Genomic DNA, 72089 nt, shown 5'->3' on the forward strand with positions numbered 1-72089 from the left:
GCCTGAATATCCTCGTCAATAAACATGGACTTTTGTCAGAGTTACAGCCTGAATATCCTCGTCAATAAACATGGACTTTTGTCAGAGTTACAGCCTGAATATCCTCGTCAATAAACATGGACACTTTTGTCAGAGTTACAGCCTGAATATCCTCGTCAGTAAACATGGAACATTTGTCAGAGTTACAGCCTGAATATCCTCGTCAGTAAACATGGACATTTGTCAGAGTTACAGCCTGAATATCCTCGTCAATAAACATGGACATTTGTCAGAGTTACAGCCTGAATATCCTCGTCAATAAACATGGACTTTTGTCAGAGTTACAGCCTGAATATCCTCGTCAATAAACATGGACTTTTGTCAGAGTTACAGCCTGAATATCCTCGTCAATAAACATGAATGGACTTTTGTCAGAGTTACAGCCTGAATATCCTCGTCATAAACATGGACACTTTTGTCAGAGTTACAGCCTGAATATCCTCGTCAATAAACATGGAAATTTGTCAGAGTTACAGCCTGAATATCCTCGTCAGTAAACATGGACTTTTGTCAGAGTTACAGCCTGAATATCCTCGTCAATAAACATGGACTTTTGTCAGAGTCACAGCCTGAATATCCTCGTCAGTAAACGTGGAAATTTGTCAGAGTTACAGCCTGAATATCCTCGTCAGTAAACATGGACTTTTGTCAGAGTTACAGCCTGAATATCCTCGTCAAGTAAACATGGACTTTTGTCAGAGTTAGAGCCTGAATATCCTCGTCAATAAACATGGACATTTGTCAGAGTTTACAGCCTGAATATCCTCGTCAGTAAACATGGACTTTTGTCAGAGTTACAGCCTGAATATCCTCGTCAGTAAACATGGACTTTTGTCAGAGTTACAGCCTGAATTTCCTCGTCATAAACATGGACATTTGTTCAGGGTAACAGCCTGGATATCCTCGTCAGTAAACATGCACTTTTGTCAGGATTACAGCCTGAATATCCTCGTTGGTAAACATGGACTTTTGTCAGAGTTACAGCCTGAATATCCTCGTCAGTAAACATGGACATTTGTCAGAGTTAAAGCCTGAATATCCTCGTCAATAAACTTGAACATTTGTCAGAGTTAGAGCCTGAATATCCTCGTCAATAAACGTGGACATTTGTCAGAGTTACAGCCTGAATATCCTCGTCAATAAACATGGACATTTTGTCAGAGTTACAGTACCTGAATATCCTCGTTCAATAAACATGGACATTTTGTCAGAGTTACAGCTGAATATCCTCGTCAGTAAACATGGACTTTTGTCAGAGTTACAGCCTGAATATCCTCGTCAGTAAACATGAACTTTTGTCAGAGTTACAGCCTGAATATCCTCGTCAGTAAACATGAACATTTGTCAGAGTTACAGCCTGAATATCCTCGTCAATAAACATGGACATTTTGTCGGAGTTACAGCCTGAATATCCTCGTCAATAAACATGGACTTTTGTCAGAGTTACAGCCTGAATATCCTCGTCAGTAAACATGGACTTTTGTCAGAGTTACAGCCTGAATATCCTCGTCAGTAAACATGGACTTTTGTCAGAGTTACAGCCTGAATATCCTCGTCAGTAAAACATGGACTTTTGTCAGAGTTACAGCCTGAATATCCTCGTCAGTAAACATGGGCATTTGTCAGAGTTACAGCCTGAATATCCTCGTCAAGTAAACATGGACATTTGTCAGGGTTAGGGCCTGAATATCCTCGTCAGTAAACATGGACATTTGTCAGAGTACAGCCTGAATATCCTCGTCAAGTAAACATGGACTTTTGTCAGAGTTACAGCCTGAATATCCTCGTCAGTAAACATGGACTTTTGTCAGAGTTACAGCCTGAATATCCTCGTCAGTAAACATGGACTTTTGTCAGAGTTACAGCCTGAATATCCTCGTCAGTAAACATGGAACTTTTGTCAGAGTTACAGCCTAAATTTCCTCGTCAGTAAACATGGACTTTTGTCAGAGTTACAGCCTGAATATCCTCGTCAGTAAACATGAACTTTTGTCAGAGTTACAGCCTGAATATCCTCGTCAGTAAAACATGGACTTTTGTCAGAGTTACAGCCTGATTATCTTCGTCAGTAAACATGGAACATTTGTCAGAGTTAGAGCCTGAATATCCTCGTCAATAAACGTGACATTTGTCAGAGTTACAGCCTGAATATCCTCGTCAATAAACATGGACTTTTGTCAGAGTTACAGCCTGAATATCCTCGTCAAGTAAACATGGACTTTTGTCAGAGTTACAGCCTGAATATCCTCGTCAGTAAACATGGACATTTGTCAGGGTTACAGCCTGAATATCCTCGTCAGTAAACATGAACTTTTGTCAGAGTTACAGCCTGAATTTACTCGTCAGTAAACATGGACATTTGTCAGAGTTACAGCCTGAATTATACTCGTCAGTAAACATGGACATTTTGTCAGGGTTACAGCCTGAATATCCTCGTCAGTAAACATGGACTTTTGTCAGGATTACAGCCTGAATATCCTCGTCAGTAAACATGGACTCTTTGTCAGAGGTTACAGCCTGAATATCCTCGTCAAGTAAACATGGACTTTTGTCAGAGTTACAGCCTGAATATCCTCGTCAGTAAACATGGACATTTGTCAGAGTTACAGCCTGAATATCCTCGTCAGTAAACATGGACATTTGTCAGAGTTACAGCCTGATTATCCTCGTCAATAAACATGGACATTTGTCAGAGTTACAGCCTGAATATCCTCGTCAGTAAACATGGACTTTTGTCAGAGTTACAGCCTGATTTCCTCGTCAGTAAACATGGGCATTTTGTCAGAGTTACAGCCTGATTTCCTCGTCAGTAAACACATTTGTCAGAGTTAGCCTGAATATCTCGTCAATAAACTTGAACATTTGTCAGGGTTAGAGCCTGAATATCCTTATCAATGAACGTCGACATTTGTCGGAGGTACAGCCTGAATATCCTCGTCAATAAACATGGACATTTATTAGAGTTACAGCCTGAATATCCTCGTAAGTTAAACATGGACTTTTGTCAGGGTTACAGCCTGAATATCCTCGTCAGTAAACATGAACTTTTGTCAAAGTTACAGCCTGAATTTACTCTCGTCGTCAGTAAACATGGAAACTTTTGTCAGAGTTACAGCCTGAATATCCTCGTCAATAAACATGGCTTTTGTCAGAGTTACAGCCTGAATATCTCGTCAATAAACATGGACTTTTGTCACAGTTACAGCCTGAATATCCTCATCAATAAACGTGGACATTTGTCAGAGTTACAGCCTGAATATCCTCGTCAATAAACATGGACATTTGTCAGAGTTACAGCCTGAATATCCTCGTCAATAAACATGGACTTTTGTCAGAGTTACAGCCTGAATATCCTCATCAATAAACATGGATTTTGTCAGAGTTACAGCCTAAATCTCCTCGTCAATAAACATGGACATTTGTCAGAGTTACAGGCCTGAAATCCTCGTCAATAAACATGGAAATTTGTCAGAGTTTCAGCCTGAATATCCTATCAATAAACGTGGACATTTGTCAGAGTACAGCCTGAAATCCTCGTCAATAAACATGGACATTTGTCAGAGTTACAGCCTGAATATCCTCGTCAAGTAAACATGGAATTTGTCAGGGTTACAGCCTGAATATCCTCGTCAATAAACATGGACTTTTGTCAGAGTTACAGCCTGAATATCCTCGTCAGTAAACATGGACTTTTGTCAGAGTTACAGCCTGAATTTCCTCGTCAGTAAACATGGGCATTTGTCAGAGTTACAGCCTGAATATCTCGTCATAAACATGAACATTTGTCAGGGTTAGAGCCTGAATATCCTCGTCAGTAAACATGGACATTTGTCAGAGTTACAGCCTGAATTTACTCGTCAGTAAACATGGACTTTTGTCAGAGTTACAGCCTGAATATCCTCGTCAGTAAACATGGACATTTGTCAGAGTTACAGCCTGAATATCCTCGTCAGTAAACATGGACTTTTGTCAGAGTTACAGCCTGAATATCCTCGTCAGTAAACATGGACATTTGTCAGAGTTACAGCCTGAATTTACTCGTCAGTAAACATGGGACATTTGTCAGAGTTACAGCCTGAATATCCTCGTCAGTAAACATGGACATTTGTCAGGAGTTACAGCCTGAATATCTCTTCAGTAAACATGGACATTTGTCAGAGTTACAGCCTGAATATCCTCGTCAATAAACATGGACTTTTGTCAGGGTTACAGCCTGAATATCCTCGTCAGTAAACATGGACTTTTGTCAGAGTTACAGCCTGAATATACTCGTCAGTAAACATGGACATTTGTCAGAGTTACAGCCTGAATATCCTCGTCAGTAAACATGAACTTTTGTCAGGGTTACAGCCTGAATATCCTCGTCAGTAAACATGGACATTTGTCAGAGTTACAGCCTGAATTTACTCGTCAGTAAACATGGCTTTGTCCGAGTTTACAGCTGAATATCTCGTCAGTAAACATGGAACTTTTGTCAGGGTTAGAGCCTGAATATCCTCGTCAGTAAACATGAACTTTTGTCAGGGTTAGAGCCTGAATATCCTCGTCAGTAAACATGGACTTTTGTCAGAGTTACAGCCTGAATATCCTCGTCAGTAAACATGGACATTTTGTCAGAGTTACAGCCTGAATATCCTCGTCATAAACATGGACTTTTGTCAGAGTTACAGCCTAAATATCCTCGTCAGTAAACATGGACATTTGTCAGAGTTACAGCCTGAATTTACTCGTCAATAAACATGGTCTTTTGTCAGAGTTACAGCCTAAATATCCTCGTCAGTAAACATGGACATTTGTCAGAGTTACAGTCTTAATATCCTCGTCAATAAACGTGGACATTTATCAGAGTTAGAACCTGAATATCCTCGTCAATAAACATGGACATTCGTCAGAGTCAGGGCCTGAATATCCTCATCAATAAACATGGATATATTAAACTCACATTATTTTACAAGCATTAATTTCCATCAAAATCATATATCCATGTATTCAGAAACATATATGATGAGTTAAAATATGTTTTGTACTATTAGATAGTAAAAATTAAAATGTATCAACGAGGTTGTATTTGCTAACATTTACAGGTTTCTGTACACTAGTATCTGACTATATTTAGGCGATTGCTGTAATAACTTGAATTGGTTACATATGCAGATATTAGTAACATTCTTGTATATTTAATGTATGATTGTACACTTTGCCGGATTGCCACAAAAACCTCTCTCTACAGTTTTGAATTTAAATTAAATTTGAATGATATTTCCGGAATGTAATGTTAGTTTTATACATGTTGACAAGTAATATATAATTGTATGCATAAATGTTAAAATCAGAGTTACAACTTGAATATCATCGTCAATAAATGTTAAAATTAGAGATTCATACAGTTGACTGATGAGCAATTGTTCTTTAACTTTTTACAGTCAAATAAAAGGAAGCTTTTCATCAATAAACTGATATTTCCAACTCAGAACCAAATACTCTTAATATATGCTACAGTGTTTGAAGGCCCTCTAGCACGCATTATGAAGATTGTCTACAAAGCTCTGGCATCTATATAGACCATAGATGCCATAGGAAGATAGTTTAATGCTTAAATAAATCCCCAGGACCTGACATCTTCCACCTTAAACTTCTTGTTAAACTTCAAATGAAATATCACAACCTTTGGAAATTATATTCAGGAAATCGCTAGATAAAGGGAACATTCCAGACAATTGGCGAATTGCAAATGTGACTCCTTTACATTAGAGTGGGAATCCCAATAAAGTGGAGAACTATCGTCCAATAAGTCTGACCTTAATCCCAGGAACAATTCTCGAAAGAATGATTAGGGACAAGCTTGTAGATCATATGGACAGGAATCATCTCTTTACAAAACATCAACGTGACTTCAGATCTGGTAAATCCTGTACTATTGACATGATGGAAGTCCTTGAACACTGGCATAAGCCATAGACAAAGGAAGCTATATCGATCGACTCAATCTATATTGACTTCAGTAAAGCCTTTGATAAAATTCCTCATAAACATCTACTTCAAGAACTTTTGGGTTAGGTTTTTACTGGAAAATACTGCAGTGGATAGAAGACTTCTTATTCAACTTACAACAACGAGTTGTTATTCATGGTGAAACTTCTGGACTAGTAGATGTGACTAGTGGTGTACCACAAGGTAGTGTCTTAGGTCCGGTTCTATTTCTGATATATATCAATTTACCATAGCTTACGACGGGTTTAGAAGGCAGCTAGGCCAGGACAAAATACCCACCTTATGGTACAGTGTAATACGTACAAAATACTTGCCGAATGAAGATCCTGAATAAGGTTGGCTGTTTGTTTGCTTTGCAAGTGGTGGTCAATCAATGCAATGTAATATTTAAAACTCTGTACAAAGACTCTTTCATATGTGGATATGAAGCATAAACGATGTTCTACTCGAGGGTCACAAAATGTTGTAAAACCCCAGGCTTGCTATGTTTAAAAAACGAATATGTGGCCATGGAATAGAAATATTTGTATTTTGGATTATCGAATATACAAGGGGGGTTCGTGAAGAAACTCGAGAGTCGTTATTATGCAACTCGGGTAAAAAATGAACGATCACTAAGTAAAAAACAACATTGTTCTTCAATACTTATATTTGAAAACTGTACATAACCTCTATCGTATTCACCTCGCTATCCATTACTCTATAACGAGTTATGAATATAACCGTGGATATTCTATTATAAAATGCATAAAATTATCACTACTTGTTTTACCACAAAGCTTACATTGTACGACTTCAGTCACACATGATATCGAATATTTAAATAATTCTATTAAATCCCATAAATACTGACGACAGGTTTGTATTTGACTTACTAATAATACAGGATTTACTCCAGGATTACAGTGGATGACGTTATATCTTATAATTTCATCACCATCTCTCAGCGTTTCATTCCATCTTAAAAAAATAAAATTCATATAAAAACCTGTTAATGAAATGTTTCCAGCACATCGCTGGTGGCACAAATACATTTAAGATATAGTCATTATTTTAAAAATCTATGTTGAATTTAATAAATATTCTATATACAAGAGGAAGAAATCCTATTTGAGTACTTGAAGTGTTGCATTCCAACAATCGACATTGTCTAGTACATGAAATAAAAATGTTTTCCATCAAAAATTAGCACCACCAATACACAATTTGTTCCAGAACAATAAGTTCCGTCTTTCCACCTCTCCCCATAAATCAAACGATCCTAAGCATTGAACAGTCACTTATGAGGAGGACGTTTTAGGATGACCTATACAACGACTATACCCATATCACTGTGTTCATTCTAACTCTTCTACAGTTCTTTTGGCATACGAGTTTTATACTTCACAACCATACAACATACTGTTTCATCCGTATATAGCAAAGAAAACAATTATTGTGTCAAAAGGTAACCGAAACCTGTATAAGAAATACTAAACGCTTTAGAAACACGTAGTAAGAACTGCACCAGCTAAGCGTATTCAAAACGATAGTTAATGATGCCAGGACATTTTCATCCTTCCGCATTTACTTTTACCTTTTGCTTTGATTTTCACACAATAAATAGTTAAGGTCACAAATGATGATGACTCCGGACCATTTCTATCAATTGATCACACCGCAACCATGGTACCTTTCCTTACAGGATAGCTGAGACGGGAATGTTGGTGCCCGGCAAATGTATGCCCAGGAAACAGATCTCAAAGTAAGTCCAAAATGATCAGTAATAAATTCGAATGATGAGTCCGCTTCTACAGCTTTACACATCTAAAAACAAGCGCGTCAGCTCTACTATCTTTAAAAAAAAGCAAAGCGAAGTCTATGAGGATATAACTGACACCGAAAAACGTGACCGTTATGGCGCCAACTGATCACATCAAAATAGCTGTTCCATCTTGTTGATTAAATCACCGTTGATAAACGGTTTTTCTGGTCTAACTTTAACAATTTTAACGCACCCAATATGAGTTAATAATGTAAATATAAGTATTAAACTATGTTCCTATGGAATCTTTAGTCTATATATATGCCAGAGATTTGCAGACAATCATTTCATAATGCGCTAGCGCGCAATGTCCTTTAAAGCTCTGACATCAATATAGACCATGGATTCCATAGTAAGATAGTTAAATACATAAATATGGATGTAACAGAGTAATTGCCAGTAAGAACGCCTATTATCCCATAGATTGCGTCGTCCGTACATTTGTTAGATGGCGCAGTCACACCCTTATTACAAATGTTCAGCTTCAGGGGATCGGACCGATGCCAGATTTAGGTGATCTTCCCTTATCATTAGCACTTGGTACCATGGGGATGACGGGGTAAGTTTTGACTATCTTGTTGGTAATACACGTGTAATTGTATTTCATGGTTTGTAATTCATGTGTAATTGTATAGCTTGTTTTGTAATACATGTGTAATTGTATTGTTTAGTTTGTAATGCACGTGAAATTGTATTGCTTGGTTTGTAATACATGTGTAATTGTATTGATCGGTTTGTAATACACGTGTAATTGTTTTACTCGGTTTTTAATACATATGTAATTGTATTGCTTGGTTTGCAAAGTACGTGTAATTGTATTGTTTGGGTTGCAATGCATGTTGAAATTATATTGCTTGGTTCTTAATGCACGTGACATTGTATTGCTCGGTTTGTAATACATTTGTAATTGTATTGCTCGGTTTGTAATACATTTGTAATTGTATTGCTTGTTTTGTAATTCATGTGCAATTGTATTGCTTGTTTTGTGATGCACGTAAAATTGTATTGCTCGGTTTGTAATACACGTGTAATTGTATTGCTCGGTTTGTAATACATGTGTAATTGTATTGTTTGGTTTGTAATGCACGTGAAATTGTACTGCTCGGTTTGTAATACATGTGTAATTGTATTGCTTGGTTTGTAATGCACGTGTAATTGTATTGCTCGGTTTGTAATACACGTGTAATTGTATTGCTTGTTTTGTAATACATATGTTAATTGTATTTCTTGGTTTGTAATGCACGTGACATTGTATTGCTCGGTTTTTAGTACATGTGTAATTGTATTGCTCGGTTTGTAATACACGTGTAATTGTATTGCTCGGTTTGTAATACATGTGTAATTGTATTGCTCGGTTTTTAATACATGTGTAATTGTATTGCTCGGTTTGTAATATATGTGTAATCGTATTGATTGTTTTGAAATACACGTGTAAATGCATTGCTCGGTTTGTAATACACATGTAATTGTATTGCTTGTATTGTAATGTACGTGTTATTGTATTGCTCGGTTTGTAATACATGTGTAATTGCATTGCTTTGCTTGTAATGCACGTGTAATTGTATTGCTTGGGTTGTAATACATGTGTCATTGTATTGCTTGGTTTGTATTGCACGTGACATTGTATTGCTTGGTTTATTTGTTTTAGTTAATGGCAAACAAGAAGGCACAATTATGCTCCATTTATTGACATGCAGAACAGATGATCACCGATCTCGGTCATTTTTCGTCTGTCGTCTCCGATTTGATACAAGCTCTCTGATTGACTCCTAGGAGCGAGTGGACCAATCAGAGAGCTTGTATCAAATCGGAGACGACAGACGAAAAATGACCGAGATCGGTGATCATCTGTTCTGCATGACAATAAACAATAAACGGAGCGTGTGGATCGCTAAGGGATTTTTATAAGTGAGTTTATATTGAGGATCTGCACTTCAAGGGTTGCATTCGTTGAATGGATGGCGATTTTATTCGGTCTGTCCTCATTAGGGAATCGTGACCTGAGGATGTAGCGCGTACTTTCCGACTAACGATTTTTACACGAATCCTCGTAATTCAACTTTCGATTTGAAATAAAATTCGCCCATAATCCCATCATATCATATACAATAGTGATTAGTAAGGAATTGTCTTCAATGTAAGCTAAAACATATTCAGATCGGATGATTTTTGTGGTGTTCAGATCATTTTACAATTAATCACCCCCTTTTCTGGAAATGGGATACAGGGCTAAGTAAACCACCTTTCAGTATTTTTAGTTTTTTTTTTTTTTTTTTTTTTTTCGCGTCGTAAACCTGGGATCCAAGCGTGTCACATGCCCAATATCAGGTCTCTAGGCCTCCTAGTTATTCTCAAGTAGTCGTTTAAAGAATTTAACTTATTTGACCCTGTGACCTTGAATGAAGGTCAAGGTCATTTATTTGAACAAACTTGGTAGCCCTTCATCCAAGCATGCTGCAGGCCAAATATCAGTACCCTGGATCTTCTGGTTCTTGAGAAGAAGTCGTTTGAATGAAAAGTTTACGCACGGCACACGGCTCACGGCGGAGGGCGCACGACCTTCGGGTCAGATGACCTAAAACTCTATTTAAGCTCATTCCTATTATATATTAGTTTCAAATTATTGAGGATGTTTTCCTATGAAATCCTTGCGCCGTTATTTCAGTCAATCAGAGACGCGTTACGAACGCTATGAAATGATAACATAATTGTTCAACCAATAGAAATGCTTGTAACAAGCAAGGTTTCCACTGAGTGGTGACCCGCACAGACACGCTTAGTGTATACAATGTAAATGTTGTAAAAAAACCTTTAACAATATTTGTTTTCAAGTGAGGAAAGTACGGATTTATGATTGAAAGTAATATAGATAGTACATACGGGTAAATAACGTGGGTTTTAGCTGGCTAGAAGAAAGAAGTAAAATCAAACATACAAAATTATAACCTAAACCAAAATGATTTATTTCCTATATACAATATTACGGTAGCAAAGCCCTAAAACCGACAATTACTATACAAAATATCATAAATCATTGAATCATCTGCTATTGTATGAAAACAGGGTTGTAAATTGGTAAGATGTGCCGGAACTGATGAACAATGCAAATGGCTCAAAGAGTTAGGATTGGATGAAGTTCTCAACTACAAAAAGGTGGATCTATCAGAGGCTCTGAAGGCGGCCGCCCCAGATGGATTTGATTGTTTCTTCGACAATGTAAATGATATATTATCAGTTATATTGCTGGTTAGGCATTTCGCGATTTTTACTTCAAAAATATGTAAATGATTTTTTTTTCATTAATCTTAATTAAACGCAAAAATATCCTTCCCGCAAAAAAATAATTTAGTTTTCTTCTATATTAGAAACAAAGAATTTCCCTCTCTAATGCCAATTTGCAGTATATCATCAAAATTTTTTGGTAAAATGGACCCACATTTTGAGACAACATACTCAGATAGAATAGGGTTTTCCATTTTTTATGATTATTTTTGTAGGTAGGAGGCGAATTCACTCCAACAGCACTAAAACAAATGAAACAGTATGGACGAGTGGCTCTATGTGGGGACATATCGACATACAATACACTCCAAAAGGTACAGTTTATCTATAATCACAGCGATATGTAGCAGACATGGTCACCCTGGAATATGTCATAGCAAAACTGAACGCTGTATGCGGTTTGATCCTTTGAAGAACATCAAAAGACTTGTATAACGGTACACTTTGGCTGACTGTATGACATTGATTCAAAGGACGCCCTGAAGGACTGTCATTGGTCTGTTTTTTCTATTTACTACCTTCCGTTTTCCTTAGGAATATAGTCCAGGGGTGGATATAACGACAGTGAAATTACCCCTAGGAGTATCGAGGATGTTTGTGTTGCCTGCGAGAGAATCGCAAAGACGACACGTACGTTATGTGTTGGCGGAGGCATCCTCGTCGTCAACGTGAAGGATTAAAGTAAAAAATTACAAAATATAATACCTAGGTATATCGATCAGTTAAACTTGGAATATAAATGATTTAGGGTATATCATAGCTTTACACGATTATAGTATAAAATATAAAGTACAATTCATACATTTTAATTGACCACGTGAAACAGTTGAGATAAATACATACATGTAATTCTTTATTCATCTCACAAATGGATGATTCCTTTTATGTTAAAAAAATCAATTATGGCAAAATATTTTTTTTGTTATTTAAAGGTGAATATCCATTCTATATCATGCTCCTACAGCAACTGAAGATTCAAGCATTCAGTGTGATGCAGGGATGGCGAGATGGAAGGAAGGAGAAACGGCGATGGCACAGTGGATCAAGGAGATGAGAGTTCAACTGTCTCAGTGAGTATCAATTTAATGGGACAAATAATAATCGTACACAAATGTGAGGTTAGGTTATATGTGTAGTACTATCAGCGTATTACAGTATATTAGAGTTATCTGCCCTTATTACCACGTGTATTTGTAGATGTAAAAGTAATGTAAGTTATATATTTTTCAAGACTATCTATGTTATTGATTAGTATTGTCATGTGATCATGTTATGATCTTTTCAGGGGAATATCACATGCAAGGAAAGTATTACAAAAGGATTCCAAAATATGCCAAGTGCCTTTATTGGGCTGTTAGATGGTGCTAATATCGGTTGTCTCAGCATGATTTCGGCATTTATGAGACTCAATGGTTAGCATGAAGATATGTTGAGAACGGAAATTTGTTATGGAAAAAGACTATATCCTGAGATTTGGGTTTGAAAAATGATAATTTTACTGTATATACTGATTGGTTAATTGTTATATAGCATGGCAAAAATAGTCTTAATATTATTAGATACTGTATTGGTAAATAAACTTACCTTAAAATAAACTTCAAATGTGTGGAGTTATAATTATGTTTCAATTGAATGTCATGAAAAGATAATATTTTGAAACTTAATATAACATTTCATGAATTGCATGTGAGCGCTTCAGGAAAAATACCAAATAATACAAACTACGCTGTAATTCATAACACATGTATTAATGGTGCTTATCATAGCAAAACATATAAACTGTTTCGACACTTTAATTGCACTGTTTGTGGATTACCTCCCCTTGTTAATGTAAATTAAAGGTTTCGATAATGTCGAGTGCAATCAAATTCTAATTTGACGACTTACTTACAGAACTCTTGCAAACCTTATTCATGTATACGTATAAAGCTTGAAATCGCATTTATACTGCAGAAAAAACCCATGAATAAACATTGTACATCCTTGTACAGGGTAATTAAATAAACCTTGGTTATACTAACCTTGTACAGGGTAATTAAATAAACCTTGGTTATACTATACAAGGAAAATGTTGACTATGTCATACACAATATTGTATTCTCTCATACCTACACGTGTAATACTGGCTGTTCTAGGGCTACACACTCATGTGGCCTGAAGCTGTATTGCATAGCTACGTCAAGACCATTCCTATTTTTGGGGTACAATTTTTTTCGTTTTTTTCGGAAACTATGATGGATTTATTTAAGCAATTTTAATGTATGGAGAATTGACCTGCAGTCGCGTTTGTTTCGAATTTATTTCAAAATGGCTGGAAAACATCGTAGTAAAATTATAATAAAACGTCGAGGTATGAGAGAAAAAAATACTTGGTATCACAAAATCCTGTAAAAAGAGAGTAAAAAGAGTCTTATATTAGTTTCATACATGTATCTCAACTAAAACGAAATGACGCTTACAAATGTATATTTAGTGCCAAGAGTATATCCAGCAGATGTTTAATACACACTTTCCCATGGTGTCAGCCATTCCTAATCATATATTTACATTTTCTGAATGAAGTTCTAAAATGTTCATCTATTCCAATAACTGCGCACATACTGTACTGTTATACACATTGTATCAGTCCCTGATTTTTACAATTATTTTACCTAAATTCCCTCCTTGAAATAATTTTAGAAATGCCTCCGGTACCTTGTCGAATCCTTCGTATATCAATTCCTTACCTCGGAGCTTTCCCTGAAACAAAGATCATACTTATGTTCAAAGTACGCTCAGCTTTGTTTGATATGTTTACAAAGTAAAGAATGGGCGTTGGAAAAAAACAAACATTTCGTAAATGAATATGATCGTGGACAGAAAGGGTCTTAAATCAGTGTTCATTTCATATGCGATTTTTTAAAACGAGTCTTAGGGGTTTTTTTTCGGGTCTTGTTTTTGACATAACTTTCCTGCTAGGCAAAGTCAATGGAAATCGCTTCAATTATATTACACTCGTGCCATAAAAATACAGGGCTGAAATTACTGGATATCAGACGGATTATGTTATAAAATATCCTCCTAACCTCTAGAACTAGATTATACTGGGTCCGGTACGCCTCGTGCCAGCTGCTGAACCAGTTAATCTTCCTTACCTCTAGAACTAGATCATACAGAGCCAGGTACGCCTCGTGCCAGCTGCTGAACCAGTTAATCTTCCTTACCTTTAGAACTAGATCATACAGAGCCCGGTACGCCTCGTGTCAGCTGCTGAACCAATTAATCTTCCTTACCTATACAACTAGATCATACAGAGCCAGGTACGCCTCGTGCCAGCTGCTGAACCAGTTAATCTTCCTTTCCTTTAGAACTAGATCATACAGGGTCCGGTACGCCTCTTGCCAGCTGCTGAACCAGTTAATCTTCCTTACCTTTAGAACTAGATCATACAGGGTCCGGTACGCCTCTTGCCAGCTGCTGAACCAGTTAATCTTCCTTTCCTTTAGAACTAGATCATACAGGGTCCGGTACGCCTCGTGCCAGCTGCTGAACCAGTTAATCTTCCTTACCTTTAGAACAAGATCATACAGAGACCGGTACGCCTCGTGCCACCTGCTGAACCAGTTAATCCTCCTTATCTCTTGAACTAGATCATACAGAGCCCGGTACGCCTCGTGCCAGCTGCTGAACCAGTTAATCCTCCTTACCTCTAGAACTAGATCATACAGAGCCCGGTACGCCTCGTGCCAGCTGCTGAACCAGTTAATCCTCCTTACCTCTAGAACTAATTCATACAGAGCCCGGTACGCCTCGTGCCAGCTGCTTAACCAGTTAATCCTCCTTACCTCTAGAACGAGATCATACAGGGCCCGGTACGCCTCGTGCCAGCTGCTGAACCAGTTAATCCTCCTTACCTCTAGAACTAGATCAAACAGGGCCCGGTACGCCTCGTGCCAGCTGCTGAACCAGTTAATCCTCCTTACCTCTAGAAAGAGATCATACAAGGCCCGGTACGCCTCGTGCCAGCTGCTGAACCAGTTAATCCTCCTTACCTCTAGAACGAGATCATACAGGTCCCGGTACGCCTCGTGCCAGCTGCTGAACCAGTTAATCCTCCTTACCTCTAGAACGAGATCATACAGGGCCCGGTACGCCTCGTGCCAGCTGCTGAACCAGTTAATCCTCTTTACCTCTAGAACGAGATCATACAAGGCCCGGTACGCCTCGTGTCAGCTGCTGAACCAGTTAATCCTCCTTACCTCTAGAACTATATAATACAGGGCCCGGTACGCCTCGCGTCAGCTGCTGAACCAGTTAATCCTCCTTACCTCTAGAACGAGATCATACAAGGCCCGGTACGCCTCGTGTCAGCTGCTGAACCAGTTAATCCTCCTTACCTCTAGAACGAGATCATACAGGGCCCGGTACGCCTCGTGCCAGCTGCTGAACCAGTTAATCCTCCTTACCTCTAGAACTAGATCATACAGAGCCCGGTACGCCTCGTGCCAGCTGTTGAACAGTTAATCCTCCTTACCTCTAGAACTAGATCATACAGGGCCCGGTACGCCTCGTGCTATCTGCTGAACCATTTAATCCTCCTTACCTCTAGAACTAGATCATACAGGGTCCGGTACGCCTCGTGCCAGCTGCTGAACCATTTAATCCTCCTTACCTCTAGAACTAGATCATACAGGGCCCGGTACGCCTCGTGCCAGCTGCTGAACCAGTTAATCCTCCTTACCTCTAGAACTAGATCATACAGGGCCCGGTACGCCTCGTGCTATCTGCTGAACCATTTAATCCTCCTTACCTCTAGAACTGGATCATACAGGGTCCGGTATGCCTCGTGATAGCTGCTGAACCATTTAATCCTCCTAACCTCTAGAACTATATCATACAGGGTCCGGTACGCCTCGTGCCAGCTGCTGAACCAGTTAATCCTCCTTACCTCTAGAACTAGATCATACAGAGCCCGGTACGCCTCGTGCCAGCTGCTTAACCAGTTAATCCTCCTAACCTCTAGAACTAGATCATACAGAGCCCGTTACGCCTCGTGCCAGCTGCTGAACCAGTTAATCCTCCTTACCTCTAGAACTAGATCATACAGGGCCCGGTACGCCTCGTGCCAGCTGCTGAACCCGTTAATCCTCCTTACCTCTAGAACTAGATCATACAGGGCCCGGTACGTCTCGTGTCAGCTGCTGAACCAGTTAATCCTCCTTACCTCTAGAACTAGATCATACAGGGCCCGGTACGCCTCGTGCCAGCTGCTGAACCAGTTAATCCTCCTTACCTCTAGAACTAGATCATACAGAGCCCGGTACGCCTCGTGCCAGCTGCTTAACCAGTTAATCCTCCTAACCTCTAGAACTAGATCATACAGAGCCCGGTACGCCTCGTGCCAGCTGCTGAACCAGTTAATCCTCCTTACCTCTAGAACTAGATCATACAGGGCCCGGTACGCCTCGTGCCAGCTGCTGAACCCGTTAATCCTCCTTACCTCTAGAACTAGATCATACAGGGCCCGGTACGCCTCGTGTCAGCTGCTGAACCAGTTAATCCTCCTTACCTCTAGAACTAGATCATACAGGGCCCGGTACGCCTCGTGCCAGCTGCTGAACCAGTTAATCCTCCTTACCTCTAGAACTAGATCATACAGGGCCCGGTACGCCTCGTGCCAGCTGCTGAACCAGTTAATCCGCCTTACCTCTAGAACTAGATCATACAGAGCCCGGTACGCCTCGTGCCAGCTGCTAAACCAGTTAAGTACATTGAAGCCCTGGACGGTTAGCTGTTTGGCTACTATAGCTCGGTATATAGACAAACCTGTATTGGAAAAACATAATAAAACAAGTTTATAAGTATATATTACAGGACCTATAATGTGGAAAATGTCAGGGATCATTTTGTGAAGGAAATATATATATCGTCGCTTCACAGGAAAGAAGGTATACCGACATTGGGAAATGATGTCTGAATTATCCCTCTACATGAATGACCTTAATCATCACTATACATGTGTTAAAGGCCTTGAGATAGAAGGTTTATATGTCACTAGACAAGGATATTTCTGGCTCTTATGATCATGAGAATATCAGTGTGACTGTATTCGGATAGGACTGTACTGACTTCAGGAGTAATGGTCAGTATCACCACTATACACAGATCCACTTACACTGAGAAAAGTCGATGTGTCGTACAGGGGTACATAGCTTCAAGTACGACATTGGGGAAGATGGTATGTATCATTACTATTATTCTGATCTATCAGCGTTACTTCCCTTCCTTTAACACCGTCACTGCACTGACGGAGCAGTCAAACGAAGGGAAGTAACTCTTATATGTTAGAATGGATCACTGACGAATAGCGTTGTTGACAGTGAGAGCAATCATTACTTATATCTTAATCATTTTTTTCAAACTAGCATAGCAATTTGTGTAAAAGCAGACTACTAACCTTGAGAAGGCCGATGTATATCATCGCTATATAATGATATAGCGCCACACAAAGCAGCGCGTCCACCAACCGCCATGTGACAAATCACAGCACCTGCCGAATCACCACCGACCTGCAAATATAAAAGCATCAGAAAATATCCTACTTTAGCAGACTTAGACCAACCCTATAAGTAGCTCTCTAGTTTCACAGACAGGGTATAACTAAAAATAATAAATATATTAAAAGAAAAATGCTGAAATAGATGATTTTTTTATTAAAGACACATTACTTTTCCGAAGCAAACTGTAAAGGTTTCTTAAAAACATTGATAACATAAGAAAATACATATCGATGTCCTAAGATGAGGTAATAATATCAAACACATGCAAGATTCCCTGCATAATATATGATTACTGGCGCTGGTGCAGTGATAGTCAACTACCGGACGGTTTTAGGACGACGGCGGCAAACATAAGACGACCCGCGTTATGAAAATTTACGTTTCCTTTATTTTAGTTAAATTTTTCAGACGATGATGATGAATGTAGTAATAGTAGTAAGTTAATAACTTTTGCGACTCTACAAAATTATCGATCTTTTACATTTCCGTTTCAAAAATTAAAAACCGTTTCGGAAAGGTATAATAGTGGGCCTTTAATGTGTGATACGCATACATCATAATTATTCTTTTTACACGTATTGAAGTAATATCGACTGAATTATAAACCTTTTCTGATTGTTAAAGTATAATAATGGTGATGGTAGTTATGTAACATTATATTTTTTGAACATGGAACTTACATTGTCGAAGAAACAATTGACACCATTTGGAGCCGTTTCTTGCAACTTTGCAGTGACATCATCTGTTTTATAGTTGATAGCAGCATCTAACCCCAGATCATGTGTGATCCAGTGACATTTCTCGTCACTCCCACAGATTCCAATCACCTTACAACCCTGTCATACAATAATGTTTATACTTCAGGCCAGGTGAGCTAATAATAGTTCATTGTGGTATACCCTAACGATAATAACAGTTTATTGTGGTATACCCTAACGATAATAACAGTTTATTGTGGTATATTCTAATGATGATAACAGTTTATTGTGGTATACCTTAATGATGATAACAGTTTATTGTGGTATACCCTAACGATAATAACAGTTTATTGTGGTATATTCTAATGATGATAACAGTTTATTGTGGTATACCTTAATGATAATAACAGTTTATTGTGGTATATTCTAATGATGATAACAGTTTATTGTGGTATACCTTAATGATGATAACAGTTTATTGTGGTATACCCTAACGATAATAACAGTTTATTGTGGTATATTCTAATGATAATAACAGTTTATTGTGGTATACCTTAATGATAATAACAGTTTATTGTGGTATATTCTAATGATAATAACAGTTTATTGTTGTATACCTTAATGATAATAACAGTTTATTGTGGTATATTCTAATGATAATAACAGTTTATTGTGGTATATTCTAATGATAATAACAGTTTATTGTAGTATATTCTAATGATAATAACAGTTTATTGTGGTATATTCTAATAATAATAACAGTTTATTGTTGTATACCTTAATGATGATAACAGTTTATTGTGGTATACCCTAACGATAATAACAGTTTATTGTGGTATACCTTAATGATAATAACAGTTTATTGTGGTATATTCTAATGATAATAACAGTTTATTGTGGTATATTCTAATGATAATAACAGTTTATTGTGGTATATTCTAATGATAATAACAGTTTATTGTGGTATACCCTAACGATAATAACAGTTTATTGTGGTATACCTTAATGATGATAACAGTTTATTGTGGTATACCCTAACGATAATAACAGTTTATTGTGGTATACCTTAATGATAATAACAGTTTATTGTGGTATATTCTAATGATAATAACAGTTTATTGTAGTATATTCTAATGATAATAACAGTTTATTGTGGTATATTCTAATATAAACAAGATGATGTAACAGTTTATTGTGGTATACCCTAACGATAATAACAGTTTATTGTGGTATATTCTAATGATAATAACAGTTTATTGTGGTATATTCTAATGATAATAACAGTTTATTGTGGTATATTCTAATGATGATAACAGTTTATTGTGGTATATTCTAATGATAATAACAGTTTATTGTGGTATATTCTAATGATAATAACAGTTTATTGTGGTATATTCTAATAATAATAACAGTTTATTGTGGTATACCCTAACGATAATAACAGTTTATTGTGGTATATTCTAATGATAATAACAGTTTATTGTGGTATATTCTAATGATAATAACAGTTTATTGTAGTATATTCTAATGATAATAACAGTTTATTGTGGTATATTCTAATAATAATAACAGTTTATTGTGGTATACCTAAATGATGATAACAGTTTATTGTGGTATATTCTAATGATAATAACAGTTTATTGTGGTATACCCTAATGATGATAACAGTTTATTGTGGTATACCCTAACGATAATAACAGTTTATTGTGGTATATTCTAATAATAATAAAAGTTTATTGTAGTATATTCTAATGATAATAACAGTTTATTGTGGTATACCCTAACGATAATAACAGTTTATTGTAGTATATTCTAATGATAATAACAGTTTATTGTGGTATATTCTAATGATAATAACAGTTTATTGTAGTATATTCTAATGATAATAACAGTTTATTGTGGTATAACCTAATGATTACATCATGATATAAACTATTGAAGTTCGTTACAAATACTATAGATAAATACAGACCATACACTCGTATAAAAACTCCTAAATTTGGCATTCTAAATTAATTCTTAACATAATGATTTTACGCTTCATTTCAGTTGCAAAAGCGTTAAAATGAGATGATCGGCTCTATTTGTACATTTACAGTAGAATGGAAAAAATAAATCAATGATTTTAAAACAAATAATTGAATTTCATGATAAATACTACAGACCGTTGCTTTGGCTATTTGAGCGGCCACACTACCCACTGCACCACCAGCTGACGTCACCACCACAACGTCTCCCGCCCGTGGCTTACATATATGGGTCATGCCATAGTACGCCGTCAGACTGTAGAATAGGACATCTACACTCAACACAAATATAATCAACTGAAATATTGTTTTCTGTTAAATCGAAATAAAACATAAGGCATACAACAGTCTTTTATCATATTATGTTATTTAAAAAAAAGAAACCAAATACATATATTTCTTACATATTTTACACAACTGCAACCTTTGCAAAGATTTCACGTCTCCTTATTTTTTAAAATAAATAATTTTGCTTAGTCTCATATAGGATTGTATTCGGATTTCATTTATTCGTTTCGTGAAGGAAATTCACGAGTAAAATGTCAATTTATGGATTTTTGTTTTCTGTCAGCGATGCAACATCTTTGCCATACCCTGTAAGCCCGAGCATTCCAAGAGCATTAGAAACCGGAACGTCTCCCATGATTGGCAGTTGCCGAAGTGACTTCATATCAGATACACGGGTAAGTGTCCGCCATCCAACGTTCGCCAACACCAAGGAATCAACAGGGAATCGAGGATTTTTACTTTGAAGGACTCTTGTGAAATAAATTGTAATTTAAAAAAAATATTTCCGACAAATCTGAAAATTTGGCTTCATGCAAATAAAAATGGTGCGGTGATTGTGAAAACTGTTATCTCTTTGTATATTAACATGATGGTGATCTTAGTTTATCAAAACCAAACCATATATTTAGCTCGGACCTAACTTAAGGGACATTTCAGTCTAAGAGTACATTAAAATTAGCTCATGTATCTGTCAAAATGACTAAGTCTGGTGCCAAAGCCAGAGTATCTTGGGCTATTTGAGGAGGGGGTGGAACTTATTCTAGGAACTTGCTATTTATCAGTGGTCGTTTGGGAGAAAATGTGCATAACCATATATGTATATTCTAGTCAGAGATAATTTTGCGTCGCGAAATCTGATTGGCCGACCAATCAGAAGGTGTTTCTGAGGCTGGGAGAGAAGTCCAAGATGGCGACTATCGAAGCGGTGACCCATGGAGTATCTGCGACTGAAGACAAATGGTAAATATGCTGTTATATTTAAATCTTGACATCATAATATTATGTTTCTGTGAAGTTTAATGCCTAATGCAGTATCGTGAGTACATGCGTCTACGTTTTTGACGATCGTGTAGACTGATTCCATGGGCATGACCCAGTGGCATTACTAGGCCTGCTACTCTCATAACATGAGAGTCGACTGGTCAGCCGTTTTTTACCCATTAGCCGTACTACAGTACTGTACTAGTAAACATAACGTCATGGGATTTAATATCCAGTATCTAACTTGACGGTGAGGAAGAAATGAGCCAGCTCTATGTATATCAAATAGGTTGAAGAACCACAATAGGCCTATAGCTACATGTATCTCATTTGAATACACGTGGGAACTAGGCTAGCACATCATCAATTTATATCATTGGAGATTCGGACGTGTTTAGATTGTGGGTCGTTTCGCTCAAAGCTTAAGATCAAGTGTACCAACAAAAAAACGTAAATAGAAAAAATGGTATAAACATTTTGCCTTAGGGTATACGTACTTTCAAAACACACATGCAATAAAAAACATACCTTATCCAGTACCTATGCCTCATCATGCTACAGTGTAACTACCCGAAACCTAATCGTCTCAAAACTGATCATCTCTAGAAACCGAACATGGATGTCATTTACGGAATGAATTCCTCTTTATTAATAGTAAATAAAACTTCCCAAAAGTGATCCCTGATCCCAATTCCGAATGGCGAATACTGGACCGATTTTGAGATCGGAATAACTAAAATGCACTTCTGAAAACCGGCCTTACCTGAGCGACAATGATAGCTTGCATTGAGGTCTAATCAACCGACCGTGAAATACACATGATACACATGCACCTGTATCCATAGGTGTCGCATGCCATGTCCTAGGGCATGTATACAGTGTGAAGATGTACACGGTAATTACAGCAGAGAAGGTGATGTAATTATTTAATTATGTCTATTGTTTAGATATTTAACGAAGGTCTACCATGTGCAAGGGTTTTGTTTACTGTAGGAAAACAAGCAGAGCTACTGTAGTAATATAGAGAAAGTTTCATATTCAATTTTGAGAGTTTCAAATGTAAATTCTGTGTATGAAGAAGCCAAAGCCATGTATTGTTTTAGGAAATGACCATGTCATATAATGACCGGCATCGACTGATCATCGTGTAATTAGATCATATTTAATTTGATCCTTGACATAGCAATCGACCGTATGTAGGTTAGTGCAGACGAGAACATCCCGAAGAACATTCACACAACTAACGTTTATAAGCGATAACAAAGTCAAGATTGTTGTAACCCATTCCTTTTAAACGTATGATTCTCTCTTTTGTGATAATATTTACATCAACAATTAATATCGGTCGGTTATAACGAACACTAGGCATACAGTCTGGCAGTATAGTGTAGAAAACAACTTCCGATCGATTAAATATGGAACGATATGATTGATATTTGGTTCACTTCTCCAAACCCAACCCTCTCTAAACCGGCTGAAATTTTATACACCGACCATGATCGGTTTAGGGAAGTTCCACTGTATTTTGAAAGTTATTATTTTTCTTATTAAATTGGAAATCTGAAATTTAAAAAATAAATTCTGTAAAAATGGTAGGATTCCTGAAATATTATACTATAAGCAAGTAAATAATAACTCTCAACTAAAGAGCACATACAATGCATTAGCAAACAGTTTTGTGCAAAAAGCAATGATTTAATATGTCTAAAACAAATGGTCATTCCAAAACAAAAAAGGGAATAACTCTTAGTTGTTAAATATTGTAACAAGGTAAGATCAGTGTTCTGCACGCTCTACCGACTGGGCTTAAGGGAAATTCCTTAAGGGAAATTCCTCTAGTGCTAATAAGCTATTTACAATTAAAGGGACAATTCAATGAGGCTAATTCTGTTACATAACCACGAAGTAAAATATGACATAAATGTTTTGTTCTACACTCATTATGAAACTATTACTGTTAAGTAGTATTCCACAATATCGATAGCAATAACAGCAATAATGTAATGTTGAAATGGTTAAATATAGCGTGCAATAATCAGCCCTGAACCCAGAAAACTGCTTTTAGTATTGGGTATCGGTTGTTAATTCATAATCAATTACTGCTTAAGGACAATCTACTAATTAACAATTTTATAATCGGATACCATTTACAGAAAATTCACATATATTTATATATTTAACATTTTACTTTCTCTGAAGAATTTTAGAAAGATATTCTATGAACCAACACTACAAAGAAGTTTTTCTTAATTCAAATTATCTTTTATTTAACATTTCATTTTGAAATCTTGTTTTGCACCAGTATACACGTAATAAAGGTTCAGAACAGTAAAATATCAGCACAAATTATCTCCCATTTTAATAATCGATTAGTGACTTTAATTTCATAATTGATAGTCTTTAGGAAAATCATAATCGATCGATCATCGATTAAAATCGAGAATGAGTACTACACCATGTTATATTAGATTCTATTACTATAGCTATAGTACAAAGTGTAAAAGGGGCAGATTGATGGGGCTTATATAAAGATTGAGCTGTGGTTCAATTCAATTAAAGGGACAACTCAGTGAGGCTATACAAATTCTGTTACATAACCACGAAGCAAATTATGACATGAATGCATTGTTTTACATTCCTTGTGAAGCATATATAACAAGAGATTTTGACAAATTTCACGACATTGTTAAGTATTTTGATTGATACCATTGAAATTCAGGTAGCAGGTACAACATGTACACTGTACCCATAACCGAGCCAAACTGACACACATTAAAGAAATGGAATACATATCAACTGAAGCGTTAGTTGATGAAATTATTTTTAGATAGGAAAATGCATCTAATAAGGTTAACACACAATTGTAAGAGTGATTTGAGTAGTTGTAGGGCCAGGCATACAATACTTCTGACCACTATGTGTAATGGCGGACAGTCGAGTAAGTGAGTTTGAACATTTCACATATATACATTTAATTTCACTACAGTGGGCTTTTCTGGCATATCCAATAAATCTGATTTCTATAAGAACTTTTTTTTTTCGAAATATGTGCAAATTTTAATGTACTTTTAGAATTGAATTGTCCTTTTAAAGGTAGAATATATAAATGCCATTGGATACAGATATATTCAATGTAGTGTGTTAATATCAAAATTTGCTTCTTTCCTTTTTTAGGCGTCTGACATATGCAGAGGTTGTTTGGGCTATGCCTACTAAACCAGAGTCAACGGCCATGACCATGAAAAAGGTAACTTTGTTGTCTTATATCATTACCATCTTACTATCTTGTTTTTTGTTGACTTACTAAAGTATTCACATGGAATTAGTTTCTTCTGTGTATAGATACATGTAAAGTCTTTAATCATGATATAGGTTGAAATTTTAACAACAATACTGATTTTGGTTACCCGGTATTTAGTTTAACAACCTGTAAACTACCATGGTCATTTAAAGATATGCCAGGTTTGTTGGTGGAGGAAAGTTGCAGTACCCAGAGAAAAACTACTGACCAGCAGTCGGTACCTGCCTCACATGGGGTTAGAACTCTTAACCCAGAAGTGCAGGGCTTTTGGCAATCTGAACATCGAATTAACCACTCAGTCACCACAGCCCCTGATCATGGTTAACAATACAATTAAGACAAGCTCAACACACATATTCTAAAAGTAAAATGCAAGTCCTTTTATTGGCAATTCAATTATTACTACCAATTAGTCCCATGCCGGTGAAACTGGGTTAATTACAGCTGTGTTAGTGTCCATCTATATCTTTCTGTCTGTCTGTCTGTCTGTCTGTCTGTCTGTCGTTGTCTGTCTTCTGTCTGGTCTGTCTGTCTGTCTGTCTGTCTGTCTGTCTGTCTGTCTGTCTGTCTGTCTGTCTGTCTGTTCTGTCTGTCTGTCTGTCTGTCAGTCAAGATTATGGCTTTCAGACAAGAACTTTATTTTTTTATTTTTGAATTTATCTTATTTTAAAGGAACTAATGAAGGTGTCATCTCCAAGACGATCAAGAAAGATGCCAAAAATACAAACAAAGGTGAATATTGTTTTGATATATAATTGATGGGTTGCCAACCAGCTGTCAGTTAGACTGTCCGGGTACGTACAATTGACTTTGCATTTTGTATTATGTATGCTACAACATTGGATGGGTATACGTGTGAGCATGAGGTATGGCTATATACTGCCTGCTGAGGATAACTTTATAAAGGACTATTTATATAGATATCTCTTCAGGTCATGACAGTCTGTACCATATGGCAATTTTCATTTTAGATTGTGTTTATATTTAAGGAACTAATGAAGCTTAAGGTGTCCCCTAGTGCTCCAAGGCAATCAAGATTTGGAACAACGCACAAAATACCAACTAAGGTAAATATTGTTTTTCTCCAAATACTACCAAGCAATGCAATTCTGTCTTCATTCCACCTTAATACTAGCTAATTTACCAACACACACATAGCATTTAAAAAATTAATAACTATCAGAGAACATGTTGAGGCTAGAGTAAACAATTTATTAATACTTAAGTATCATTCAGGGTTTGGGTTAAAAAAAAAATGACTCTAGTTGGGCTCCAACTATTCCCATAGCCTGAGTGCCCTGCAGGAAGGGCGTAAGAATTGTACCTGCTGCCCCTATTGCATGATAGTAAAAAGCAACTAAATTAGGAAATGCGTTCCGCAGCAATGGGTAAAAAGCCTATCATAAGTAAGAGGTTAGACACAATTTAGTGTTGTTAAGTATCTTGTCATGCTATACTTCCAGTATTGTTGGAGTAGGCTATGACATAATCAGAAACAGGTATAATTACAAATCTTTATTATTTCAATCTCATGTATATCAAAATTGTGTTTATATTTGAAGAAACGTTTTAACATGCCGATGGTAGCCTACCAGGAAAAAACCAGGAGAAAGTCACTGATGATACAACCTAAGGTATGCTAATATTGATTTTTCAACATTTAATATTTTTTTATTTTATTTTGGTTCTTTTTATGTAGTAAAATCCTGTTTTCATAATACATTGTAATTATCATACCACTCATTGGTTAATGCTATGTAACTTTATTGATAGCAATCATTTAATTCCTCCATGAGTATAATTCAAATATTAAATATTTGTTTTCAACAGTTTAGATAAATCATGCACGATCCATATGCTAATACATAGTCTGCTCTTTTTACGACAGCAGATCTAGAATGTATGAATGATTAGCTGTAATAATACTTTCAGTGTTACCCGTCCTTATCATTAGAGGAAATATGTTTGATTTATGTGCTTTGAGTGACCTCTGCTGCATCTGATTTTCCCTTCTTTTGTTTCAAAGAGCAGACATTTCACAAATTTTTCTTTTGAAGTTCAAAAATAGTGCTGTATTTGTTTTAATTAATTCTATGTGTAATATCTTTAACCCCTAGCTGTTTAAAGTTGAATATAGAGATTTAGTCTATATTGGAAGTCATGTAATGCTTTTGCTTTTAATGTTATATATGCTTGTTACTGATTTGAATATGCTTTGTTGTGTGTTTGATATGTTAAATGTGGAAGTTTATTTACTTTTTCACTGCAGTCCTCACTTAAAAATGATGAACATGTTTATCAACGGTATACATTTGAAAATCTTACGTTGATTAATATTGTTGATACTAAATACTGTTAAGCATAAGAATGAATTAGTCTTGCATATTAATATTGTTTTAACTAACATGATACTGCTTTGTGTTTACGTAGAAAAATCCATATTATTGTAATTAGGCCCTAATAGTAATCAGTTTGTCCGTCCATCTGCCTTTTAATTCCAGATAAATATGACCTGTTTGATGTCTTAACTACTTTTCAGGACAAAATGTACCAGCAGTAGAATGTTCACTTTAAAGTCTTTCTTTCTTAAGTTTTGGAAGCATTAATATATTATGTTCTGTTTTTATTTGTTATAACATGTGCATACACATAATGTACATCACAGTCACATACATGTCTGATCTTAATAGTTTACATCTTAAGATATATATATAAGAATTGGATGAAATCTGATCCTACTGTTTATGAAGAGATATAGGAAAAGCATGAAAGACTAATCTTAATATTTTACATCAAGATATAGAAAAAGCATGAAAGTCTTATAGTTAGGAATTGGATGCATCTTATTGATGACTTGCATTGCTTGCAGTTGACCTGTTTCAAGGATCATTTTGGATGAACAATTTGATGCATAATTTTCAATATGTGTATTTTGATATATAGCAGTGAAATTTTATATCACATTTTTGAGAAACTTGTTTTTCACATAAACTTTAATTTTAAGCTCACCAAAACAATCCTCATACTTATTAGTATTTGTTTTATGAATGCCAAAAATGATACAAATTATTACTTGATAAGAATGAATTTACGATTGCAATTGACGCATATCAACTTTATCTGCTGTAAATGGTTCAAGGATTGTTTATGTTAAAGTTATTCATGTTTACAATAATTTTCAGATTTAATCAAACCTTTTCCAAGAGAGTTAAAATAAAAATATTTGATTAAATACATGTACATGTGTACATACAATTTGTATGTACATACATATGTATATCAAAGATACAATTTGTACATACATACATATGTATATCAAAGATACAATTTGTACATACATACATATGTATATCAAAGATAGAAATGTTATGATGTTAACACCTGTTAAATTTGTCAGTTGAATTTGGGTGGGGTTATCATTTTAACAACAGATAAGAATTAAATAGGGCAGTCATAACATTGACGGTACATGCACTCTTGCTTTTTCCACTGTATAATTATGTATTGAGTGTGATGTCAATATAATGAAGTACTGTAGCTTGTGTGTGCTCATTTGAATGTTATATTGTGATATCTTTTGCTATGTTCTTCATAACCACCTCAATATATCCCTTTGTTGTCTTCTTAATTTTTTTCTGGTTTTGTTTTTATCTATTTTAAATTTTCTTTGTACTAAATCAGTTATATTTATAAGTAGATATATTTAGGTATTTATAAGATATGTATTGCATAATTACATTTCATAATTTTTTTTACTTTTATACACATGTAATTTATAAATATATGTATTGATCCAAAATCAGTGAACTTCCGGTATATTTATAGGGTATGCATTGAGATCACGGAAGACTTGACCATCATCCTAAAAGCAAAGTCAATAAGATCAATTTTTCGAAGGAACGGTGTAAAGGTAAGCTCCATGCTTTTATTTGAATTTCTATAGAAACATAAATAACTTTATTATTTGTTCTCTTGTCTGTCAACGAGAAAATTGTTACAGTAACTTTTAAGTTCTTAACACTTTTGACTCTTTAAAAGCCATTTAAATTTGAATATTGTTTGTCAATTGCAGCAGGGTCAACCAAACAAAAAATGTGTACGTTCAAGTTTTACAAGAAAACGGAAAGAAGTAAGTATGACACCATGCGACCATGCAAGCCAAAAAATATCTTTAAACAACTTCTTCTCAATAACCAAGAGGCCGAAAGAGGTTTTATTGTTATTGGGCCCCTGGCATGTTGGGGTGAAGGGCTACCAAATTTGTTCAAATGAATGACCTTGACCTTCATTCAAGGTTACAGGGGTCAGATTGACAAAAATCTTTAAACAACTTCTTATCAACAACAAACAGACCTAGACACCTGATATTACCTGTTTCATGCATAGAAATTCTTATTGACTCTCTTATGTGTTGAGTATATGCACTATGAATACCAAATAGCAGGTGAGCAATTCAGGCCCATTGGGAACTTGTTTTGCCAATGGTATGTTGTGAAATAACTCTTCAGATATCTGTCAAATTTGGTATGATACTTTTTATAGGTAATAAATTATCAGCACTTTCAAGACATTTTATAAGCGCTCACTTCTGAAAAAAACATTGCAATACAATTGATTTCTGTATTAGAGTAGATGAATTATATTGGTAATTATTTTATTATTATAGGTAATCAACCTTCCAACTGGAGTTCATTGTTGTGGTATTTACCACAACAATGACTTCAAATACCTCGATCACTTCAAGAAACATCACTTGGAAACAGGTATGTATTTCCTAGATTTCCAACTAACATGCTACATAGAATATGTCTATCCAATTGCATTCATACCACATTGAAACACTGTTCAATCTCTATATATTGTAAACCAACTGATTTTTGTGTGCAATTAAGTGTCCTGAATGATCAGAAATGGCAAAAAATAATTGCCTCCAAAATCCTCTGAGCACAGATACATTATTAAATCACTCTGATACATTATTATATAAGTATGTGACTTAAAATCATGAAACTGTGAAAAGGTCATTAATAGACATGGAAGGCTGGGCTTTCTTTAACTTTCTAGTTTGCTTAGCAAAGTTGCAAAAATGTGATTTTTTTTCTTTCTAAATATGAATTTCATTAAGCAAATTGTTCATTTTAATGAAAAACGTTAGATCACTTTGAAGCTCTAAAATATGTATGTTATGCATCAATTGAAAAGCACAAGCATACAAATATATGTTACATTTAGCTCCCAATCATTCCTTCAAACATACTCCTTCATGCATGATTTTACTTTACATCTCTTCAACATTAAATTATATATGGTAACATAACTGATTAACTTATCAACACTTTTAGACTTGCTTTGAAAGCAATACAAGTGAAAAAATAGAAAATGCAGCGAAAGCATGAAAGGAAAAGTAGTCGATATTGGACAGGTTGTATAGTTGATTGAGATTAAGTCGTGCATATAAATGTCACCGATGTTGGAGCGTGTGTCAGCGTGATTGGATATCGGGCGAGTGAATCAAACTTTTGCGTTTCATGTTAATTAGGATGATTTAATTAATTTTATTTTAATTTGGTTTACATTAGCCTTCAGATGATTTTTCACAGTTAATTATTTTTAAATAAACATAAATATTATTCATTATAATCAACGGCAATGACCATGCATCCACAGTTGTATACCGAAAAATGGCTCTACTTTTACTGTTGTGTCGCTAACCTGCTTGTGTTTCAATAGAAATAAGTAATTATTGTCTTTTTGTATTATTGTGATAATTTCATATTTATGCTGCAACTTATTTTTTACAGCTACTGATAAGCAAGACATATCACTTCCTATCACCAGGACAACGCTAAGAAGGGGAGTTCAATCGGAGGATAGCGATAAGTGTACAGGTTCCAAAGGGGAGGAGACAGTGGGGTTTCTACACCAGAACCCTACATTTGTCTTCACACACTCTGACTCAAAAAGGTTGTTGTGTTGTGAAGATGTGGAATCAAATCCTGAGTTTGACTCAAAAAGGTAGTTAATAATTCATCAATTATAACATTATTTTATTAATATACATAATCTGTATTCAGATAAAATGAGTAAAGCAAAGACTTCAATACCAAGATTGAAACCTAATGTTTGATATATGAACAGATCTTTTTATGGTAAATGGACTAAAAATTAGACAATGTAAAATAGGTGAAGTAGTAAACTGTGGTGCATTTCAGAGAATGTTTTTTATATCAAAATTAATGATGTTAATCAAAACGTTTCATGCTATGTTATATTGACTGAATCCTTTTGAAATTGTAGTGTATGCATGAGATGTGCCGGGGTATTGAATCGATCAGGTTTTCCTCTATTCATGACCTATCTTGTCACATATCAGCATATCATGTATTTGATATAATATGTGGATGGGATGGTTGTGTTTGGGGAGGACCTGATGTGGTTGATCGAGAGATGGAGACACATATACTGAAACATGTATATATGGTAAGTACATGTATAGCAATAACATATTGATTGTTGTAATTAATATATTTATCAATAACTTATTATTAATAATATATGTTTTTAAATTCTATTTTTTCAAACGTATGTGTAAGGATTGTAAGTAACTATGACCCAAAGATGTTCATATCCGTGTTTTTTATCCTATAAGTCTTTATATCTTTGTAATTTTAGTCCACCATATTTGACTCATTTGAGTCATGGTGCCAAGCTCTTCCATCTGGATCTTTTGATGAAAATGACACCGATCTACGCCTTTGCCCCCCTGCCTTGGTTAGTATGGTTTTTGGCTATTTTAGTTTCATTAAAGATTAACTTGAATAGGTTTTTTTTTTTTATGTTATGGAAAGAGAGTACACTCAGATGTTGTTATACATCCATAACAAAACATCTATTCAAATCAATCCTTATAATTCAATTAACTAAAGGTAATGTTTGCAATATTCAAAATTCATTTTGGGACTCTTTTGTCTATGAAATCATTACATGGTCATTTCAGCCAATCAGAAGCAAAGTTACAAATGACAATACCATTTTTTCCTTTATTAACTGATAAAGTAAATTTTTAAGCCAATGAAAATGCTCATAACAAACAAAACTGAATTATTGCGATAAAATGTTAAATGTAAGTTATTGTCTGTGTGCAAATATTGACTGCCGTGTCTATAATGTCTATATCAGTGTTAATGCCATTTACATGTACAGGACATATTTTTCTACCAATAGATACAATTATCAATTAGTATATAGCCAGTTATTTTGTACGTATCTTGTGATTATTATTTTTACTTTTACACAGAGAGAAAACTTTGATGAGCTTCTCCTGGATTCCAGTTTCCCCATTAAGAAACGGTACACCTTATTTGACCATAAGATGTACCTCTTTCATTTTCAACAAAAGGAACCAGAAGAATACCGTAAACAAGTTGAAAGTTTTGTTTCAAGGCAGCCAGCGGGCAAATGGGAATTTAAGGGCAATCAGTATACAGTTGTCAATGAACAATATGAGTTGAATACAGGTACCAACAAAGATTTAAATGTACCTCTTTTTACAGATGTTTACTGTGTGAAAATGCCTGACAACACTGATAGACGTAAACCACAAACTTCCAGACCTGAGTTAATAGGAACTAATTTTACACTTCATATACAAGAAAAGGAAAAAACTGTAAAAAAAAAGGAAAATACATCATACCCAACCAGAATCACTAGACTTTCCTTGGAAGGGAAATTTATTGGACAATTTGAAAAAATGCAAAAATGCAATAGTTGCTGAATCAAAGATTCTTGAGTATTTACATGACAGAACTTTTATATCAAGTAATTCAAAATTTTTGTTAGAGGCAGAAGATTGTGGTGTTCGGCTTTCAACATCTCCTGATACTAGTGAAGGTGTATTTATGTGTAATGTTTTTCAAGTTGATATTGAAGGCAAAAATATTTTTTATGCTAGATTTATTGAATCCGGCTGTTACACAGGTTTTATGTCCCAATTTGGAATTGATCGGTTAGTTGAGATGTTCAATATATCACCAGATTCATTGTTTTTGAATCAAGTAATTACAACAAATGATATAGAATCTTTAATCAAAAAGAGGGAAAATATCCGTGCCATGAAAGGAAAGAAAGGAAGAAATGACAAAAATTATAGATATAGCCTAGATAATTTGAAAAAGCAAATAGGGCATTGTATACATCAGGCCTCAATTTGTGATGTCGATTTTGTTTTTAATCTATCACATTGTGTTCGAAAGGGTTTTCATGCCAAGATAGAGTCAGGGTGTACGGATGACTGGTTTTTTCACACAAATCTTCTTAACGATTCAAAAAAACAGTGGCAGGACAAACTACAATCATTTCCTCTGCAAAGGTGTGTACAGCCTGCCATTCTTTCTGAACAGTTTGCTGAAGAAGTATTTCCCTGCTCATTATCATTGTTGCAGCAATCAGTTTTCATAAATTACTTGTCAAATTCGCATTCAATGACCAAAGAAAGAGTAAGATTTGAGGAAAGACTGCCGATATCAAAAACACTTCCAAAGACTTTTCGTAATCAGATTACATGGCTGTATTTAAGAAAAGATATTGTAAAATTAGTTACGGTTTTCAAAGACTGCATAAATATAGACTCTAGTACTGATAAAAATGAAAATCTGTCATTTGCAGCTTTGCATTCAAATTTTAATAACATTAATAGAAGCGATTCAGCTTCTTCAACACAGCACAAAAATGGCATAGCAACGAGAGAAATGCTTTCAGAGGTTCTTGGAAGTACTCCAATTGAAAATTTAGCTGAAACCTGCACTATTTTTGATGGTTTTAAGCGAGATATAGTCCAATCTGGTTCATTACATATTCGTTCCAATACTGAAAATAAAACAGTTGTACTTCTTAATGATTATAATCCTGAAAATGGTAAATTTTCTATATATGACTATGTTCATACCTCTAGAGAAAGAACAGAGGATGGTTTTGTGTTCAAGTGTTCTTGTAGAACTTATAAAACTCTTATTGAATGTGCACGAGGAGAAGATGTTTTTCAAAACAGTTTGATTGATGCTTCAACTTGCGTAAAATGTATGCATTGTCGTTTTCTGAAAGAGTGCATCATGCAGAAGCTTATGAATGCTTCAAGTGGTGAAACAAGTTTGGATGCAAAAATAGCTGAAGGGTTAACATATTGTAATCAGCCATTTGTTACTTTAAGTGGTAGGAATAATACTAAAAAGTTTTCAGTATCTAATTCCCATGGAGATCTTTCATTTGTACATATTACATTTAATGCATCCACCAACAGGTATGTCATTTCGTGTTTAAATGGTTACTGTAAATCTGTTAAAGGTGCGAAGAGAAATATTGATTTATTTGATAATAATGACTCGCTTTGTGAACATTTAAAATCCATTCATGAGTCAAATGAGTGGCAAAACTTTAAAGTGGAAAGAAATGATTTTGATCAAGAAACTTTTGACAGTGATTCTCATGAAGACCTTCCAGAGATTGAAATAGAAATTGGTTCAGAACTTCTGGTAGATTCAGAGGATAGTCCAGGATGTTTTGATATTTCATCTGGTTTGTGGCATTTTACATGTAGAAGTCTTCACTATCCCAGAAAAGAATTTTCAAACGAGTTAGCTGCAGCTATTCAGTCAAGAGATTTAATTAGTGATAACAATGGTGCTTGTGTTCCTCGTATTGATGGATGTTTGAAAGGTCCTGTATTTGTTCAAGATATTCCAGATACACCTTGCTCATGTGGAGCAGGTTGGTTTGATTTTCAACATCCACAAGGTAAAACAATATTTAAAAGACACTTCCATCTCTATACAGAGAATGCACCTGTTTTATGTCAAGTTTACACTAGGATATGTCTGAGTTCTTCATGTTTATTACCATGGGACGAAGGGAAAATGTCTTGTATTCATGTATATAGTGCAGATACTGCAGCAGGTGATGAAATTGGTTTCATGTTTATCAATCAAGTTCTAAATTCAAAAACAACCTTTTCTGGTTTTTGTAAATCTATGACGTCAACTTATAGGAGGCGCTGCCCTCAGTCTAGAGGATTTATGGATCCTGCAGTGTTCCTAAATTGGTGGTTCAGTTGGGCTTCCAATATGAAAATTGATTTTAGAAAACCATGTGATGTTTGTAAATTTACACCAAATCAATTAGCTTGCGATGGAACAAAAGTGGGAATAAGTTTCAGAAATGCCAAATTTCAAACAATTGAAAAGCCTTCAGAAGCTACAGTGCATCCAACCTTACACAGAAGGTTGGATAGATGTTTTCTTAAAAATTCAGTAGACATATCTGCTGATAACCTGAAAATCTTAAGAGAACATCTTTTATTCTTAGCAAAGACATCTTTAGGTGAAAAGAATCTAAATTATGATATTCCTGATCATTTAATTGAAGCCAGAACAGCTCTTCTTCTACGTGTATTACCTGAGGAGGTTAAAGAATCATTTGAGCGTTTTCTTGGGGATGACATGACTGGAGTTGAAAAGTTAGTCTATGCCAAGTTACAGACATTGTTATCAACAACTGCACCAATATCCACTGTTGTTCCCAAATGCATTGTGACATCTTTATATCAATTACTTGATCATATCAGAGGCATTAATGAAAATGAGAATGGTGATAAGTATTTCAATGCTGCAATGCAAAATTTGCGCTTTTATTGTCCAGAGGTTAGAGATCTTATTGCATCTTCTTTGTACTGTCATCCCAATCAAGACATTTTACATCAAGACATCTACAAATTCATAAAATATATTACAGATTGTGTTAATTCTTTGGAGGTTTATCCTCCAGAAGATGCTGTAGAGCAATTTGGAACCTATAATCCACCCAAATATGGAAGAGCATATTACTTCTCTCCAAGTGGTGCAGTATTGCGAAATATTCGTAAATTTTCTATCGATGAGAAGGGAGCCAAAAATAATGAGTCTGATGATAGTCCTATGTCATTTGAGACATGTCACAAACTGTTCTCCAAGGCACAAATGGCATCAAGAGGATCTACTTCCTTGTTTTTGTGGTTTTGCCCATCACACGGTCATTGCTATGGCTTCCATATGGCATTTGCTGAAGGAAGAAAAGACCCCTATGCTTCATTATACAGTCATTTAGAAACCCCGCCAAAAGACCTATTCTACGATTTTGCCTGTAATTTGCAAGAATATTGCCTAAATAGAGAAAGTGGATACTTTGAAGGTGTACGATTTTTTCATGATATTTTTCATGGATTTGCCCATAAATGTTCGAAGGGTTATAGGTCATCCAGGCTTCTGGGTTTGGATACAATCAACTCTGAAATTTGCGAACAATTTAACAGCTTTCTTCAATGTATTAAACCATCTGCCCGTCAAATGAATCAGACACATTTTGTGTTCTACTTGCAATTTTTTTTGCATATCTGGAATGAACAAAAACATGAACGCTATAAGAAGAGAATTGCTGTTGCCCTAGCTGGCTCTTTATGAAATTTATTGGCATGAGTTACATATATAGCAATTAACTACTTTTTATCATTATAAATGTTCATAGAGGTTCACAGTATTGTAGTCAGAAACATTTCAGTAATTTCAAGCTTCTTGGGCATAGGGTCGAGGAAGCTTGATTGTGTCAATCTTTCTACAGAATAGGTTTAGATAATGATTAAGGAAGCTTGCTGATGAGAAAAAATATTGTTAATTTAAAAAGAGATATATATTTCTGTGATATTTATCTCGACGCTGAAATCATCTTTCACAACATAATGTACAAATCTTTTAAAACCTAATTACAGTTATTGTAATCAATCAATTATTTTGATTACACATGTTTACTGATTTTTTTCAAACTCGGGTAGCTAAGTCTGTGTTGTAAAGCCTTCAATTAACGTCTATCATTCTTAACGATTAAGACCACCACAAGCTCTTCCATAGAATTTTAACAAATATTTTTATCTGCATAATCCAGTTCACATATCAGTGTTGTCATGGTAAAGTAACTATGTGCTTAGTACATGTATATGTTTTAAATATATAATTATCATCCTTTTTGTACAACTAGTGTCCAATAGTTTGTGAAATGACTATTTTTATCTATTAATGTGCATTTAGCAATGCACAAACCGCTATGTACAATTGTTCATTTTGTCTCTGATATGGAATATTTAACATATTTTTTATTATTTTTTTGTATCATGTTTTTATATTATTATGAAGTATAGGTTTTGTATACTGAAACAAGCAAGGTGTGTTTTAATTGTGTTAAAGGTACACTGTTCATATATTGTACTTAATTTTTAGAATTATTTGAAAACATTATGGCCATTACTACGTCCAGTGGCGTAGCGCCCATGCATGCTTGCATGCTCAAGCATGCAAAAAATAATCTGACTTACATTTTTGAACAGTCAGAAAAAAACACAACATTTGAATACATGAAACGCTGCAGAATATAAATTATGTATGAATACATATGATATGCCCAACTGTATGCCTGACATAACTTTGTGCACATTTGAAAGACTTGAAGATTGGCCATTCTGGAAATTTATTAGAATAGTCTATATATTTCCGGTTACCAAGTTGTTAAATATGTTTGAATTTTGTTGAAGACAATACTAGACTTAAACTAAAGAAGAAGACTTCTTCAGCAAAATCCCTCAAGCAATTGTGGATTTTGAATCGGGAAACACTTATGAATACCAAAATAAACAACATCGCATGAAAAGTTTGAAATATTCTAAAAACATATAATCATCTTAAAAATGATAGCAAAACAACTTAATTAAAGCAATTGCAACGGTCCTGTCATGATGATGGGCCCTATATATAGAGATGTTTACATGTTCTTGGCCTTAGTAACGAAAAAGTGAATTGATCTCTGTCTGGTCCTGTCATTTTAAACAATTGTTCTGTGGTGGGCTAATATATAGTGTTACACTTGTCTGTTGCGTTCTGTCATGGTGGTTTTCTGTTTGGCCTGATTTTGTGTAACAATTGGTCAGTCTGTCCATGTCTTGGTGGTGGGCTTATTAATAGTGTAAACTTGTCTTGTCTGGTCCTGTCATGAGTGTGGGCCTAAATATTTGTGTTACATTCGCTGTCTGGGTCTGTCATGGTGGTATAACCTTATAGTATAGTGTTACATTGTCTGTGGTTGTCATGGTCATGGGGTCTTTTTTTATCAGTGTTACACGCTTGTCTGTTGGTCATGTCACTGTGTTTGTGGGTCTATATTAGTGTTCACTTGTCTGTTGTCCTGTAATTGTGGTGGCTATCTATATAGTGGATACCATAGTTGTCAGGTCTGTCATGGTGGCGGCGCTCTATTAGTGTTTACAATTGTGTTGGTCTGTTCTGTGGTGGGCCTTATATATAGTGTACACTTGTCTGTCTTGGTCCTGTCATGTGGTGGGACCTATATATCGTGGATACCCTAGTCTGTCTGGTCCTGTAAGGTGGTTAACCTTTATATAGTTGTTACAACTTGCGTCTGTCTGGTAGTGTCATAGTGGTGGGCATATTATATAGTGATAACACTAGTCTGTCTGGGTCCCTGTCCATTGGTTGTGATGGCCTGTATTTATAGTGTTACTCTAGCTGTCTGTCTGTCATGGTTCTTTGGTTATTAGGTTAACACTGGTCTTCTGTGTTCCTGTTCATGGCTGACTGGTCCTTATATCAAGTGTTACACTTGTCTGTTGGTCTGTCATGGTGTGGGCACTGTATAGTGTTACAACTTGTCTGTCTGGGGTCCTGTCGTCATGAGTTGTGGGCTTTTAATTCGTGTAACACTTGTCTGTTCTGGTCCTGTCATAGTGGTGGGCACTATATATATTGTGATACACTTGTCTGTCTCGGTACAGTCATGGTCTTGGGCCTGTATATAAAGTGTTTCAATTGCTGTCTGGTCCCTGGTCTGTCATGGTGGTGGGCCTGTATATATAGTGTTACCACTTGTCTGTCTGGTCCTGTCATGCGTGGGTGTGGGCTTCTATATATAGTGTTACACTTGTCTGTCTGGTCCTGTACATGGTGGTGGGCCTATATATAGTGTTACACATTGTCTGGTCTGGTCCTGTCATGGTGGTGGGCCTATATATAGTGTTACACTTGATCTGTCCTGTCTGGTTGACGGGCCTATTATATGGTGGTGGGCTCATCTCTATATGTGTTACACTTGTCTGTTGGTCCTTCACATAAAAGTGTACACTTGTCTGTCTGGACTGTCATGGTGGTGGGCCTGTATATAGCGTTACACTTGTCTGTCTGGTCCTGTCATGGTGCGTGGGCCTGTATATATGTGTTACAACTTGTCTGTCTGGTCCTGTCATAGGTGGTTGGGCCTATATATAGTGTTACACTTGTCTGTCTGGTCCTGTCATGGTTGTGGGCCACTATATATAGTGTTTACAGATTGAACCTGTCTGGTCCTGTACATGGTGGTGGGCCTATATATAGTGTTACATACTTGTCTGTATGGTCCTGTCATGGTTGTGGGCCTATATATATAGTGTAACAACTTGTCTGTCTGGTCCTGTCATAGGTGGTGGGCCTATGATATAGTGATACACTTGTCTGTTGGTCCTGTCTATGGTGGTGGGAACCTTATATAAAAAGTGTTACACTTGTCTGTCTGGTCCTGTTCATGGTCGTGGGCATTTATATATAGTAGTTTACACTTGAATGTCTACCGTCAACTGTCATGGTGGTGGGCCTATTATAAATTAGTGTTACACTTGCCTGTCTGGTCCTGTCACTGGTCCGTGGGCCCTATATATAGTGTTACATCTTGTCTGTCTGGTCCCTGTCATGGTGGTGGACCTTATATATATATAGTGATACTCTAGTCTGTCTGGTCCTGTCATGGTGGTGGGTCATTGTCTTTGGTCTATATTGTGTTACACTTGCCTGTCTGGTCTGTCATGGTGGTGGCGCCTATTATATAAGCTGTTACACTTGTCGGTCTGGTCCTGTTAATGGTGGTGGGCCTATATATAGTGTATACACCTTGTCTGTCTGGTCCTGTCTTATGGTCTGTGGGCCTACTATATAGTGTTACACTTGTCTGTCTGGCCCCATGTCATAGTGGGTGGGCCCTTTATATAGTGTTACACTTGTTGTCTGGTCCCTGCCATGGTCGTGGGCCTGTATAAAGTGTTTATTATATCAGTGTTACATTTGCCTGTCTATTTTTCACTGTCATGGTGGTGGGCACCTATATATATAGTGTTACATCTTGTCTGTTTGGTCCTGTCAATTGGTGGTGGGTCCCTATATACTTAGTGTTACACTTGTCTGTCTGGTCCTGTAAATGGTGGTGGGCCCCTCATATATAGTGTTACAACTTGTCTGTCTGGTCCTGTCATGGTGGTGGGTCCTATATGTAGTGTTACACTTGTCTGTCTGGTCACTGTCATGGTGGTGGGCCTACTTATATAGTGCATACACTTGTCTGTTGGTCCTCTCATGGTGGTGGGTTACCTATATAAAGTGTTTATTGTGTTGTCCGGTAACACTATTGTCTAGTGTACCACTGGTCTGTCTGGTCATGTTGTGGTGGGCCATTCATTATGTTAGTGTTACACTTGTCTGTCTGGTCCTGTCATGGTGGTGGGCCTATATATAGCTTCCCTCCCTACACATGTTGTGTTACATCTGTCTGGTCCTCTCATGGTGGTGGGGCCATACAGATATTATATAGTGTTACACTTGTCTGTCTGGTCCTGTCATGGTGGTGAGTCCTATCAGTATTAGTGATACACTTGTCTGTCTAGTCCTGTAATGGTGAGTGGGGCTATATATCAGTCGTTACACTTGTCTGTCTGGTCCTGTCATGGTCGGTGGTGGGCCTATATATTAGTGTTACACTTGTCTGTCTTGGTCCTGTCATGGTGGTGGGCACTATATAACTTTAGTGTTTACACTTGTCTGTCTGGTCACTGTCCATGGTGGGTGGGCCCTATATTTATTGCGTTACACTTGTCTGTCTGGTCCACCTGTCATGGTGGTGGGCACCCTCTTATAGAAGTGTTACACTTTGTACTGTCTGGTCCTGTCATGGTCCATGGGTCCCTATATATATAGTGTTACACTTGTTGTCTATGGTCCTGTCATTGGTTGTGAGGCCTTTATATTAGTGTTACCACTTGCAGTCTGTCTGGTCTTGTCATGGTGGTGGGCACTATATATTAGTGTTACACTTGCCTGTGCTGGTCCTGTCATGGTCGTGGTGCCTATTATATAGTGTTACACTTGTCTGTCTGGTCCTGTTCATAGTGCGTGGGCCTTTATATCGTGTTACAATTGTCTGTCTGGTCCTGTCTATGGTGGTGGGCCTATATATAGTGTTACTTGTCTGTTCTTGTCCTGTCCATGGTCGTGGGCCTATATAATAGTGTCTACCACTTTGCCTGTCTGGTCCTGTCATGGTTGGCTGGGGCTTATATATAAGTGTTTACACTTGTACTGTCTGGTCCTGTCATTGGTGTGGGCCTATACTATAGTGTTACACTTGTATGTACTGGACCTGTCATTGGTGGTGGTTTTATATATTAGTGGACACTTGTTAGTCACTGTCCATGGTGGTGGGGCTATATCATTAGTGTTTACCACTTGTGCACTGTCTAGTACTGTTCATGGTGGTGGTTGGTCCTATGATTTATAGTGTTACACTTTGTCTGTGCTGGTCCTGTCATGGTGGTGGGTACTATATATAGTGTTACACTTGCTCTGTCTGCTGGTCCTGTACATGGTGGTGCTGGCCTATATAAAGTGTACACACTTGTCTGTTGGGTCCTGGTCATGGTGGTGGGCCTATATATAGTTAAACAACTTGTAATGTCTTGAGTACTTGTCTGTCTTTGGTCCTCACTGTCATAGGTGGTGGCTGGGACCCTTTATATAGTGATATACACTTGTCATGTTCTGGTCCTAGCTCCAGTGGAGCCCTTTATATTGTGTTGTACACCCATGGTGCCAATGTCTGGGGACCTATATAATGTAGTTACATTTGCCCTGTTTATTTTCTCCTGTCATGGTGGTGGGCCTATATATAGTGTTACACATTGTCTGTCTGGTCCTGTCATGGTGGTGGCTCACCTGATTTATAGTGTTCACACTTGTCTGTCTGGTAACTGTCTATTGGTGGTGGCCTTATAATATAGCGATTACACTTGTCTGTCTAGTCCTGTCATGGTGGTGCGGGCAACCTATATGTAAAGTGTTACACTTGTCTGTCTGGTCCTGTCATCGGTCATGGGCCTATATATAGTGTTACATCTTGTCTGTCTGGTACTTGTCATGGTTGTGGGCCCTAATTTATATAGTGTTACACTTGACCTGTCTGGTCACGCTGTCTATGGTGGTGGGCCTATATATCAGTGTTACACTTGCTCTGTATTGGTCCTGTCATGGGTTCGTGGGCCTACGTATATAGTGTTTACAATCTTGTCTGTCTTATGGTTCCTGTCATAGTGGTGGGCCTATATATACGTGATACACTTGTCTGTTGGTTCCTGTCATGGTGGTGGGCACTATTTATAAAGTGTTACACTTGTCTGTGTCTGGTCCATGTCATGGTCGTGGGCCTATATATTGTGTTACACTTGCCTGTCTAGTCCTGTCATGGTGGTATGGCCTATATAAAGTGTTACACTTGCTCTGTCTGGTCACTGTCATGGTCGTGGGCCTATATATATCAGTGTTACACTTGTCTGTCTGGTCCTGTCATGGTGGTGGGACTATATATTTGTGATACAATAGTCTGTCTGGGTCCATGTCATGGTGGTGGGCCTATATATAGTGTCTACACTTGCCTGTCTGGTCCTGTCATGGTGGTGGGCCTATATATAGTGTTCCACTTGTCTGTCTGGTCCTGTATATGGTGGTGGGCCTATATAAAAGTGTTACACTATTGTCCTGTCTGGTCCTGTCTTGGTCGTGGGCCTATACTATATAGTGTTACACTTGTCTGTCTGGTCCTGTCATAGTGGTGGGCCTTTATATTAGTGCTTACACTTGGTCTGTCTGGTCCTGCCATGGTCGTGGCACTATATTCTAGTGTTACATTTGCCTGTTTTTTTACTGTCATGGTGGTCGGGCCTATATATAGTGTTACACTTGTCATGTCTGGTCTGTCACATGTGTCGGTATGGGCCTATATATAGTGTTACCCACTTGTGTGTACTCGACGTTCCTGCTACTTTGGTGGTGGGCTCTATATATAGTGTTACCCAAATTGTCTGTACTGGTCCTGTCTATGGAGGTGGGCCTATATGTAGTTGTTACCCATAGTTGCTGTTCGTACTATGTTCGTGATCCATGGTGGTGGGACGTATTTATTATTGATGATTACACATAGTCTGTCTGGTCCTCCTCAAGGTGGTGGTACTACTATCCTATATAGTCAGTTACCCATTGTCTGTCTTGTCCTGTCATTGTTGGTGGCCTATATATGTAGTGTTACACACTTGATCCTGTCTAGGTCCTGTCACGGTGCGTGGGCCATACTTATATAGTGTATACACATTGTTCTTGTTAATGAGTCTCACTCTCATGGTTGGTGGATCCTATTTGATATACGACTGTTACCACTTATGATATGTCTGGATCTCTGTCATGGTAGGTGGCTCCTTATATATAGTGATACACTTGTCTGTATAATGGTCCTGACCTCATGGGGGTGGGCCATATACCTCTATATGTCGTTTACAACCTTGTCTCTGTCTCGGTACCTGTCATGGTGGGTAGGGACCTCACAATATAGTAGTGTTACAACGCGGTCTTCTCATGGCTCCCTGTCCCACTGGATGGTGGGCCACTTATTTAGAGTGTTTTCACTCTATGCCTGTCCTGGCCTCTGATCATGGCTTGTGGGCACTATATTTAAGTGGATAATCAATGTGTATGATATGGTCCGTCTGTCTTGGTGGTTGGCCTATTATATAGTCGTTAAACCTTCGTCTGTCTGGGCACTGGGACATGGTGGTGCGGACCTAATTATTTTAGTGTTTACACTTGTACTATACTGAGTACTGTCTTTGGTGGTGGGCACCCTATTTATGAGTGTTAACTCAAATTGTCTGTCTAGGTCCTGTCTTCGGTGGTGGGCATAATACTCTATGTGTTTAACTTGTATCTATCCTGGTCCCTGTCAAATACCGTTTTATTTTAAACACACCATCACCTGTGATATCCACAATTGATGCAAAATGCAGGCAAAAGACACAGGGGGCAACCTAAACTTGGAGGATCGTTTGTTCATCTTGAGAACATTCGATCGCACCGTTGACATGTAGGTTGCTAAAACATATAGGTTGGACAATGAAAGTTTGGGGAACGTTTTTCTGAGAACGGTATGTCCATCGGTTTTTCATATAATAGTGTTTGCATCATAAGATTTGTATTGTTACCGCTTGTTTACTTTTCATAATTCTGGTATGTTGATTGTACAATACTACAACATAAATAAATTTCTGTGTTTATATATAGTATTTTTATGTGTTCAGTCTGCTCATCCCTGCATGGGAAATTAGGTGCCAACCAATTTCACCTAGACATCGTTTGTCGGAGGAGCCATTTACACAGTAACTTTCGTGTGGACTTATGCTAAGCATTATCATATGTAAATAAAGAAACAACAAGAATAAAAAGAAGTATTATACAACTATTTATTGATTTAGACAATAATTATTGTATTCATGTGCACCTCAGTTCCTGTGATATACATGAAATGATAATACACCATCATTAACAGAGATACAGGCACCCATCTGGATTATTTAGTATAAGTTACTATGTATATATGTGGGTTCATACTTAAAATTTCAATACTCGACTAATCACCTCTTTGTATAAGAATTACTCTTAATGCGCTATATTTTAATTAATAAATACACTTTTTATATGAACTACAAAGACTTGTTTAACGGATATCAAACACAACTACCTATACCTTGATATTACTCTGTCTGTATTATTATGGATCATTTATCACTTGTTTGGTTGCTGTCGAAGGCACTAGAAATGTTATTCCGTGCTCGTAGCACGTTGGGTACACTAATAGTTTGATATTAACAAATAGAAACCTGAACGTGTACCTAGAATATCTCGCGACTAATACTCATCCACACACATACTATCTTTACCGAGTTTCTCAACTGCCTCGTTCTTCTGTAGTACGTGCGGATGGGGAAGCAATATGTAACATATGTCACATAAAAAAATCACAATTTATTGCGTAAAAAGACGCTTTATTCTAATGATTTTAATTTTTTGTTTTAAATAGTTAATACCGACCCCTAGCGGATAAACTTTAAAATGAAAGGGAGGTAACACAACTCTTTTATCATAACTCGGTAGTTTACATATTTGACGTAAGAATCGGTATGTAAACTTGGTATTTATAATTATACTTTTTTTCATCTATTCAATTAATACCTATAGTATCTGTAATTCAAAAAATAAAACTATTTAAAAGTACAAAAAATGATTAATTATTTTTTTATTAGTTAATAATTATTGAAAAAAATATAAGGCCTACTTGTATGTATCACTATTTGAATAGATTCATTCGCTTCCTTTAAAAGTTGTTTCCAACAATAATCCTTTTTGAAATATATTAAATTATTGTCAAAGTTTTTTTCCTAACCATATAAAAACATTCTCAGGACGTCAAGTGCTAATGTCGTGAGGACGTTTGGAGAAAAACGTTCTCACAACATTGTCAGAATGTCCCCGACGTCGCAACCTAAATAAAACGTTGCCAAAATGTTGTCCGGACGTTATGTGCCCACTGGGAGTGTGTTATATTCATTTTTAGGTCATCTGACCGAAGGTCAGGATGACCTATTGTCATCGTGTTTCGTCCGTCGTCGTGCGCCGTCCGCCGTCCGCCGTCCGCCGTCCGCCGTCCGCCGTGCGTCGTGCGTAAGACTATTTATACAAAAGCCTACTCCTCCTTAACCCTTGAGCGGATTACATCCATATTTGGTGTGAAACATCATTGGGGAAGGACAATCATATTTTATATAAATGAGCCTGGTCCGACCCCTTGGGGCTGAGGGGTGGGGCCCCAAAAGGGCAAATTTTCTTAATTTTAGCTTTAAAATCCTACTCCTCCTTCATCCTTGGATGGATTTCATCCATATTTGGTGTGAAACATCATTGGGGATGGACAATCATATTTTATATAAATGAGCCTTGTCCGACCCCTAGGGGCTGAGGGGTGGGGCCCCAAAAGGGCAAATTTTCTTAATTTTAGCTTTAAAATCCTACTCCTCTTTCGGGCTTGGATGGGGCCCCAAAAGGGCAAATTTTCTTAATTTTAGCTTTAAAATCCTACTCCTCCTTCATCCTTGGATGGATTTCATCCATATTTGGTGTGAAACATCATTGGGGAAGGACAATCATATTTTATATAAATGAGCCTGGTCCGACCCCTAGGGGCTGAGGGATGGGGCCCAAAAAAGGGCAAATTTTCTTAATTTTAGCTTTAAAATCCTACTCCTCCTTCATCCTTGAATGGATTTCATCCATATTTGGTGTAAAACATCATTGGGGAAGGACAATCATATTTTATATAAATGAGCCTGGTCCGACCCCTAGGGGCTGAGGGGTGGGGCCCCAAAAGGGCAAATTTTCTTAATTTTAGCTTTAAAATCCTACTCCTCCTTCATCCTTGGATGGATTTCATCCATATTTGGTGTGAAACATCATTGGGGAAGGACAATCATATTTTTAGGTCATCTGACCGAAGGTCAGGATGACCTATTGTCATCGTGTTTCGTCCGTCGTCGTGCGCCGTCCGCCCGCCGTCCGCCGTGCGTCGTGCGTAAGACTATTTATACAAAAGCCTACTCCTCCTTAACCCTTGAGCGGATTACATCCATATTTGGTGTGAAACATCATTGGGGGAGGACAATCATATTTTATATAAATGAGCCTGGTCCGACCCCTAGGGGCTGAGGGGTGGGGCCCCAAAAGGGCAAATTTTCTTAATTTAAGCTTTAAAATCCTACTCCTCTTTCATCCTTGGATGGATTTCATCCATATTTGGTGTGAAACATCATTGGGGAAGGACAATCATATTTTATATAAATGAGCCTGGTCCGACCCCTAGGGGCTGAGGGATGGGGCCCAAAAGAGGGCAAATTTTCTTAATTTTAGCTTTAAAATCCTACTCCTCCTTCATCCTTTAATGGATTTCATCTATATTTGGTGTGAAATATCATTGGGGAAGGACAATCATATTTTATATAAATGAGCCTGGTCCGACCCCTAGGGGCTGAGGGGTGGGGCCCCAAAAGTGCAAATTTTCTTAATTTAAGCTTTAAAATCCTACTCCTCTTTCATCCTTGGATGGATTTCATCTATATTTGGTGTAAAATATCATTGGGGAAGGACAATCATATTTTATATAAATGAGCCTGGTCCGACCCCTAGGGGCTGAGGGGTGGGGCCCCAAATGGGGAAATTTTCTTAATTTTAGCTTTAAAATCCTACTCCTCCTTCATCCTTGAATGGATTTCATCCATATTTGGTGTGAAACATCATTGGGGATGGACAATCATATTTTATATCAATGAGATAGGTCCGACCCCTAGAGGCAGAGGGGCGGGGCCCCAAAAGGGGAAATTTTCTTAATTTAAGCTTTTAAATCCTACTCCTCCTTCATCCTTGGATGAATTTCATCCATATTTGGTGTGAAACATCATTGGGGAAGGACAATCATATTTTATATAAATGAGTCTGGTCCGACCCCTAGGGGCTGAGGGGTGGGGCCCCAAAAGGGCAAATTTTCTTAATTTTAGCTGGCCCACTTCCTGTTTTCAGGTTTCGGTCTCTGTTCTCAATGAAAATTAGTCTATAGGGGTTTAAATTGATGCCGAACAACATGCAAACGTTTTCGTGAAGATTTTAGTATTCCAAGATGGCCGCTGACCCACTTCCTGTTTTCAGGTTTCAGTCTCCGATCTCAAGGAAAATTGGTCTATAGGGGTTTTAATTGATTCAGAAGGGGGAACTTCAGGTGAGGACAATCATATTTTATAAAGGACCGAGCTAAGACCCATGGGGATAGTACGGCGGATGTCCAAAATGGAAGCTTTGCTGAAATTTGGCTTTAAAATCTGACTCCTCCTTATATTAATCCATAAATGGGTTACAACCATATATGGATGAAGGGCTACCAAGTTTGTTCAACAAATGACATTTACCTATTTCAGAAACTTACATATTCAACTAAGGAGTTCCTCGTATTGTTTATATTAATCTTTAACCAATACTTTATACTGTGACTTTGTTGTTTTGTGCAATGAGTCAGATGACCGTTAAGGCCCATGGGCCTCTTGTTTTTTTTTGTCTTTCATTGATGTTTACTTTATTATTATTTTATATATAAATCAAAATTGCTTTGTTAACAGGAGCCTATTCTCAGAGCTCAGGATCTAAAGAGTATACTGCCATACAAAGATGACCCAGAGACAGGACTACAGAAACTGGAGAAGGTAGATAAATGTATTATAAAACTAGTCAAAACCAATATTGTCTACTCTAGCAATGTTTGTTTCACAATCTTAAACATTGTACTGAACATGTAACTGTATTGTACATGTTATAAATGACAATCTAAATTATCAGTGATATTTCGTTGGCAATGTTGAAGCCAATGTAATGTTTGATATGATCATGTTTTCGGTGAACAGTTTGTACTGACATATGTTTGGCAAGTCTCAATGGTGGTCTTTGTTTGTTTGGCAGGGCTCAAGGAACACCATTCTATATGTGGTGAAGGTCATAGAAAAACTCAAACCTATTAGTGAGGATGTGGAAGCTAAGATTTACGAGAAGCTGATGTCCTATCTGACACAGCAGTGGGTCATGGCTACAACAGATTTACTGAGTACGACCGACAGCTGGGCCATGTCCACTCGTGATAGTACCGACGACTCGCGCGACCACTGGGTAGATATGAAACCAAAAACAGCCGCAGATCTTACAACGTTCTTTAACAACTTACAAAACTTTGTGAAGTCTACAGATAAAGAAAAATGATGACAGCTGTGTTAGGATACAATAGTATTATTACGTACTAAATCTTTATTTTTTAATTAAATTTGTTGTCATTGTAGTTGATTCTTTGATCATACATATATGTCTCGGACACAACAAATATTTCAATGATGTCACAATAAAAGAAGGCATTTTCAAAACACATGAAAAATTCAAAAGTATGGGTACCAAACGGTGCAAAATTAATAAATGTTGTTTGAAAAAGATGAAATCTGAAAATTATTATACTAAAAAAAATTCTACTTATTATTAAGATGAAAATAAGATTTTATTATCTTTGTATTTCAGAAAGATTGATTCATGGATAGGTCATTTTAGGTTATCTGACTCATAGGGTCAGGATGACCTGTAGTCATCATGTTTCATCCGTCGTTGTCCACCTTACGCCGTCCGCCGTGCGTAAATTTTTCACATTTTGAACTTCTTCTCAAGTTCTGCCAGTGTGATTTGGCTGAAACCTGCCAGAAATGATCCTGACATGGTCCTGACAAAGTGTTGTTATTTTTGGGGTCGATCCAAAATCCAAGATGGCCACCACAGCAGCCATCTTGAAAACACATATTTAACTTCTTCTCAAGTTCTACCAGTGTGATTTGGCTGAAACTTGCATGAAATGATCCTGACATGGTCCGGTCCCGACAAAGTGTTGTTACATTTCTGGTTGATCTCAAATTGGAGATGGCTACCATGACACTTTATCTAATGAATTTCCTATATATGATTATTGCCAAGGTAGTCAGATGACCATTAAGGCCCTTGGGCCTCTTGTTTCACTTATAATTTGATTAAAAAGATTATCTTAGTAAGATGCATTTTAAAAAAAATCTGAAGTTAGATGCATTTAGAACAATTGTTAAAACAAAGAACTATAATTTTTCTTGACACTGTTGTAAAAAGTAATACATTTCCTTTGTATTCTGATGACAGAGAGGCATGGTGCATTACAAATCATAACAGTAATAGGTACAGATATGTTAAATACTGACCTATTATTGTTAATATTTGCAGAACATTTATATATTTTGTGTAAATTAACTGTTACATAGTCTTTATTGTATACAAAAACTCTAAAAAAAAAAAGTTCATTATTTAATGTTTCTCAGAAAATTAAATTTTTAATGCTTTTGAAAAATAATTACATGAGGTGTACTAATAACCATCGAGGGAGATGCAATGTTTAAACATATCAAAGTTTAGCTACAGAAATTTGTTGTCATCCCCATAGAAATGATATCTACATCATTTTCAGGAAGAATATGACACAATTAAATCATTATACTGTTTATCTTGTCATATAAAAGTACACTTCATGATTGCATAACATTTTGATTTGAGGAGTTTATCTCACTGTATCTCAACAAAGGTTATCACTGCCAAAACAAAACTTTTTTAGACATTTAAAGATAATGTACCACTAACAAATCATATTTTTTCCCTATCAAAAGAGAAGCAGACAAATAAGTATTTTTTCATCATTTACAAAAGTTACTTACTTCCACCATTACAACCATTGAAAAGTTTGAGCTTCTTCTTATTTTACTTCAAGACAAAAATATTGTAAATTATTAATTACATCCTGATAAATTCCATGTCTCCATATGTCCTATATGGTATGGAAGAAAATACTGATTATGTATCCATTTAAAGCAGAACAAGTAATTTTGTAATATTGTTTTTGTGTTAATCACTTACTTGAGTAAATAAATTATAATTCAATTCATGAGCATTGTTTATGCTCTGTCGACAGGTGAGCATCTTTAATATCATATCAAAAAATATTTCTATCTTATACGGTACTTTATAATGTTTTGAAAATTGCTGCTATTAAAACTGTAATATTGTATATAGACATCTAGTAGTGAATCAGTGGGACATCCTTGTAATTCGTGTTTTGACCACACAAAATATCTACAGTTTCAAAGAAAACGACATATTCTATTGTCTCATACACAGATACAGTGATAATTTATAAGACAATATCTGTGGGCGTGTTAAATTTTCCTTCCTCCCCATACGCAGATACAGTGATAATTTATAAGACAATATCTGTGGGCATGTTAAATTTTCCTTCCTCCCCATACACAGATACAGTGATAATATATAAGACAATATCTGTGGGCGTGTTAAATTTTCCTTCCTCCCCATACACAGATACAGTGATAATTTATAAGACAATATCTGTGGGCGTGTTAAATAGAGGTTACACAATGAGTGGTTGTTGAATATTGAATTTATTCCACACGAGTGAGTTATTTTTTAAAAGTTACAAAAGACACGAGCTTTAGCGAGTGTCTTTTGTAACTTTTAAAAAATAACTTACGAGTGTGGAATAAATTCAATATTCAACAACCACGAGTAGTGTGACCTGTTTCTACCACAATAATATTCGGTTTTAGCCGATAGAAATACGGCAGGGATACGGTAACATGTATTTACCGAGATATGCAAATAAGGTGTAGTAATATTTTCATCAGCAAAAAGACTCTAATTAGTATTCAAAAGTCATCGTTTGATAAAGAATCCGTCGATATCAAATTCTTCTAATCTTTAGGGTCAAAAAATACTCATTTAACGTCTTATTGAGTTCAAATCTTCAAAATTGCTTCCAGAAAATAAAACTCAATATCGGACTACATGTATACATGTAAAAGCATTCGCACGACATGGCATCGTCTATTTCCCGTCAGATAATCATCAAGCCATTACCGTCAAGATAAACGTTCATAAACGTTAAAACTACGAAACTCATCAGTAAAATTCTTGTCCGGCAAGATGTATAATTAGTAATAAAGGTCAATTTAACATGTATGAAAACGTCACGTATTATGACACAATGACCACGGCGCATACGCTTTCCAACAGCAGTTTTGGACGTCAAGCGGCCATCACAACATAGTATGACGTCAATCGATTATTGATGACGTTGACAATGATGACGTGACACTGGGAAAGAAGTAGTTCGGTCAAAGGTCACCGTGTCAGCCAATCAGAATGCGTACAGAGTTTATACCACGTGTGGTATAAACAAATTGTTAATCAACAGCTGCAGTGTTTATTCAATGTCATGAGAGTTGAATAACACCCCCTATTGTGGTAGAAATTTTCCTTCCTCCCCATACGCAGATACAGTGATAATTTGTAAGATAATATCTGTGAGCGGAGTTATTTCCCCTCCTCCCTATACACAGATACTGTGATAATTTGTTAGACAATATCTGTGGGCTGAGAATGATAATGCAATTTGTTTGATAATTGTTCTTTCTAACTGGGTAGATACACTTTACAAGTAATGCATGGTGTTTGACATGACATAACCTTGTCGCTGTCACATAAGCAAGCAGAAACAATTTTTCAATTTTTGGGTTCTTTTTCTTAATTGGCATTTAATATAAAACTAATGCTTATTGTAATTTGTGTCGCTGCTAGGTTTGTTCACGTGATTCACTGATACATCAGGGTTTGTTGGGTTTTTTTTTTTTACAATATTTTAATGTAAACAAGGGGAGTTAATTCTTTCCGTAATATAGAATGGATACTCTGACATGAAGATAAAGAATAAGAATAATTTCAGGTTAAAAATAATGGTTTATTGTTAAAAATTTGTAGAATTTTTAATTCAAACTAGACAAACTACATTAATTAGACCATGAATGACTGCATGCTACTTCACTATGTACCAATGTGATATATGAACAGTGAATATGCTTGCAGTCTTAATTGGTTATTTGCCAATGGGTCTTTTTTTATATTATTATTTTTTTTAATTTTGTTGCAATATTTTTGTTGATATATTCCTGGTGATGAATGGTTCTTGTAGTCATAACAATACTTGCTGTATTAATTAAGCTGTCATTAACAGAGAATTTGTTTACTAATTTATTTTCGAATATATGCTCTGAAAGATTTGATATTTATTTGTCATATTTGATCATTATTTGTGAGTAAATGAGAATATTTGTGGTGTATGAAAGTAATTTGGAATTTTCAGGGGCTACTATTCAACTCGTCATTACATCCCTATCACTGGACTTTTAATATAATCAAAATTGAAAGGCAATTGAGGAGATTTTTAACTGACAAAACACGAGGACTTTCTAGATTACTTCTTTGAAGGCTTACATAGTGTGACTCATCCAACTTCAAAGTTATACAACACGATATAGTCTCATTATAAATGTAATCATTTTGTGTACCTCAAATGACCACACTTACATGTGTCGATCTGATGGATGCAGACAGAGCTTTCAGCTATTATTATGACACAGGACAGGGATGGATATGACGGGGCACAATGATTCGTAGCCCCTGGGGTAGTGGAGGACTGGGAAAACATTAGAAACAGGGAGCTTTGGACCAAGGGCTAATAAACTCATTTTGAATATTCTACTTGTTTTTATTTGATACTGTTCTACTTATCTTTTTGAAGACTATCCACTACATCTTGAGATTTTATACTCACGCTCGCCAAAGTGTATGGCTATATGTACAATGTTCATACGCGCTCCAGTATGTGGCTTGTTTTGCTTTAAAGATATGAATGTACTCAAGTATTTTGAAAATAGCAATCAAGAGTTGCGATGATTAATCTATGATTTCATTGTCCTCCAACACACCTTTTATATATATTCCAAACACACACACAACAACGCAAATGTTTAACGAGTGTAACTGTCATATTCTTCAAAGACCGATCGGAAACTTTCACTCGACTTGATATCATGACTCGTCACAATGGCTACATACCCACAAGTGTATGAAATTGATGTAAATATTAATAGTTAGAATTCGATAAGATAAGAACCTCCAGGGAGATAAATGTGTAATATGTATGTTAGATTGATAAGATTAGATTACTGATTAAGGCTATGTTTTATGTAATAATGTATAGTTAGGTTATGTTAAGATTAGGATACATGATACAGCTATGTTAGCACTATAGCTGTTTCCATTGTTTGCTACTCATTATTTTTGCTGTTTACCAATTTGGAGACAATTTGTTTAGATACTTTTATAGAGTACAAAGGTGATAAATAGCTAGTTTCAGCAAGAATACCATTTGTTTTTATTTTGTATTTGATTCAACAATCATTCATTTATGGTTAATTGTGTGATTTCAACAATTATGGCTGAATTCTAGCTTTGTAGTAAATCTGCTAAAAATGTTTATCGATTCTAATTTGATTACATTTTTTTTCATTTACCATAATATTCACATTGGACACTCGAAATTACAAAATTAGCTGAGCGTTGTGATTTCCAAAAGAAGCTAGAACTACGAAAAGAGATAAAACTTGAGTAATCTTTATTGGGATCAAATGCTGTGCCTACTGTGTACTATACAATATCCATTGTATAGGGTAGTCATACAATACTGTGTGTACTATTTGGAACAGCTTTATACCATTCCATGGGGGGGGGGTCTTTTTTTCTATAGTTCTATAACCAATAGGGTGGAGTTACAAGATCACATAATGTCATGTGGTCAGTGAAGATTCATTTTGATGTTTGCGCATATATAGTGCAGTGATAGTCAAACTATATACTAATAATGTGTGGCATTTATGATGATGGCAACAGAAGATGACCTGCATAATGAAAATTAACACTATAATTTATGTTAATGAAATTTTTCAGTGTGATGATAATTGTATTAAAGTTAAGCTAAATAACTTTTACAACTTTATAAGAATTTTAATATCAATCCCATTTTTGCATTCCCATTTTTAACAGATAAAAGCAGTTTCGGAAGGGTAATTTTTTTATTTTTTGTATCGGACCAATAACACTATATGTTATATAATCAGCAGAGATTTCAAAAGTTATTATGTTCAGTAATTTTTAGCTCGCCTATTCGAAGAATAGGGGGAGCTAATGTTGTCACCCCCGGCGTCGCTCGGCGTCAGCGTTGGTGTCCCATTTCATTGCTTCAAAGTTCTTTGAGCAAGTTTCTATTTTGTCTATTGTTTAAGCTTAAGTCATCATAACATGTGTTTATGACTTTATTTTCCTAATGTGTATGGATGCCTGAACGTGATAATACACACCAATTTGGGGCCCTTTAGGGGTTATTGAGTCTGTTTAATTTGTCATATTTCCATGTTTAAATAGTAAATACTTGAACATCAACTTCTTCTGAATAGGCCAGCTTTGCTGTTCTCCAACAGCTCTTGTTATCAAGTGCCATCATGTTCAGGCAGTATTAAAATAATATGCCATTTTAAGCCTCAAATACTTTGTACCCAGTGTGGAACTGTTGAAATGTACTTTGTAAGTGAATTTGTGGACTATTTATATAATATTGTCCATGATATATGTCATATTGTCCGATGGTTTACTTGTGTTTGCGTGTACAGACCATTTTTTCTCCCAATCTTCACAGGGATATCCGTGATTGCTGGGAAAAAAATAAATGTCTAACATAGGGGGTGTAAGACAGGATCACATACGCAAACTAGACAATTACGTGATGTCATCAATACATGCGGCGTTATAACTGTGGTGTGCATTGTAGATGGACGTCGTCAATTTTGACGCAATAACGACATTCCTGCATAATGGCGCAATGCAACAGTTGGAAACAAATAGGAATTTCGTCTTTTATCTTCTAAGTATGGGAGAAAAAGAATCAAACATGGGTCCTGTCAAGTGGGACAGTAGGATATCTCAACCCTCGTGAAAACCTCGGGTTGACCAGCCAAAATCTTTCACTATGGTTGAGATGAATAGAATCTTTCCATCCCCTTTGGGGTGAGACAGGAAATCTCAACCCGATGGGTAAGATTCTTAAGTTGTCCAAAACACGAGGCTTTGCCGAGTGGTTGACAGCTTTAAGAATCTTATCCTGAGGGTTGAGCACCTCCTGTCTCACTCCCAAAGGGTGATGGGAATGATTCTTTTTTATTCTTACCCCCCTGTGCACCACTTTGGTGACTCGGAAAAAACAGGTCCCTTAAATGCAACCGAGGAAGATGTGACCTCAATGAGGTCGCCGTCTTGTGACGTCATTTCATTGTTGTCGTGATGTTAATTTAATACTATTTACCCGCGAACATCATATACCGTTGTTGAGCACGTGCGAAGATCTCGTGTAGCTTGTCTTTACCCTCAGGTGAGATAGAAAAATCTCATACCGGTAAAACTGTGGATATCGCCTGTCTGGGGTAAGAGAAATCCCTGTCAACATTGACAGACCATGTGAGAATTCAATTAATCAATCCATGGTTTACCGGTTTTTTTTTGTGTGTACAGACCATTTCATCCGTCCATGGTTTGCCTATTTTTGATGTGTACAGAACATTTCTATCAAATTCCCGTCCCATGGGTTGCCTATATGCATACTCTATCTGTGTAGAAATCTCACTGTGATCATATTTGGATGATTATTTTTTTAGCTGGCCTAATAAAGAGCCTCTATAACGATATATGCTGTAACGTGTTGTCATCCATGTCAGAGATCCTACTCCTTCGGAATTTAAGCTCCGGAGATCAATTGTTATAATGGGATATTTTTGCCAATATGTCAGTAAACATGGACTTTTGTCAGAGTTACAGCCTGAATATCCTCGTCAATAAACATGGACTTTTGTCAGAGTTACAGCCTGAATATCCTCGTCAGTATAAACATGGACATTTGTCAGAGTTACAGCCTGAATATCCTCGTCAGTAAACATGGACATTTGTCAGAGTTACAGCCTGAATATCCTCGTCAGTAAACATGGACATTTGTCAGAGTTACAGCCTGAATATCCTCGTCAGTAAACATGGACATTTTGTCAGAGTTACAGCCTGAATATCCTCGTCAGTAAACATGGACATTTGTCAGAGTTACAGCCTGAATATCCTCGTCAGTAAACATGGCCATTCGTCAGAGGTACAGCCTGAATATCCTCGTCAGTAAAAATGGACTTTTGTCAGAGTTACAGCCTGAATATCCTCGTCAGTAAACATGGACATTTGTCAGAGTTACAGCCTGAATATCCTCGTCAATAAACATGGACATTTGTCAGAGTTACAGCCTGAATATCCTCGTCAATAAACATGGACATTTGTCAGAGTTACAGCCTGAATATCCTCGTCAATAAACATGGACTTTTGTCAGAGTTACAGCCTGAATATCCTCGTCAATAAACATGGACTTTTGTCAGAGTTACAGCCTGAATATCCTCGTCAATAAACATGGACATTTATCAGAGTTACAGCCTGAATATCCTCGTCAGTAAACATGGACTTTTTGTCAGAGTTACAGCCTGAATATCCTCATCAATAAACGTGGACATTTATCAGAGTTACAGCCTGAATATCCTCGTCAATAAACATGGACATTTTTGTCAGAGTTACAGCCTGAATATCCTCATCAATAAACGTGGAAATTATCAGAGTTACAGCCTGAATATCCTCGTCAATAAACATGGACATTTGTCAGAGTTACAGCCTGAATATCCTCGTCAGTAAACATGGACTTTTGTCAGAGTTACAGCCTGAATATCCTCGTCAATAAACATGGACATTTGTCAGAGTTACAGCCTGAATATCCTCGTCAGTAAACATGGACATTTATCAGAGTTACAGCCTAAATATCCTCGTCAGTAAACATGGACTTTTGTCAGAGTTACAGCCTGAATATCCTCATCAATAAACATGGACATTTGTCAGAGTTACAGCCTGAATATCCTCGTCAATAAACATGGACTTTTGTCAGAGTTACAGCCTGAATATCCTCGTCAGTAAACATGGACTTTTGTCAGAGTTACAGCCTGAATATCCTCGTCAATAAACGTGGACTTTTGTCAGAGTTACAGCCTAAATATCCTCGTCAATAAACATGGACATTTGTCAGGGTTACAGCCTGAATATCCTCGTCAATAAACATAAACTTACACCAATTCTATGTAAATCTACCTCTTATAAACAATCATTTTTACCATCTACAATAGACCACTGGAACAAATTGCCTTCTTATATTAGATCTAACCCAACAACTTCAGTATTAAAATAATTTCTTGATAGAAACTTGAAAAGAAACATACATGTTTATTTTAACTTTGGAACTCGTAAGGGACAAATTTATCATGCCCGTTTACGCATGGAATGCAGTTCCCTCAATGAACACCTTTTTAACAAAAATATCGTGCAGTCTCCAAGATGTGTTTGTGGTCTAATTGAAAACAATTCTCACTTTCTATTAGAATGTTCTAGGTATGACGAAATTTGAACACGATTTATACGTTCATTACCATATACTATTACTGTAGACCTTCTTCTCTTTGGGAACGAAACACTACATGTATCTGTACATGAAAATAAGGTAATCTGCTTAGCTGTTCACAATTACATGTACATACTTCAATCCGGTAGATTTTCAACTATTGTTTAATTTAACTTTGTCTATATATGCCATTTTAACCAAAACCCTACACCCCCTTCCTCCCCCCCCCCTTTTCACGAAAATTCCCATTTTTACATCATTTTCCATCATTAATTCCTATTTATTTTACTATTCCAACCCATGTTTTTCCTAGAATACTCTTTTCAATTTATTAAATTTCAATATTGCAAACTTTGCATAAGTAAACTTTCTATATTCTGTCTTATCAAGAATGTATTAGCAAATTATTATCAAGGTCATAGATTAACATAAGTGTCTTAGACACTTGTTTCTATGTTCCTTTATATCAATTGTATATTATATTGTTGTATGGAGAAATTCAATAAAGAAAGTTTAAACTAATAAACTTGTACATTTGTCAGAGTTACAGCCTGAATATCCTCATCAATAAACATGGACTTTTGTCAGAGTTACAGCCTGAATATCCTCGTCAGTAAACATGGACTTTTGTCAGAGTTACAGCCTGAATATCCTCGTCAGTAAACATGGACTTTTGTCAGAGTTACAGCCTGAATATCCTCGTCAGTAAACATGGACTTTTGTCAGAGTTACAGCCTGAATATCCTCGTCAGTAAAATGGACTTTTGTCAGAGTTACAGCCTGAATATCCTCGTCAATAAACATGGACTTTTGTCAGAGTTAGAGCCTGAATATCCTCGTCAGTAAACATGGACTTTTTGTCAGAGTTACAGCCTGAATATCCTCGTCAATAAACATGGACATTTGTCAGAGTTACAGCCTGAATATCCTCGTCAGTAAACATGGACATTTATCAGAGTTACAGTCTGAATATCCTCGTCAGTAAACATGGATTTTTGTCAGAGTTACAGCCTAAATATCCTCGTCAGTAAACATGGACATTTGTCAGAGGTACAGCCTGAATATCCTCGTCAGTAAACATGGCCATTCGTCAGAGGTACAGCCTGAATATCCTCGTCAGTAAAAATGGACTTTTGTCAGAGTTACAGCCTGAATATCCTCGTCAGTAAACATGGACTTTTGTCAGAGTTAGAGCCTGAATATCCTCGTCAATAAACATGGACATTTGTCAGAGTTACAGCCTGAATATCCTCGTCAGTAAACATGGACATTTTATCAGAGTTACAGCCTGAATATCCTCGTCAGTAAACATGGACTTTTGTCAGAGTTACAGCCTGAATATCCTCGTCAGTAAACATGGACATTTGTCAGAGTTACAGCCTGAATATCCTCGTCAGTAAACATGGACTTTTGTCAGAGTTACAGCCTGAATATCCTCGTCAGTAAACATGGACTTTTGTCAGAGTTACAGCCTGAATATCCTCGTCAGTAAACATGGACATTTGTCAGAGGTACAGCCTGAATATCCTCGTCAATAAACATGGACATTTGTCAGAGGTACAGCCTAAATATCCTCATCAATAAACGTGGAAATTTGTCAGGGTTACAGCCTGAATATCCTCGTCAATAAACATGGACTTTTGTCAGAGTAACCGCCTGAATATCCTCATCAATAAACGTGGAAATTTGTCAGAGTTACAGCCTGAATATCCTCGTCAGTAAACATGGACATTTGTCAGAGTTAGAGCCTGAATATCCTCGTCAATACACATGGACTTTTGTCAGAGTTACAGCCTGAATATCCTCATCAATAAACGTGGACATTTATCAGAGTTACAGCCTGAATGTCCTCGTCAGTAAACATGGACTTTTGTCTGAGTAACCGCCTGAATATCCTCATCAATAAACGTGGACATTTATCAGAGTTACAGCCTGAATGTCCTCGTCAGTAAACATGGACTTTTGTCAGAGTTACAGCCTGAATATCCTCGTCAATAAACATGGACTTTTGTCAGAGTTACAGCCTGAATATCCTCGTCAATAAACATGGACATTTGTCAGAGTTACAGCCTGAATATCCTCGTCAGTAAACATGGACTTTTGTCAGAGTTACAGCCTAAATATCCTCGTCAATAAACGTGGACATTTGTCAGAGTTACAGCCTGAATATCCTCGTCAGTAAACATGGACTTTTGTCAGAGTTACAGCCTAAATATCCTCGTCAATAAACATGGACTTTTGTCAGAGTTACAGCCTGAATATCCTCATCAATAAACATGGACATTTGTCAGAGTTACAGCCTAAATATCCTCGTCAATAAACGTGGGATGGACTTTTGTCAGAGTTACAGCCTAAATATCCTCGTCAGTAAACATGGACTTTTGTCAGAGTTACAGCCTGAATATCCTCGTCAATAAACGTGGACTTTTGTCAGAGTTACAGCCTAAATATCCTCGTCAATAAACATGGACATTTGTCAGGGTTACAGCCTGAATATCCTCGTCAATAAACATAAACTTACACCAATTCTATGTAAATCTACCTCTTATAAACAATCATTTTTACCATCTACAATAGACCACTGGAACAAATTGCCTTCTTATATTAGATCTAACCCAACAACTTCAGTATTAAAATAATTTCTTGATAGAAACTTGAAAAGAAACATACATGTTTATTTTAACTTTGGAACTCGTAAGGGACAAATTTATCATGCCCGTTTACGCATGGAATGCAGTTCCCTCAATGAACACCTTTTTAACAAAAATATCGTGCAGTCTCCAAGATGTGTTTGTGGTCTAATTGAAAACAATTCTCACTTTCTATTAGAATGTTCTAGGTATGACGAAATTTGAACACGATTTATACGTTCATTACCATATACTATTACTGTAGACCTTCTTCTCTTTGGGAACGAAACACTACATGTATCTGTACATGAAAATAAGGTAATCTGCTTAGCTGTTCACAATTACATGTACATACTTCAATCCGGTAGATTTTCAACTATTGTTTACTTTAACTTTGTCTATATATGCCATTTTAACCAAAACCCTACACCCCCTTCCTCCCCCCCCCCTTTTCACGAAAATTCCCATTTTTACATCATTTTCCATCATTAATTCCTATTTATTTTACTATTCCAACCCATGTTTTTCCTAGAATACTCTTTTCAATTTATTAAATTTCAATATTGCAAACTTTGCATAAGTAAACTTTCTATATTCTGTCTTATCAAGAATGTATTAGCAAATTATTATCAAGGTCATAGATTAATATAAGTGTCTTAGACACTTGTTTCTATGTTCCTTTATATCGATTGTATATATGATATTGTTGTATGGAGAAATTCAATAAAGAAAGTTTAAACTAATAAACTTGTACATTTGTCAGAGTTACAGCCTGAATATCCTCGTCAATAAACATGGACTTTTGTCAGAGTTACAGCCTGAATATCCTCGTCAGTAAACATGGACTTTTGTCAGAGTTACAGCCTGAATATCCTCGTCAGTAAACATGGACTTTTGTCAGAGTTACAGCCTGAATATCCTCGTCAGTAAACATGGACTTTTGTCAGAGTTACAGCCTGAATATCCTCGTCAGTAAACATGGACATTCGTCAGAGGTACAGCCTGAATATCCTCGTCAGTAAACATGGACTTTTGTCAGAGTTACAGCCTGAATATCCTCGTCAGTAAACATGGACATTTGTCAGAGTTACAGCCTGAATATCCTCGTCAATAAACGTGGAAATTTGTCAGAGTTACAGCCTGAATATCCTCGTCAGTAAACATGGACTTTTGTCAGAGTTAGAGCCTGAATATCCTCGTCAATAAACATGGACTTTTGTCAGAGTTACAGCCTGAATATCCTCGTCAGTAAACATGGACTTTTGTCAGAGTTACAGCCTGAATATCCTCGTCAGTAAACATGGACTTTTGTCAGAGTTACAGCCTGAATATCCTCGTCAATAAACATGGACTTTTGTCAGAGTTACAGCCTGAAATATCCTCGTCAATAAACATGGACTTTTGTCAGAGTTACAGCCTGAAATATCCTCGTCATAAACATGGACATTTGTCAGAGTTACAGCCTGAATATCCTCGTCAATAAACATGGACATTTGTCAGAGTTACAGCCTGAATATCCTCGTCAGTAAACATGGACTTTTGTCAGAGTTACAGCCTGATATCCTCGTCAATAAACATGGACATTTGTCAGAGTTACAGCCTGAATATCCTCGTCAGTAAACATGGACATTTGTCAGAGGTACAGCCTGAATATCCTCGTCAGTAAACATGGACTTTTGTCAGAGTTACAGCCTGAATATCCTCGTCAATAAACATGGACATTTGTCAGAGTTACAGCCTGAATATCCTCGTCAATAAACATGGACTTTTGTCAGAGTTACAGCCTGAATATCCTCGTCAGTAAACATGGACTTTTGTCAGAGTTACAGCCTGAATATCCTCGTCAATAAACATGGACATTTGTCAGAGTTACAGCCTGAATATCCTCGTCAATAAACATGGACTTTTGTCAGAGTTACAGCCTGAATATCCTCGTCAATAAACGTGGACATTTGTCAGAGTTACAGCCTGAATATCCTCGTCAGTAAACATGGACTTTTGTCAGAGTTACAGCCTGAATATCCTCGTCAATAAACATGGACTTTTGTCAGAGTTACAGCCTGAATATCCTCGTCAATAAACGTGGACATTTGTCAGAGTTACAGCCTGAATATCCTCGTCAGTAAACATGGACTTTTGTCAGAGTTACAGCCTGAATATCCTCGTCAATAAACATGGACTTTTGTCTGAGTAACCGCCTGAATATCCTCATCAGTAAACGTGGAAATTTGTCAGAGTTACAGCCTGAATATCCTCGTCAGTAAACATGGACATTTGTCAGAGTTACAGCCTGAATATCCTCGTCAGTAAACATGAATTTTTGTCAGAGTTACAGCCTGAATATCCTCGTCAATAAACATGGACTTTTGTCAGAGTTAGAGCCTGAATATCCTCGTCAATAAACATGGACTTTTGTCAGAGTTACAGCCTGAATATCCTCGTCAGTAAACATGGACATTTGTCAGAGTTACAGCCTAAATATCCTCGTCAATAAACATGGACATTTGTCAGAGTTACAGCCTGAATATCCTCGTCAGTAAACATGGACTTTTGTCAGAGTTACAGCCTGAATATCCTCGTCAATAAACATGGACTTTTGTCAGAGTTACAGCCTGAATATCCTCGTCAGTAAACATGGACATTTTGTCAGAGTTACAGCCTAAATATCCTCGTCAATAAACATGGACTTTTGTCAGAGTTACAGCCTGAATATCCTCGTCAGTAAACATGGACTTTTGTCAGAGTTAGAGCCTGAATAATCCTCGTCAATAAACGTGGACTTTTGTCAGAGTTACAGCCTAAATATCCTCGTCAATAAACATGGACATTTGTCAGGGTTACAGCCTGAATATCCTCGTCAGTAAACATGGACTTTTTGTCAGAGTTACAGCCTGAATATCCTCGTCATAAACATGGACTTTTGTCAGAGTTAGAGCCTGAATATCCTCGTCAATAAACATGAAACTTTTGTCAGAGTTACAGCCTGAATATCCTCGTCAGTAAACATGGACCAATTTGTCAGAGTTAGAGCCTGAATATCCTCGTCACTAAACATGGACTTTTGTCAGAGTTACCGCCTGAAATATCTCATCAATAAAACATGGACATTTGTCAGAGTTACAGCCTGAAATCCTCGTCAGTAAATCATGACATTTGTCGTCAGGGTTACAGCCTGACATATTCCTCGTCAATAAACATGGACTTTTCAGGTCAGTTACAGCCTGAATAACCTTCGATCAATAAAAATGGACTTTTTCAGAGTTTACAGCTGAATGTTCCTCATCAGATAAACGTGGAAATTTTCAGAGTTTACAGCCTACAAATATCCTCACGTCAATAAACGTTGGAAATTTGTCTGGTTACATATCAGGGTTCAGCCTGAATATCCTCGTCAAGAAACATGGACATTTGTCAGAGTTAACGAAAGCCTAATGTATATCCTCATCAATAAAATTGGAATTTGTCAGAGTTACAGCCTGAATATACCTGTCAATTAAACGTATGGACATTTGTCAGAGTTACAGCCTGAAATATCCTCGTCAGTAAACATGGACATTTGTCAGAGTTACAGCCTACAATATCCTCGTCAATAAACATGGACTTTTGTCAGAGTTACAGCCTGAATATCCTCATCAATAAACATGGACATTTGTCAGAGTTACAGCCTGAATATCCTCATCAATAAACATGGAAATTGTCAGAGTTACAGCCTGAATATCCTCGTCAGTAAACATGGAGAATTTGTCGGGAGTTACAGCCTGAAATATCCTCGTCAATAAACATGGACATTTTGTCAGTGTTACAGCCTGAATATCCTCGTCAATAAACATGGACTTTTGTCAGGAGTTACAGCCTGAATATCCTCATCAATAAACGTGTACATTTGTCAGAGTTACAGCCTAATATCCTCGTCAATAAAACATGGACTTTTGTCAGGGTACAGCCTGAATATCCTCGTCAGTAAACATGGACTTTTGTCAGAGTTACAGCCTGAATATCCTCGTCAGTAAACATGGACTTTTGTCAGAGTTACAGCCTGAATATCCTCGTCAATAAACGTGGACATTTGTCAGAGTTACAGCCTGAATATCCTCGTCAGTAAACATGGACATTTGTCAGAGTTACAGCCTGAATATCCTCGTCAATAAACATGGACTTTTGTCAGAGTTACAGCCTGAATATCCTCGTCAGTAAACATGGACATTTGTCAGAGTTACAGCCTGAATATCCTCGTCAGTAAACATGGACTTTTGTCAGAGTTACAGCCTGAATATCCTCGTCAATAAACATGGACATTTGTCAGAGTTACAGCCTGAATATCCTCGTCAATAAACATGGACTTTTGTCAGAGTTACAGCCTGAATATCCTCGTCAGTAAACATGGACTTTTGTCAGAGTTACAGCCTGAATATCCTCGTCAGTAAACATGGACATTTGTCAGAAGTACAGCCTGAATATCCTCATCAATAAACATGGACATTTGTCAGAGTTACAGCCTGAATATCCTCGTCAATAAACATGGACTTTTGTCAGAGTTACAGCCTGAATATCCTCGTCAGTAAACGTGGACTTTTGTCAGAGTTACAGCCTGAATATCCTCGTCAGTAAACATGGAACTTTTTGTCAGAGTTTACAGCCTGAAATATCCTCATCAATAAACGTGGACTTTTGTCAGAGTTACAGCCTGAATATCCTCGTCAATAAACATGGACTTTTGTCAGAGTTACAGCCTGAATATCCTCGTCAATAAACATGGACTTTTGTCAGAGTTACAGCCTGAATATCCTCGTCAATAAACATGGGACTTTTGTCAGAGTTACAGCCTGAATATCCTCGTCAATAAACGTGGACTTTTTGTCAGAGTTACAGCCTGAATATCCTCGTCAGTAAACATGGACTTTTGTCAGAGTTACAGCCTGAATATCCTCGTCAGTAAACATGGACACTTTTTGTCAGAGTTACAGCCTGAATATCCTCGTCAATAAACATGGAATTTGTCAGAGTTTACAGCCTGAATATCCTCGTCAGTAAACATGGAACTTTTGTCAGGAGTTACAGCCTGAATATCCTCGTCAATAAACATGGACATTTGTCAGGAGTACAGCCTGAATATCCTCGTCAATAAACATGGACTTTTGTCAGAGTTACAGCCTGAATATCCTCGTCAATAAACATGGAACATTTGTCAGAGTTACAGCCTGAATATCCTCGTCAATAAACATGGACATTTGTCAGAGTTACAGCCTGAATATCCTCATCAATAAACATGGACTTTTGTCAGAGTTACAGCCTGAATATCCTCGTCATAAACATGACATAACTTTTGTCAGAGTTACAGCCTGAATATCCTCGTCATAAACATGGACATTTGTCAGAGTTACAGCCTGAATATCCTCGTCAGTAAACATGGACTTTTGTCAGAGTTACAGCCTGAATATCCTCGTCAATAAACATGGACATTTTTGTCAGAGTTACAGCCTGAATATCCTCGTCAATAAACATGGACTTTTGTCAGAGTTAGAGTCTGAATATCCTCGTCAATAAACATGGACATTTGTCAGAGTTAGAGTCTGAATATCCTCGTCAATAAACATGGACATTTGTCAGAGTTACAGCCTGAATATCCTCGTCAGTAAACATGAACTTTTGTCAGGGTTACAGCCTGAATATCCTCGTCAATAAACATGGAAATTTGTCAGGGTTACAGCCTGAATATCCTCGTCAATGTAAACATGGACTTTTGTCAGAGTTACAGCCTGAATATCCTCGTCATAAACATGGACTTTTGTCAGAGTTACAGCCTGAATATCCTCATCAATAAACATGGACATTTGTCAGAGTTACAGCCTGAATATCCTCGTCAGTAAACATGAACATTTGTCAGAGTTACAGCCTGAATATCCTCGTCAGTAAACATGGAACTTTTGTCAGAGTTACAGCCTGAATATCCTCATCAATAAACGTGGAAATTTTCAGAGTTTCAGCCTGAATATCCTCGTCAGTAAAACATGGACATTTGTCAGAGTTAGAGCCTGAATATCCTCGTCAATAAACAACATGGACTTTTGTCAGAGTTACAGCCTGAATATCCTCGTCAGTAAACATGGACTTTTGTCAGAGTTACAGCCTGAATATCCTCGTCAGTAAACATGGACATTTGTCAGAGTTACAGCCTGAATATCCTCGTCAGTAAACATGGACATTTGTCAGAGTTACAGCCTGAATATCCTCATCAATAAACGTGGAAATTTGTCAGAGTTACAGCCTGAATATCCTCGTCAATAAACATGGACATTTGTCAGAGTTACAGCCTAAATATCCTCGTCAATAAACATGGACTTTTGTCAGAGTTACAGCCTGAATATCCTCGTCAATAAACATGGACTTTTGTCAGAGTTACAGCCTACATATCCTCGTCAATAAACATGGACATTTGTCAGGGTTACAGCCTGAATATCCTCGTCAGTAAACATGGACTTTTGTCAGAGTTACAGCCTGAATATCCTCGTCAGTAAACATGGACTTTTGTCAGAGTTACAGCCTGAATATCCTCGTCAGTAAACATGGACTTTTTGTCAGAGTTAACAGCCTGAATATCCTCGTCAATAAACATGGACTTTTGTCAGAGTTACAGCCTGAATATCCTCGTCAGTAAACATGGAACTTTTGTCAGAGTTACAGCCTGAATATCCTCGTCAATAAACATGGACTTTTTGTCAGAGTTACAGCCTGAATATCCTCGTCAGTAAACATGGACTTTTGTCAGAGTTACAGCCTGAATATCCTCGTCAATAAACATGGACTTTTGTCAGAGTTACAGCCTGAATATCCTCGTCAGTAAACATGGAAATTTGTCAGAGTTACAGCCTGAATATCCTCGTCAGTAAACATGGACATTTGTCAGAGTACAGCCTGAATATCCTCGTCAGTAAACATGGACTTTTGTCAGAGTTACAGCCTGAATATCCTCGTCACTTTTGTAAACATGACATTTGTTCATGCGGGAGTTACAGCCTGAATATCCTCGTCAGTAAACATGGACTTTTGTCAGAGTTACAGCCTGAATATCCTCGTCAATAAACATGGACTTTTGTCAGAGTTACAGCCTGAATATCCTCGTCAGTAAACATGGACATTTGTCAGAGTTACAGCCTGAATATCCTCGTCAGTAAACATGGACTTTTGTCAGAGTTACAGCCTGAATATCCTCATCAATAAACGTGGAAATTATCAGAGTTTCAGCCTGAATATCCTCGTCAGTAAACATGGACATTTGTCAGAGTTACAGCCTGAATCAGTAAACATGGTCCTCGTCAGTAAACATGGACTTTTGTCAGAGTTACAGCCTGAATATCCTCATCAATAAACATGGACATTTGTCAGAGTTACAGCCTAAATATCCTCGTCAATAAACGTGGACTTTTGTCAGAGTTACAGCCTAAATATCCTCGTCAGTAAACGTGGACTTTTGTCAGAGTTACAGCCTGAATATCCTCGTCAGTAAACATGGACTTTTGTCAGAGTTACAGCCTGAATATCCTCGTCAGTAAACATGGACATTTGTCAGAGTTACAGCCTGAATATCCTCGTCAGTAAACATGGAACTTTTGTCAGAGTTACAGCCTGAATATCCTCGTCAATAAAACATGGACATTTTGTCAGAGTTACAGCCTGAATATCCTCGTCAGTAAACATGGACATTTGTCAGAGTTACAGCCTGAATATCCTCGTCAGTAAACATGAGACTTTTGTCAGAGTTACAGCCTGAATATCCTCGTCAGTAAACATGGACATTTGTCAGAGTTACAGCCTGAATATCCTCGTCAGTAAACATGGACATTTGTCAGAGTTACAGCCTGAATATCCTCGTCAATAAACATGGAACTTTTGTCAGGGTTACAGCCTGAATATCCTCGTCAATAAACATGGACTTTTGTCAGAGTTACAGCCTGAATATCCTCGTCAATAAACATGGACATTTGTCAGAGTTACAGCCTGAATATCCTCGTCAATAAACATGGACATTTGTCAGAGTTACAGCCTGAATATCCTCGTCAGTAAACATGGAACTTTTGTCAGAGTTACAGCCTGAATATCCTCGTCAATAAACATGGACATTTGTCAGAGTTACAGCCTGAATATCCTCGTCAAGTAAACATGACATTTGTCTGTTACAGCCTGAATATCCTCATCAATAAACGTGGACATTTGTCAGAGTTACAGCCTGAATATCCTCGTCAGTAAACATGGACTTTGTCAGAGTTACAGCCTGAATATCCTCGTCAATAAACATGGAATTTGTCAGAGTTACAGCCTGAATATCCTCATCAATAAACGTGGACATTTGTCAGAGTTACAGCCTGAATATCCTCGTCAGTAAACATGGACTTTTGTCAGAGTTACAGCCTGAATATCCTCGTCAGTAAACATGGACTTTTGTCAGAGTTACAGCCTGAATATCCTCGTCAATAAACATGAACTTTTGTCAGAGTTACAGCCTGAATATCCTCGTCAGTAAACATGGACATTTGTCAGAGTTACAGCCTGAATATCCTCGTCAGTAAACATGGACTTTTGTCAGAGTTACAGCCTGAATATCCTCGTCAGTAAACATGGACATTTGTCAGAGTTACAGCCTGAATATCCTCGTCAGTAAACATGGACATTTGTCAGAGTTACAGCCTGAATATCCTCGTCAGTAAACATGGACTTTTGTCAGAGTTACAGCCTGAATATCCTCGTCAGTAAACATGGACATTTGTCAGAGTTACAGCCTGAATATCCTCGTCAGTAAACATGGAACTTTTGTCAGAGTTACAGCCTGAATATCCTCGTCAGTAAACATGGACTTTTGTCAGAGGTTACAGCCTGAATATCCTCGTCAGTAAACATGACATTTGTCAGAGTTACAGCCTGAATATCCTCGTCAGTAAACATGGACTTTTGTCAGAGTTACAGCCTGAATATCCTCGTCAGTAAACATGGACTTTTGTCAGAGTTACAGCCTGAATATCCTCGTCAGTAAACATGGACTTTTGTCAGAGTTACAGCCTGAATATCCTCGTCAGTAAACATGGATTTTGTCAGAGTTACAGCCTGAATATCCTCGTCAGTAAACATGGACATTTGTCAGAGTTACAGCCTGAATATCCTCGTCAGTAAACATGGACATTTGTCAGAGTTACAGCCTGAATATCCTCGTCAATAAACATGGACTTTTGTCAGAGTTTCAGCCTGAATATCCTCGTCAGTAAACATGGACATTTGTCAGAGTTAGAGTCTGAATATCCTCGTCAATAAACGTTGACTTTTGTCAGAGTTACAGCCTGAATATCCTCGTCAATAAACATGGACTTTTGTCAGAGTTACAGCCTGAATATCCTCGTCAATAAACATGGACTTTTGTCAGAGTTACAGCCTGAATATCCTCATCAATAAACGTGGACATTTATCAGAGTTACAGCCTGAATATCCTCGTCAGTAAACATGGACTTTTGTCAGAGTTACAGCCTGAATATCCTCGTCAGTAAACATGGACTTTTGTCAGAGTTACAGCCTGAATATCCTCGTCAATAAACGTGGACTTTTGTCAGAGTTACAGCCTGATATCCTCGTCAGTAAACATGGACTTTTGTCAGAGTTACAGCCTGAATATCCTCGTCAATAAACATGGACTTTTGTCAGAGTTACAGCCTGAATATCCTCGTCAGTAAACATGGACTTTTGTCAGAGTTACAGCCTGAATATCCTCGTCAGTAAACATGGACATTTGTCAGAGTTACAGCCTGAATATCCTCGTCAGTAAACATGGACTTTTGTTCAGAGTTACAGCCTGAATATCCTCGTCAGTAAACATGACTTTTGTCAGAGTTACAGCCTGAATATCCTCGTCAGTAAACATGGACTTTTGTCAGAGTTACAGCCTGAATATCCTCGTCAATAAACATGGACTTTTGTCAGAGTTACAGCCTAAATATCCTCGTCAGTAAACATGGACTTTTGTCAGAGTTACAGCCTGAATATCCTCGTCAATAAACATGGACTTTTGTCAGAGTTACAGCCTGAATATCCTCATCAATAAACGTGGAAATTTGTCAGAGTTACAGCCTGAATATCCTCGTCAGTAAACATGGACTTTTGTCAGAGTTACAGCCTGAATATCCTCGTCAATAAACATGGACATTTGTCAGAGTTACAGCCTGAATATCCTCGTCAGTAAACATGGACATTTATCAGAGTTACAGCCTGAATATCCTCGTCAGTAAACATGGACTTTTGTCAGAGTTACAGCCTGAATATCCTCGTCAATAAACATGGACATTTGTCAGAGTTACAGCCTGAATATCCTCGTCAGTAAACATGGACATTTGTCAGAGTTACAGCCTGAATATCCTCGTCAGTAAACATGGACTTTTGTCAGAGTTACAGCCTGAATATCCTCGTCAATAAACATGGACATTTGTCAGGGTTACAGCCTGAATATCCTCGTCAGTAAACATGAACTTTTGTCAGGGTTACAGCCTAAATATCCTCGTCAATAAACATGGACTTTTGTCAGAGTTACAGCCTGAATATCCTCATCAATAAACGTGGAAATTTGTCAGAGTTACAGCCTGAATATCCTCGTCAGTAAACATGGACATTTGTCAGAGTTACAGCCTGAATATCCTCGTCAGTAAACATGGACTTTTGTCAGAGTTACAGCCTGAATATCCTCGTCAATAAACATGGACATTTGTCAGAGTTACAGCCTGAATATCCTCGTCAGTAAACATGGACTTTTGTCAGAGTTACAGCCTGAATATCCTCGTCAATAAACATGGACTTTGTCAGAGTTACAGCCTGAATATCCTCACAATAAACTGGAAATTATCAGAGTTCCTCGTCCTCGTCAGTAAACATGGACATTTGTCAGAGTTACAGCCTGAATATCCTCGTCAGTAAACATGGACATTTGTCAGAGTTACAGCCTGAATATCCTCGTCAGTAAACATGGACATTTGTCAGAGGTACAGCCTGAATATCCTCGTCAATAAACATGGACATTTGTCAGAGGTACAGCCTAAATATCCTCATCAATAAACATGGACATTTGTCAGAGTTACAGCCTGAATATCCTCGTCAATAAACATGGACTTTTGTCAGAGTTACAGCCTGAATATCCTCGTCAATAAACGTGGACTTTTGTCAGAGTTACAGCCTGAATATCCTCGTCAATAAACATGGACATTTGTCA

The 72089-nt window shown here is 36.9% G+C and overlaps 3 protein-coding genes, 1 long non-coding RNA gene and 1 pseudogene across 5 annotated transcripts; 3 read left to right on the forward strand and 2 right to left on the reverse strand.

Moving 5' to 3' along the window:
• The first annotated feature begins 3450 nt into the window (after positions 1-3450).
• Positions 3451-12533, forward strand: LOC138305098 (prostaglandin reductase 1-like; annotated as a pseudogene).
• LOC138305134 (uncharacterized) lies at positions 12117-17658 on the reverse strand. The gene is made up of 3 exons (XM_069245534.1): positions 17553-17658; positions 16803-16921; positions 12117-13855 (listed from the first exon to the last, which is right to left on the reverse strand). Exons 1-3 carry the CDS (start codon positions 17626-17628, stop codon positions 13739-13741), a joined length of 312 nt encoding a protein of 103 aa, XP_069101635.1. The 5' UTR covers positions 17629-17658; the 3' UTR covers positions 12117-13738.
• A 729-nt stretch (positions 17659-18387) lies between these two features.
• Positions 18388-21353, reverse strand: LOC138305135 (uncharacterized). Its single transcript, XR_011205659.1, has 3 exons — positions 20974-21353; positions 20519-20636; positions 18388-18491 (listed from the first exon to the last, which is right to left on the reverse strand). It is a non-coding gene; the product is annotated as an uncharacterized lncRNA (long non-coding RNA).
• Positions 21354-21526: 173 nt separating this feature from the next.
• LOC138305099 (uncharacterized) lies at positions 21527-30969 on the forward strand. The gene is made up of 10 exons (XM_069245498.1): positions 21527-21628; positions 24824-24896; positions 25623-25682; positions 25940-26017; positions 26513-26584; positions 27220-27254; positions 28776-28860; positions 29023-29079; positions 29617-29713; positions 30752-30969. The coding sequence occupies exons 1-10, from the start codon at positions 21576-21578 to the stop codon at positions 30967-30969; spliced, it is 828 nt and encodes a 275-aa protein (XP_069101599.1). The 5' UTR covers positions 21527-21575.
• Positions 30970-31251: 282 nt separating this feature from the next.
• LOC138305136 (uncharacterized) lies at positions 31252-37740 on the forward strand. Of its 2 annotated transcripts, none has more exons than XM_069245536.1 (3): positions 31252-31430; positions 31623-31721; positions 32248-37740. In XM_069245536.1, the coding sequence occupies exon 3, from the start codon at positions 32849-32851 to the stop codon at positions 36434-36436; it is 3588 nt and encodes a 1195-aa protein (XP_069101637.1). In that variant the 5' UTR covers positions 31252-31430; positions 31623-31721; positions 32248-32848; the 3' UTR covers positions 36437-37740. The 2 variants fall into 2 exon arrangements, with proteins under 2 accessions (XP_069101637.1, XP_069101638.1); XM_069245537.1 differs by having other exon boundaries at positions 31647-31721.
• Positions 37741-72089: the final 34349 nt, after the last annotated feature.

This window comes from Argopecten irradians, chromosome 12 (genome assembly GCF_041381155.1).
Source record: "Argopecten irradians isolate NY chromosome 12, Ai_NY, whole genome shotgun sequence".
Classification (NCBI taxonomy): domain Eukaryota; kingdom Metazoa; phylum Mollusca; class Bivalvia; order Pectinida; family Pectinidae; genus Argopecten; species Argopecten irradians.

What these genes read in the sequence shown, in the direction of transcription:
- LOC138305134 (XM_069245534.1), bottom strand. Translation starts at nt 17,628, where the DNA reads ATGGCGGTTGGTGGACGCGCTGCTTTGTGTGGCGCTATATCATTATAT. An exon ending in TATACATCGGCCTTCTCAAG is followed by an intron (nt 16,922 to 17,552) that starts GTTAGTAGTCTG and finishes TTTCCAATACAG; the next exon opens with GTTTGTCTATATACCGAGCT. An exon ending in TGTATGATCTAGTTCTAGAG is followed by an intron (nt 13,856 to 16,802) that starts GTAAGGCGGATT and finishes TCTTTGTTTCAG; the next exon opens with GGAAAGCTCCGAGGTAAGGA.
- LOC138305099 (XM_069245498.1), top strand. Translation starts at nt 21,576, where the DNA reads ATGGCGACTATCGAAGCGGTGACCCATGGAGTATCTGCGACTGAAGAC. An exon ending in TCTGCGACTGAAGACAAATG is followed by an intron (nt 21,629 to 24,823) that starts GTAAATATGCTG and finishes TTCCTTTTTTAG; the next exon opens with GCGTCTGACATATGCAGAGG. An exon ending in CGCACAAAATACCAACTAAG is followed by an intron (nt 26,018 to 26,512) that starts GTAAATATTGTT and finishes TTATATTTGAAG; the next exon opens with AAACGTTTTAACATGCCGAT.
- LOC138305136 (XM_069245536.1), top strand. Translation starts at nt 32,849, where the DNA reads ATGTGTAATGTTTTTCAAGTTGATATTGAAGGCAAAAATATTTTTTAT.